Source organism: Papaver somniferum, chromosome 11 (genome assembly GCF_003573695.1).
Source record: "Papaver somniferum cultivar HN1 chromosome 11, ASM357369v1, whole genome shotgun sequence".
Taxonomy (NCBI): domain Eukaryota; kingdom Viridiplantae; phylum Streptophyta; class Magnoliopsida; order Ranunculales; family Papaveraceae; genus Papaver; species Papaver somniferum.
The window spans coordinates 19,304,730-19,376,818 of NC_039368.1; the positions used below are offsets into that span (position 1 = coordinate 19,304,730).

The following is a 72,089-nucleotide window of genomic DNA, read 5'->3' on the forward strand; positions in this document are numbered from 1 at the left end:
TGTCGTGGAAAAGATTCAAGGCAGTTGTAAGGAAACAGTTTTATCCGGTTGGCTACCTTGAGGAGATATGATTCAAGTGGTACAACTTGAAGCAGTCCTACAACCAAACCGTGCAAGAATATACTTCGGAATTTCAGAATCGAGCTATGGTTTTGGATTTGGTCTTAGGAGATTACGTTATCTATATGAAATCTATCTTCTGGTTCCACGAGTATATACGGAAGGTGTTGAAGATGTTTTCAGTTGATAATATTGCTGAGAAAGTATAAAAGCTAACTCATTGAAGGAAGGCTTAAGAAAACTGATTCAAAGGGAATTACTAAGGGAAAATCTGGAGGTACCACTGTGCAAGGAGGTGAGCAAAGAAGAAGGTAAGTCAAGTTACAAGTAAGGTTTGACTTGCACTCATTGCAAGATAACATGTCACATTATCGAAAAGTATTGGGTAAAAAACCCTCATATAAAGCCCAAAAGGTTGCAAAGGAAAGAAGCCAATAAGGCAGCGCACTAATCGCTCAAACTCCAAAAGAAGTCCACGGACTAACTCAACCCAATTCAAAGCTCTCTCTTATAACAGGGAAAAAAAATACCTTCAAAAGATGATCTTAGGGAGTGATTCTTCACAGTGAAGATGCAAGTCAAAACATCACTAGTTGATGTTGTTATTGACCCGGGAAGTCAGAAGAATTTACTTTCAAATTCTTTGGTGCAGAACTTAGGATTGAAGACTTTCAAACATCCAAAACCATACCCTTTAGGATGGCTTCAAAAAGAAGGGGTCTTACAAGTTATGCAGTAGTGCACGTTCAAATTTGCTCTAGATGAGTTATACATTGACGAAGTTACATACGACGTAGTTTCTTTGGATGTCTGTCAGGTAGTACTAGCTAGTCCTTACTTATGGGATAGAGATGCTCTACAAATCTGCACAAGAAGGAACATAAGTATACCTTTACCAAAGATGGGGAAAGTTTTGTGATTCGGGATATAGATTCTCCTCTTGAGGGAGCAAGCCTGATCGCAACCACTCAGGCTAAGCGGTTGGTGAATGCTAGCACAAAGTTCATTTTCCTTATGATCCGTTCTCTTGAGAAGAAGACGATTAGAGTTTTTTTAGCAGCCTTGACTGCACAACAAGAAGGCGGCCTAGAAAGGTTGAAGCTGAAATACAAGAATTTATTTTCTGATGTCACGTGGTTACCACCAAAGAGGAGTGTGGAGCATGAAATTATGTTGACCGCAGAGAGATCTATTCCCAATGTAGGTCTTTATCGCACGTCCGTAGAGGAATCTGAAGAGATCAAGAAACAAGTCCAGGAACTTCTATAATTAGGAACGATAGTTCCAAGTGCTTCACCTTATAGATCAGCGGTATTGTTGGTACCAAAGAAATATGGAGGCTAGCGTATGTGTATTAATTATAGAGCATTGATAAAGATCGCTATCAAGAGTCGCCTTCTACCTAGGATAGACGACATGATGGATCAGTTGGAAAAAGCTCGAGTCTTTACAAAGTTAGATTTCAAATCCTGATACCACCAAATGAGAGTCCGAGAAGATGATACATGGAAGACTGCTTTCAAAACCAAACAAGGCTTATTTGAATAGTTAGTTATGCCTTTTGGTTTGTGTAACGCTCCAGCAACGTTTATGCGTTTGATGAATGATTTGTTACGATCTTTTATAGAAGATTTTGTGATTGCTTAGTTGGATGATATCCTAATATACAGCGGAACTTGGGAAGAGCATCTTGTTCGCGTTGAGAAGGTGTTTAAAGTGTTACATAAAGGCCAGCTGAAGTTGAACGAAAAGAAGTGTGAGTTTGGAAATGAGGAGTGATCATTGTTGGTGGTGGGCAACGGAAGATTGATCTAAGGAAGGTTGATCCAAGGAGGAGTGATCACTAAGTAGCCTAGACCTAGTATTGTAACTGAAATCAGGAGTTTCTTAAGGGAATGCACATACTTGAGTAAGTTTATCCGACATTTTTCGACTATTGCAGGACCATTACATGGTTTGACGGGAGCTAAGGCAAAGTTTGAATTACAACAAACCCATGAAGACACTTTTCAGTTACTAAAAAGGAAGATTTCAGAAGCACAGGTGTTGGCATTGCCCAACTTACAGTGTACTTTTGAAGTTGAGACCAACGCTTCTAACTATGCAATGAGAGGAGTGCTTTTACAGGATGGTAAACCAGTGGAGTACTGAAAAAGCGGGGGTCTAACAACCACACCCAATATTTCGCTTAGCAATATGTATGGACAAACTCCAATATACTTTCTAGAGAATCAACTAGATAATCAGACTCAATCTAGATAAAAGTACATCAAAGAGTTTTATATCTCAATCTCTCGATTTGATCTATACTCAAGCGAATAGAAATCTGCGAGTCTTTAACAAAGAGAGATAACTTGGATGGTACCAAAGACCAATATCCAAGTGTCAATCAATTTAAATCAACAACCAAAGGTTGGATATTCTAATTGATTGATCCTAACGCACAACCTGTGATATTTCAATTATAAAGATAAACAATATAGCGGAAATAGAAATAACACAGACACCAGAATTTTTTTAGCGAGGAAACCGCAGATGGAGAAAAACCCCGGGACCTAGTCCAGATTGAACACACACTGTATTAAGCCGTTACAGATACTAGCCTACTCCAAACTAACTTTGGTCTGGACTGTAGTTGAACCCCGATCATTCTCACACTGATACAAGGTACAATTATGCTCTTACGTCTCTGATCCCAGCAGGATGCTACGCACTTGATTCCCTTAGCTGATCTCACCCACAACTAAGAGTTGCTACGACCCAAAGTCGAAGAATTTAATAAAAAAATCTGTATCACACAGAAAAGTCTACAGTAATAGATAAATCCGTCTCCCACGAATATACCTATGAGTTTTGTTCCGTCTTTTGATAAATCAAGGTGAACAAGAACCAATTGATAATCCAGACTTATATTCTCGAAGAACAACCTAGTATTATCAATCACCTCAAAATAGTCTTAATCGACGCTGCGAAAAAAGATATTGTGGAATCACAAACGATGAGACGAAGATGTTTGTGATTACTTTTTATCTTGCCTATCGGAGATAGAAATCTCAAGCCAATTATTACAATTGTACTCGTACGATAGAAATAGCAAGATCAGATCACACAACTACAAGAAAGTAGTATCGGTCTGGCTTCAAAATCCTAATGAAGTCTTTAAGTCGTTAACCTGGTTTAGAAGAAGAAACCAAAGGTTAAAGGAGAACCGACTCTAGCTTAGCACAACTAGTATCACACAGAATGTGTGGGAATTAGGTTTCCCAGTTGCTAGATTTCTCCCTTACATAGTCTTTCAAATCAGGGTTTGCAATCAATGTTAGCTTGGTAACAAAGCATTCAATATTCACCGTTAGATGAAAACCTGATTAGATTCAAGCTAATATTTATCAACCGTTAGATCTAAAACATAGCTTGTTATACACAAATGAAATGCACGTTTCTAGGCTTGTGTAACCGTACCCAAACTTGTACATTAGTTGTTTCAACAATAGTTAACCAAATAGTTAGGCATATGATCACTTTCATATCAACCATATTCTTCTTCACCATAACTAGTTCAAATAACTCAAATGAACTTGTTAGAGAGTTGTTCAATTGCAAGGATATCTTATGTACTACACAAGACACAATTGAAGCAAAAACGATGTGATTCACTTGAATCAGTTCATGAACTATATAGCCACGGTTTGCAATTGCATTCCTTAGTTAATATGAATAAGTTCACAAACATCGCTTTTAGATATAACCTACTCAAGTTCGCGGACTTAGCTCATGCACTACTCCGGTTCACTTGATCAACAAAGTTCGCAAACTTCGGTTCAAGGAATAATGATATATATATATATATATATATGTGTTTCCACAACAATGTTTATATCCTCCAATGGTTATATAATCTAAACTCTCATTTCAATCATTGAAACATTCTCAGAGGACGTTATATAGTTGTTATTCACAAACCAATTTTCGTCAGAGCAATTTTCAAAGTGATTGAAACATAACATGACTTTCATGACTAGGTAAAGATGAACTTGGCTAAAGCGAAAGCTTACCAACACATATTTCGAGAAATAGATAGGCGAGATAAACTCGGATCGAAATACCAAATGTGTATAATCTAAGTCTATATAGCAAAACGACTTTTGTCTCAAGATAGGAGATAAATAGACTTTTGAGTGATAGATAAGTTCAAGTCTCCACATATCTTTTAGTCGATGAAGATCCACCAGTTCCTTGAATAGTCCTTTGATAGGTGTCTAAAACACCTTGATTTTATATCTATTGTTTATGCTTTCCTTGCTATTTCTCTTGTAAAATACGTATCTTATGTTACTTTTGAGTATTTAGGTACTTTGGAGCAAAATAAGGAGAAGTCGTCCAGTTGGAGCGTAAAACGCAAAAAGCTCAATGCACATTCTAATGATGTTTGGAGCCAGATAAGTACGCAACAAAGGAGCTGAAGAATTAGTTGTCAGTTCCCCAGAACTGACAGTTGAGCAAGAAAGCGGATAGGCAATCAGTCGTCTGACAGGCCAAATGAAATCCGAACATCCCTTATCTATTTCACCAGGGTGGATGTATCAAAGTTTCTTCCTACATAACCTAGTTAGTAAGTTCGCGAATGATTCGCGAATCATTCGCGAATTTTTCCGTATCACGAATTTTACCGTCTTATTCGCGTACGTTTGCAACTCCGAACCCAAATCGCGTATTATGTGACATTCCCGGATTATTCGCGAATCGTTCACGAATTTTACGTATCCCGAATGATACGTCCGCTTACTTCGCCATATATTCTTTAGCTTTTACTTTTCAAAGACTCCAATTTTTGGGCTTTACTGCCTCCCGAGCATACACGACCAAATATTAGACGTGTTGTAATTTTTATGAAACAAAAACGACTGAAGAGATTTGAAGGTGAAGGTGAGAGAGATCTCAAACTCACTAACCAAGCATCTAAACCACCATACGACGTCCTCTTGGATAACTAATGTTGTATATATTATTAATATCATCATATTAAGTTTATTTTTTCTTTAAATAACTCACACATATGCATAAAAATTGGTCTATGACCTTATAAATACAAATTATTTGTTATATATAGATACCGAATTTTCAGAGTCGAACTCACATTTATAAATCAAATTATACACGTACGTATGCAGTTCCGAATTACTGACGAATCACGTCCCGTTGACCGAATTTTGGACCGAATCTGGATTTTACAAAACCATATAATACTCGTACCCGTTCCGTATGTTTGCCGAATCCCGAATTGCTAACTAGGCTACAGAAGCCCTAGAATTCAGAGAAGTGTTTATTTTCTCTTTTCATTATGTTACCTGAATTCGACAGAGAAAAGGGAGGCGATACTGGCTATTGTCCGAGAGTTTGAGATGCAGAAATCAGAGAATCGATGAAGAAACTGATGGGGGTTTTGAATCTGTTGCATTCAAGAACACGAGATGAAGAAATATTACAGCTGCTACTGTTGCTGTTGGTTAATGGAGTTAGGGTTCTGCTGAGTTTGAATTCTCAATCGAGAACTCAGTTGAAGAATTAATGAGTTAGAACGAATCAGGAGTGGGTTTAACTCAGATTTGAAGTTCCAGCAGAGTAAGAGAAGAATTGATGCTCGAAATAATCCATAGAGGAGATATGGAATTAGTTGAAGTTGTTGCTGTGATTTGAAGCGAGAAGATGAATCAAATGGTAAATTTTCCACAAATTGAAGTATGGGTTTGTTGAATGTGAAGATGGATTTGTGTTGATGCTGTTTCATGTGTAGAATAATGGGATTATGATGAATTTCTTGAGTCCAGTTGGCCTAGAAGACAGTGAGATGGGGTTTTTGAGTTTGTTATGAACAAGGAAGCTTAAGAGATCATTGAGCTGAGAAGATATGCAAGGAAGCTGAGCAAGGAATTGGAGGTTGCAGTTCTAATGGTTGTTGCTAAGATTGAGATATTGCAGGCATGTTGCAACGGCAAATGGCTAAGCTGCAGTTCGGGGAAGTGGTGATATGAAACAGGAACTGGTGATCAAGAAGCTGTTGGTTGAGTGCAGAATTCTTGCTACTGCAATGGGTTTAAGAGAAATTGGAGCAGCAGCTGAGGTTGGTAATAGTAGTTTGATTAAAGCTTGTACCGAGAAGGAGCTTCTGAACTGAGGGTTGTTACTGTGACTGAGATAGAATTGCTCTGTTGGTTGTTTCTGAAGGTGGGTTTGCTATGTTGGAATTTCCGTGAAAGTTGAGATTGCAGACAAGGGATGTTGTTATCGATTGAGCTAATGGGTCTGTGGGATTGGTGGTGGTCATGATGAAATTGCAAATTAGTTGTAGCTGGAGATGGATGTATCTACTGCAGGTGGTTTTGTTTCTTGAGCTGAAGGGTAGCAAGTGAAAGTGGAGATGTTTGTTGTGGCTGAGATTTGAACTGTAGAGTGCTGGAGCTGCAATGGGTGAGCTGTTAGCACAATGGCTAGGCAAGACAATGAAGCTGAATGTATGAGCAGTTGCAGGTGCATTGGTTGTGAAGAATTTAGCTGCTTGCAGCTGAGTTAAGTGATTGCAGGTGGCCTGACTGAGATGGAGATGCTGCAGTGAACAAGAAGTTGTAAATGGGTTGTGCCATGGCTTGAAATGGATGTAGTGAACAAATGGAATGGTTGCGGCAGTGTACTTGGTGTTGGCGAGCTGCAAAGTGAAATGCTTGTGGTGTTGCATGCCATATGTAGAGACAGTTGCTGCAACATGAATTGATGTGCTGTGGGGAAGTTTTGAAGTTGCAGAAACTGTGCGAAAACAGAGCACAAATGGCGAGATGATGGTACTAGCACGGGTTGCCGGATATTGGAACCGAGAATAGGGATTGTAAAGTTTCAGTGAATCATGAAGGGGGTATGAGTCGGATGTAAGGTTTGGCGGCCGGGTATATGAGTTTGGAGCTACGCTTTTGGGTATGTTTCGGCAAGAATGGGATTTGGTTTAGATGGTACTTATGCGAATGTATGAACTGTAGAGAAGTAGAGTTGAGTAGATGGAAGTATACACTTGCCTGGTGCCAGTTTCCAATGACTCAGGTGACTGGAGACATTGTCCGGCTACTGGATTCCGACAACAGTGACCGGATTCCGGTGATGACGTCAGCAAGCCGGTGACCACTTTTGACACGAATTTCCGGTTAAGTTATTTTCTATATGGGGGAGATAGCGGCGATTAGGGTTTGCTTTGATTATTTTTTATCTTGTTTACTTTAATATTATGTTGATGATGAACTCCGTTAATATGAGTAGCTAAATATAATTATTGGTTATGGGATAAAGTTGATTTCTTTAAACATGTTATTTGATTCTATGAATTAGTTTTGTCTCAGTTCTATCGTTTATGATTCATGGTTTTTATTATCATATGATTTGAATGCTAGTTTGGTTGAGTCCGAAATCAATCGGATTTGTTTTCATCTCTATAGCTATATTAGAGTTTTCAATACGTAAAAGTTGTTATCTCTGATTTCTAGTAGCATCTTGTGGTTATTACTTGTAGTGATACATCTTTTTAGTTGCATATGAATCATAACCTTTGTTAAAATGAATTAGTGCTTTTACACGTTTGTTTGCATTGATTAGTCTTATTTCATAGAACTTAGTGCACTTAGGGAGTTAAACTTAATTGTGCTTTTACACTTTAGGTTGCTTTCTAGGTACATTTCACAATAGCATCTTTTAATGTTGTTTGTGATAAAATCGGGGAATAAACGGGATATACTTGCGATCAAGATATCCTAGGACTTTTGATAATTGCGAGATTAAAATATCAATTCTAGTCATTGATGAAAATACATGTTTGTGAATGATACTATCCCATAACCAATATCCTCTCTCTATTGATTATTCCAATTATTTGCTTTGCTTTATTTTATTTTGTTACTTTGTTAAAACAACAAAAATCCCCCCTTGGTTACCTTAGAAACTGAAAATCACGTACTATATTTATATCTAGTTGAGTGAGAAAGTGAATTATTTTTGACGGGCTGATAAGCGATCATCCTTCGTCTTGTATGATGATTTCCATGGAGTTCTTGAGCTCAACTACACTTTCTATCCTAGTTCGAGACCTTAGCTATAGAAGACTAGAAATCAAGACTTATAGTTTTGATCACTAACATTGACAAACATGCTTGAGATAGCAACGCATGCGAGTTCGACCGAGCAATGCTCTAACAATCTCCCCCTTTGTCAATTTTAGTGACAAAACTATCAATACATATGGAATACAAAAAATATATAAATAAACTTTTGTAGCTCCTATTCCACATGCCTAATCTTCAACATTACTCGAAATCTTCGTCACTGCCAAGTACTCCAATGATCCCAAAGGTTGTAAGTTTAGCATCATCATTGTTGAAAATCCGTAGCAATAACAATGAGAAAATAAGAGTTCTCAATTATTGTTATACGTGTCATAGTATCATTACACAGCGTCAAAGTTCAATTGTATCACAACTTTAACAACAATACTATGGTGATATGTCACTCCCCCTTAGTCAATACTCCATCTTACATGGAAACCACTCCCCCTTACATAATGATCCGAAAACCATATGTATTTGTAGTGTGAACTACATATTAATTCTCCCCCTTTTTGTCAATAAAATTGGCAAAGGTACAAGAACGGGATCCTAATGAAATTTCCAAAAGAGACATTTCATGACCAAAAGAAAGCATATATCATCTTATTTAGATGTAATCATAAAGCCGAAGCTAAATGCATTCATCAAGGAGTCTATAAAGATACAAGATAACCCCTATAATATTCCACAGCCGCACTCTCCACAAAGATTTGGCAATTAAGCACAAGTTCAATTAAGAACTCTCCCCCATTTGATGTCATTCCCGAAAGAACAACAAGAGCGACCTTAATTTCAAAAAAAAAAAAAAAGGATTTCTTTGGACATAATAAATCACATACGAATATGAATTTGAATCCAAACATACTCAATTAGATTAATCACAAGAGAACCCATAATTAATCTAATCAGAAATATACAACCAAATTAACCACAAAAAGTGATGAATAATTGATCATGCTCGACATAAGAGAATCTATGGAGCAATAACTAAGCTAATCATAAGAAAATAATCAACTCAGTCAATAATGCTCAACATAAGAAAACTTACGGAGCCTCACAGTAATACATAAAATATGGATCAGGGAAGATCAATACTGCGGAATACAAAAGGATTTATTCTATTTTCCATCACTATTCGCACAATGACATACAATAGACATAATCCTTGTAAACAAAATATTTTAACCTATCTTCCATCAATAATTGACATAATAGGATTAACTTTTGTATTTGTCAAAAGTCTATTCATTCTTTTATCAATACATGAATATCGACTTATGAAAGACTTTACTTTTGACAAGGTATGGGACAATCATAGTTCACGGACGCAAACACACATATCCCATAACAAATTGCAATATATAAAACCATAAAGATTAATATTGTAAAAACAATCTCTGCCCTTTGAAGGTAGAATCAATCTTTTTCGCACGGATTTACACCAAGAGTGGTTACCAAATGCGTATAAAAAGATTTTCTTAACAAAGAAGAACATACAAAGTCATTAAAGACCTTGCAAGAATCCATAGTAATGCATACTACTGACTATTCTTGAACTTCCTTCTTTGTGATTCACCAACTCATTCTTGTAAAAACTACAAATGAGCGTATAAGAGAATTAATCCAAGAATCCAAGTGCCCAAGTCCAACAGAAGTAGAACAAATGCAACGAAACGGAGCAAATTACTCAAAAACAAGATACGGGATAAATACCAACCTCAACTCATTCAAATTTAAGATTTATCATCACCATTTTGAGGAGAATTCAAAGAGGAAGAGAATTAAAAAAGAATGAGGTCATTCTGAGCTCGGACGAAGAAGTTATGGCCAAAACAAATTTACCGAATATCGTCGTCAAGTATGCAAACGGATTTTCGTATCCTGGAGCGGTATGCAAATGGGTATGCGTACTTAAACCCCTGGATTTTGATTTTATATGATTTGGTGCATACCTGGTAAGTGTACATGTAGTCCAAACATCCCGAACTATTATTTCCAAACCTAAACATTTAAGAACCTTAAACACAGATCAAGTTAGATAGAAATGAAAGATAAGAAAGGTACGTGGATCATTATAAGTTCTCTAAGAAAATAAAAACACAAATATTTCTCAAGTTTATATACATACCTTTTTAGAAGAATCCAGTTTAATTCTACAGTCTTACCGAACATAATATGTGCGCCCCAATTTTCGTGCTCCCTTCACCGTATACATAGCAGGGTATTCCTTGGTGAGGATGCACTTTCAACACACTAAAGTTGTGTTGAGATGAAAAATATGTTGATCACCACAAGTGACTTTTGGATTATCATGAAAGAGATCGCTTTTAGAACCTTTCACATCCAAATCCATCTTTCCAAAGAACTCTTTATGTTCCAACATCATGGATACTGCCTTCTCCATAGTCATGGAATTTTCTGGGAGATCATTCTTTTTCACACTCAAAGCATCATTGAATTTCTTTGGAACCCACTTCTAAGTGTGTTTAGGAACAACCGGAACCTTCTTCCTGTTGTAATATTTTTCGTGCGGTAAATAAGAGTTCGATGCTCGGACTTGAAAGATTTAAAAATATATGTACAAAAATTGTCACGGGATCAAGAGACACTAGGACTCAGGATTCCACCATAATCATTCATATAATTAATATATTAATTTCCAAAACAATTATAGCTCACATAAAAATAGGGACTCTAATTCTTGCCAAGGTAGATTTTTAGAAGATTAACTGTAAATCGTAAGCATGGCATATCAAAAGTACTAAGACCAAGCATAAACCATCAAAAGAAATGACAATCAATTAAGAAAAATCATAAAACATTTAATAAAAACGCAAGAAGTCATAAAAGAATTAAATATAATTTTTATATGTGTAAAATATGGCTTCCTCCATCATCCCAGCATTGGGGTTTAGCTATTCATATCAATCACACACACAAAATATTAATTCAAAGTTCAAAGTGTGATTAAAAGAGTCAAAAGTTATAAAATAGTGGTTCTGAGACTCACAAAACACGTCCAAAAAAAAACGATAGAACAAAACTGCAGCAAAGGAGCGACACTTATCTTCTGTAGCTGGCACTGTTGAAGAACGACGCTTCAGAAGCGTCTGTTCTTCATCTTCTTCCTCCTCCTCGAGCAGCAGCAGAGAACTTTTCTTCTGCTCTTGTTCTTCGTCTCTCCCAGCCTCTGCTCCGATTCTCTCGACCCCAAACTCTTGATAACCCTTCCTAAGACTTTAAACAGCCTTTATATACACAATAAGTCGACTAAATCTTCCCCAATATTTTCGTTTATCTCCACATCAAGTTCCGTGTTTATTTCTCTGCCAAACTCTCTTACGCAATATTCAGCAGTACAAACCTTCCTAAAATCTCTCCAGTTGAGCGTATAGTAATTCCAGAGGATATATATTCCTTTTCCACGCGTAGAAGTCTTCCACAAATCTCTCAAAAATATTTGAACCCTAAACAGAGAGTTCGTGTCCTGTTGAACTTTGGTTGATTCTTCCGACTTGTCCAGCCCAATTGGCTGGGTCTAATCACTTGTAACAGGCCTGTTTAGTCTATTAGAGTCCATACCAGTCGAGTTTGGCGATTGAGTCTCTTTAGAAATCTTCCAACAATCGAATCCTAAAAACTGTTCGTGAAACATTTCTTTTCCCGCCAAAACGTCAATATTTGAATTTGAGAAGGATGCCCCCCTAACCAGTCCCGGTCTCCTTTTAGCAGATGCCTGGAAATGGGTCACCCCTTAGTAATTAGGTTACCCCTTATCCAATGTGAGAGTCTGTATAGTAGTTTTCTCCCACGAGCGCAAAAACCACTTTTTTAGCCAATTTCGCCGTAAAAGCTTATTTCTCCAAAAACACCTACAAATAAATAAAATAACCAAATAAGTATAGAATCGAGCACTAACACTATATACAATTGAGATATATTAGACACATAAATGCGTCTATCACTTCCCATTACTCTCTTCAAGATTTCTTGAAAGAGAATTGGATTGACTATTCTTTTGCAAGTTAGTCTTTCTCCAATTTGGAGCATCGGATCTTGTATTCGTCTTTACAAAGTTATCCTTTTGATAACCATTACGATTGTGAAAAGTATTCGTATGACGCTTATAGGAAAATCTAGGCTTATCACAGCACCGATTCCTTTGCCTAAAGGTTGGACAGTTACAACCTATAACGTTAAGGGGATTAGTCTTAACATATGATCTTGGTTTCACAACTTCTTGTGATGCCCAAACAAGAACATCATGAAGTTTCTCATTCCTTATACGGAAACGACATCTCCTTTCCAGGTGACCTTTATTTCCGCAATAGTGGCAAACATAAGGAATGTTCTTACCTCGATCCATGTGTGCTGACTTTGGAGGTTGATATACTTTGATCTTTTGAACCTTAACTGCCGGTAAAGGTATTTCCCTTTTGCCATCAGTGGAAACATTTTGTTGAGAAGGATCACTAGCCTTGAAAATTTTTACCTCTTTGCTAATACTTGGAGCATCTATTCCCTTAAAGCCAAATCCTCGTGTATCACGATGATTTTTACTTGCTCCTAGCATAGTGGTTAACTTGCTTGAACTAATATTGAACTTTTTCAAGTCATCTTCCAACATCTTGATTTTATCAAGAGCAGGAGCTAAATCAGCCTCAAGACGTTTTTCTCGAGCGAGAAAAGCGCTTTCTCTGTCATTAAAACTAACTTGTTGAGAGTTAATCTTTTGATAAAGATTATCACATTCAAGTGACTTAATATGTAGGTTTTCCTCAGAATCCTTGAGGATCGATTCGTTAGAACGATTCGAAACATAAACACCTGCGTAACATCTTATCAATTGCTTGTTTTTTCGACAGAGAGGAGTCAGAAGAGGTGTGACATGAAAATTCTTAATCTTCTTGTTTTGCAACGATTTCAAAACCTTAACATACTCTGAGACTTCCTCATCAACCTCTCTATCAATATCTGAATCACCTTCATCAGAAAGTTCATCCAACTGTTCTTATAGGAGTGTTTCCCAGTTTTGAACAGTTTTTACATTAAGAGAATGTTTAGCTATTGACATAGATGTGATAGTTCTCTCATGTGAATCCAAGCTTTGAAAAACATCTGGTAATTTCTGACCTGGTACGTTATTAGAGATAGACTCTCCCATAATCAGATCACTACAAACACAGACTTATGAGGTCTTTAATGTGTTTTCCTGCTCTGATACCAATTGAAAAAGCGGGGGTCTAACAACCACACCCAATATTTCTCTTAGCAATCTGTATGGAAAAACTCCAATATACTTTCGAGAAAATAAACTAGACAGTCAAACTCAATCTAGATAAAAGTACATCAAAGAGTTTTATATCTCAATATCTCGATTTGATCTATACTCAAGCAAATAGAAATCTGCGAGTTTTTAACAAAGAGAGATAACTTGGATGGTACCAAAGACCAATATCCAAGTGTCAATCAATTTAAATCAACAACCAAAGATTGGATATTCTAATTGATTGATCCTAACGCACAACCTGTGATATTTCAATTATAAAAATAAACAATATAATGCGGAAATAGAAATAACACAGACACCAGAATTTTGTTGACGAAGAAACCGCAAATGCAGAAAAACCCCGGGACCTAGTCCAGATTGAACACAGATTGTATTAACCCGCTAAAGACACTAGCCTACTCCAAACTAACTTCTGTATGGACTGTAGTTGAACCCCAATCAATCTCACACTGATCCAAGATACAGTTATGATCCTACGTCTCTGATCCCAGCAAGATGCTACACACTTGATTCCCTTAGATGATCTTACCCACAACTAAGAGTTGCTACGACCCAAAGTCGAAGACTTTAATAAAAAAATTTGTATCACACAGAAAAGTCTACAGTAATAGATAAATCCGTCTCCCATGAATATACCTACGAGTTTTGTTCCGTATTTTGATAAATCAAGGTGAACAAGAACCAATTGATAACCTGGACTTATATTCCCGAAGAACAACCTAGTATTATCAATCACCTCACAATAGTTTTAATCGACGCAACGAAAAAAGATATTATGGAATCACAAACGATGAGACGAAGATGTTTGTGATTACTTTTTATCTTGCCTATCGATGATAGAAATCTCAATCCAATTATTAAAATTGTACTCGTACGATAGAAACATCAAGATCAGATCACACAACTACAAGAAAGTAGTATCGGTCTGGCCTCACAATCCCAATGAAGTCTTTAAGTCCTTAACCTAGTTTAGAAGAAGAAACCAAAGGTTAAAGGAGAATCGACTCTATCTTAGCACAACTAGTATCACACAAAATGTGTAGGGATTAGGTTTCCCAGTTGCTAGAGTTCTCCCTTATATAGTCTTTCAAACCAGGGTTTGCAATCAATGTTAGCTTGGTAACAAAGAATTCAATATTCACCATTTGATGAAATTCTGGTTAGATTCAAGCTAATATTTATCAACCGTTAGATCGAAAACATATCTTGTTATACACAAATGAAATGCACGTTTCTAGGGTTGTGTAACCGTACCCAAACTTGTACATTATTTGGTTCAACAATAGTTAACCAAATGGTTAGCCATATGATCACTTTCATATCAACCATATTCTTCTTCACCATAACTAGTTCAAATGACTCAAATAAACTAGTTAGAGAGTTGTTCAATTGCAAGGAAATCTTACGTGTTACACACGACACAATTGAAGCAAAAATGATGTGATTCACTTGAATCGGTTCATGAACTATATATCCACGGTTTGCAATTGCGTTCCTTAGTTAATATGAATAAGTTCACAAACATCGCTTTTAGATATAACCTACTCAAGTTCTCGGACTGGGTTCGCGGACTTAAGTTCCTGGATGGAGTTTACAAACTCCAGCAAAAATTCTCGGCTGGGTTCACGGACTGAGTTCGCGGACTTAGCTCACGCACTACTCCAATTCGCTTGATCAACAAAGTTCGCAAACTTCGGTTCAAGGAATAAGGACTTATACATATATGTGTTTCCACAACAATGTTTATATCCTCCAGTGGTTATATAATCTAAACTCTAATTTCAATCATTGAAACATTCTCAGAGGATGTTATATAGTTGTTATTCACAAACCAATTTTCGTCAGAGCAATTTTCAAAGTGATTGAAACATAACATGACTTTCATCACTAGGTAAAGATGAACTTGGCTAAAGCGAAATCTTACCAACACATATTTCGAGAAATAGATAGGCGAGATAAACTCGGCTCGAAATTCCAAATGTGTATAATCTAAGTCTATATAACAAAACGACTTTTATCTCAAGATAGGAGATAAATAGACTTTTGAGTGATATATAAGTTTAAGTCTCCACATACCTTTTAGTCGATGAATATCCACCAGTTCCTTGAGTAGTCTTTCATCTTGTATAATGATTTCCATGGAGTTCTTGAGCTCAACTACACTTTCTATCCTAGTCCGAGACCTTAGCTATAGTAGACTAGAAATTAAGACTTATAGTTTTGGTCACTAACATTGACAAACATGCTTGAGATAGCAACGCTTGCAAGTTCGACCGAGCAATGCTCTAACCAGTACCATTTAGAATTATTCACATGTGCTATTAAGAACTATGCACCTTATGACAAAGAATTTTATGTTTTATATCAATGTATCAAGTATTGGCGAGTGTATTCCTTAGGTAAAAAGTAGTGGTACATTCAGATCACAAACCGCTGGAGTATCTACACGCACAGAAGAAACAACAACAAGGCCGACACATGAAGTGGATGTCTTACTTGATGACTTTCAACATTCTCATTAAGTACAAAAAAGGAGTATCAAATAAGTTGGAAGATATATTGTCTCGTCCACCAGTCCGAGCATTAATGGTGGCCATGAGAATTCAGCCGATTGTTCCTCAAGAGTATGAAGATTCATACGCATCTAGCAAAGATTTCTAGAAAGTGTTAGAATGTGTAAAGAGTGGTTTGAAAGGGCGAGTTTGAACTCCGGGATGGATTATTATACAAGGGTCAATTACTTTGCATTCCATAAGATGAAGATCGTTTACAATGTTTGAGATAAACATACACATCCCGAGTTGCTGGACACTTTGGGATGAATAAAACTCTTCTTAACCTTTGTCAGTCATTTGGCCAAATATACAAGATGATGTGGCTAAGTTGGTTAGAGGGTGTAAGTTGTGCAGCACATCTAAACCTTCCAAAAGGAAACATGGGTTATATCTACCATTACCAGTACCATCAAGGCCTTGGGAGAGTATTTTTATGGATTTTCTTGGAGGATTACCGAAGACCAAGTCTGTTTACGATTATTTGTTCGTTGTGGTCGACCATTCAACAAGATGATTGCATTAATTCCATGTACGTACCAAGATGGTAACGGGATCCGGTATAGCAAAGATTTTCTTTGGGCATGTGTGGAAGCATTTTGGTTGACCTACTTCGATTATTTCTGATAGGGATAGTCGATTCCTTAATCATTTTTGGGATTCTTTATGGAAGATAATGGACACTAGGTTGAAGAAGAGTACAACTTTTCATCGAAAAACATAGGGCAAACATAAGTGGTCACCAGGACTATGGTTCACATGTTAAAGGGATGTAATTCAAAGCATCCTAAAACTTGGGATGAGAGTTTACCATATCTACAGTTTGCTTTTAATAGAGCAGTTCGCAGTTCTTCGGGGAAATATCCTTTCAGGACGTGTTATGGTTACTTACCACCTAGCCCTTTTGGTATAGTATTTTCTAGTGACACCTCAATAGGGAGAAATGAAGGAAGTGATCGATAAAAGGCACATAAGTTCTTGGAAAGGATATCTCAGATTCATGCGACTGTTGAAGCACAATTAAGGAAGTCACAAGCCAAATACAAAGAAAAACATGACAAGCATCTTGTGCCTTGTAATTTCAATATCGATAATTTTGTATGGTTAAAATCATGTAAGGAATGACTGAAGGGGGGAAGGTAAGAAGTTGAATCCATCAAGATATGGACCGTTTTGTATTCCCGATCAGATTGGTGACAATGTCTTTCGCCTTATCTAGGAATATACTCGTTTATAAATTCCGAATACTTGAAGTTGTTTAAACCACCATTACTAGATAATGACGGTGACGACAACATGATCTTACCTCTATTATAAGACTTATGGTTTGATAGAGAGGAACCACTCAAGAAATAATGTTTATTGGAGCGAAGTATGACCAAAAGACGACAAGGATACAAAGAAGCTTTTATTATTAGATGTAAAGGTCCAGCAAGGCCAAGTGGTTTAACAAGGAAAAAGGGACTCTTGAGTTCCCTAACCTTCATTTTTAACTTTCACAGGAGTCCAAGTTCTTAAAAGGGAGACCCATGATACAGGTGTATCCCTACTCCTCTTAGGAACTTAGTAAACCTAAAGCTAAGTTGAGTGAAGAATCCTAAATTAGGGAGGAAACTTTATTTGCGCAGAATTCCTAGTTAGGAAGAGTTTTGTTTTAGGCAACACTCTTAGTTTAGGAAATAGATTCCTAATAGAAGACCTTGAGTACGATGAAAGTCTATAAATAAGGAGGTTATGTTGTTAACTAGGCACAGACCTAGAGAAAGCTTGTGGAAAAATACATGTGTTATTTTCAAAGGCAAGTTTTAGTAAATGTTTTAGGGTTAACTACTGTTTAGAGAGATTGTGAGCGTAGCAAAGAGAGAATTTGAAATCGTTTTCTTGTTCATAATCTAAAGAAGATATATTTCTTCGAATTACTACTTTGTGTTATGTTTTCTAAGTTTCTGTCTATTATTATTCTGAATTCGGCTTCTATAAAAATATTTACCAAGGTATAGAGATCATACGTATCAAGCTGGCATCACGGGCGAGGTTAGTTTCTAGGGTAAATCCCTGTGGTTTATGGTTTTCACTAGATCTCTCTACATAAAGCTTGGTGAGGTACTCGAGAATCTAGAAGACGTTAGGAGAAAAAGGGGATCAAGGATGACGAAGTTAGATGATGATCATAAGCAAAGCAAACCAACAACTATGGAAGAAAAGGTGGCTACGGTACAAACATACATGAAGTTGATTCAAACCACCCTTGAAGAATTGATTGAATGTATTCCTTATCATACACCCAAGCCGAAGATAAAGAAAAAGATTACACCTTCACCCGAAGCTTCGGAAGAAGAAGAAGATTATGAGAACGAAGAAAAAAAGAAAAGAGAGTTTCTTAAAATTCCTACATCAACTAAACTTCATGGTAAGAATCTGAAAATTGATTTTCGTGTTGATATTCCACTTTACGATGGGAGTGTCGATGTAGAAAAATTGGATGACTGAATTGAAAGTCTAGAGACGTATTTTCTTTCTTTGAAAATGGTTCAAAGGAAAAGATTTCTTTTGCGGCATTGAAGCTGCAAAAACATGCTTTAATCGGCTGGAAAGCTTATCAAAGACAAAATCTAGGTAAGGGAGTATTGTCGTGGAAAATATTCAAGGCAGTTGTAAGGAAACAGTTTTATCCAGTTGGCTACCTTGAGGAGATATGGTATAAGTGGTATAACCTGAAGCAGTCCTACAACCAAACTGTGCAAGAATATACTTCGGACTTTTAGAATCAAGCTATAGTTTTGGATTTGGACTTAGGAGATTATGTTATCTATATGAAATATATCTCCGGGTTCCATGAGTATATACGGAAGGAGTTGAAGATGTTTTCAGTTGATAATATTGCAGAAGAAAGTATAAAATCTAATGCCATTGCAGGCAGGCTTAAGAATACTGATTCAAAGGGAATTACTAAGGGAAAATCTGGAGGTACCACTATGAAAGGAGGTGATTCAAAGGGGATTTCTAAGTTTCTGTATATTGTTATTCTGAATTCGACCTCTATAATATAATAGTTACCAAGGTATAGTGATCATATGTATCAATAGCTTTCTCCTTTTCGAAGGAAACTGTTTTTTTTATAATTACGTAAATACCCATTAAGTTTTAAAGAAAAAAAATCATTTGTCTTCCATTTGAGATCAGAAATCTCTCTCTATATACTTGTAGATGGGGAAAAACGAGTCGCTGGTTTTTTTAGGGAAGTGAAGAGACGAGCATGTTGTCGAGACTCCTCAACCGAGCAAACTGCTTAACCACATACAGATGCACCGCAAAGGGAGTGCTTAGATTCGAGGGATCAATCTGTAGGACTCTGTCCTAAACCAAGTCAATGTCCGTTCCATGGTCAATTTGGTCGCAAAGAGGGAGATGGGTTGATCTGTAGGAGGGAAGCTGAGAATTGTGCAAGATCAAGGATTGTGGATGCGTTGAAGGTTTCTGCAATAATGGTGAACTGCTGAAGTTGAGTTCTGTGAATAATTTTTAATCGAGTTGTTGACGAATGGTGATTGATGATGTCTGTATTGTCCTCGATTTGGACTTATTTATATTGCAAGAATGATGAACACCCTGATCCCTGTAAGTGCGACGGTTTCTTGAGTGAAAGAGTGGGAAAGTGGGAGATCGTGGTGAAACCAGTTCCATGTCGTGTGGAGTCTTGGTTGATCACTCATCCACTACTTTGCTAACTCCATCAACCGTTGACACGAATTACTCACATTTCTCGTTGTGGATGAATCCACGTGTTGTAGGTCGTCAGACCAAAACCCTAATTGGTATCCCCCAATTTGATGTGATTGATGCCTCACGAATCGTGGGGTCTGCATGATCAGACGTGTATTTAATTAGTCACGTTGACTGATTTAGACAATGAGTCTAGGTTTTGTTGGATTGAGCATGAATGACGAATTGCTCAGTGGAACATTCGAGTAACTGAGCAAGTATTGCTCGACGAATTACTGGTATATTGATAGTTGGGCAATTGAGAAAGTATTGCTCAATTCGACGAATTACTGAATATTGATAGTTGGATCAATATTCGAGCAATTGAGAAAGTATTGCTCAATTCGACGGATTACTAGTAAATTACTGAATATTGATAGTTGGATCAATATTCGAGCAATTGATCAAGTATTGCTCAATTCGACGTATTACTGATAAATTACTGAATATTGATAGTTGGATAAATATTCGAGCAATTGAGCAAGTGTTGCTCGATTCGATAAATTATTTATTGGTGACGTGACCCAATTAAAATATTGGTAGATTACCAAATATTCTACAATTAATCTGCGTGTTGTTTGCTGGATCAACATAAATTTATTCGGTGTGTGAACATGCTCAAAATGATGATTTGTTGAGCGTTTGTTCAAAACCCTAGTTTTCAGTCGATTGTTCGTTAATTGGTGGATCGCTGAAAATAGGTCGAGTGAGAGAGGACCGACCACATGAAATTATGGACATCCATCCATGTGGTGCTCGAGCGCTTGAGTGAGCGTGCACCAGAGTTGGTGAAAGAATGATGATTAAATGCCGGTTTCATCATTTATTGAAATATTGCTGGGTTCAGCATTAGGTGATAAAACCTAAGTATGAAAGATGGGGACCGACCAAGAGAGCATGGGACCGGCTCTTGGTGGTCACGGGACCAGATGTTGGTCGTTTGAGCAACCCCAGGTTGGTTGGAGTGAATTTGGGCCCAATATGAGCAATTCAGCAAATTAGGTCAGAATTATGAAAACGCGTGGGACCGGATTTGTGTAAGCCCTAGAAATGACTCTGGTCGGTCAAGGAGGCATGCACGTGTTACTATGGTGTCCGTGTCTCCGTACTGAGAGTCTCGGTATTTTCTGATGTGCGTTCGAGCAACATTGTGAATTTTCAGAAGAGTTTCATCTTGACTGAAATTCTTGATTTTTTGTTGGAATGAGCATGTATGCTCAATTGATCAACATTTCGTAAATATTAAAATAAAAATATTTTAATATATTTTTGTGAGTAACCTAGTCGGTCATGTGACTATGTTGACTTTTGGTTTTTTCATGGTTTGAGCAATATTTGAGAAAATATGGAGAAACCATGATTTTTGCTGAAATAGGGAAGTTTCACAAGATGAGGGAAGTAATAGTTTATGAAAGATTAGGTATTGCAAGGTGTGGGACCGGACGCGGCTAGGGAATGGACGGCCGGCTAAGTTTCCCGGTCCCGTGACTCCTTTTCCTATTTTATATTATTATTTTTCATGAAACCACGAAAATATGGAGAAACCATGAGTTTTGCTCAAACAAGGAAAGTTGTTAGAATGGAGGAGTCTTCATGGGTTCATGAAAACAAAAAAAATAAGGAAAATAATGGAGGAAGCATGGGACCTACCACGGCTAAGGCATGGACGGTCGGTCTGGCCCGTGGGCGCTTCTCCATTATTTTAATGTTATTATTTTCTCTCTCCTGTTTTGTGCGGGATTCCTCATTTTTCCATCTTTTGGATGCTCGTTCACGCATTTGGGTGCTCGTTTGTGCATCATGGTTGAGTACACTTGCACCATCTTATGGGACTCACTCAGGAATAACTCAGATGCCCGATTGCTGAGTATTTATTACTAATTTATGAAATTCGGTGGAGAATGATTCATGAAATTGAGCAATAAAAGTGATTAGTTTATTATCATTAATTCATAGGATCTACCGTGGATTCGACCATGAATTCGGAATAATAATAAAATAGTTATTACCATTCCATGGGATCGTCGATTCGACCACAGAATCGAAGTAATAAGATAGGTGGTGATATTACCATTTCATGAGATCAGCGTGGATTCGACCATGAAATAAGAATAATATCTATTACCATTTCATGAGATCAAGCCGTGGATTCGATCATGAAATCGGAGCAATACATTTATCTATTACCATTCCATAGAACCAGTCGTGAGTTTGACCATGGAATAGGAGCAATAAGATAAGATATATTATTTTCTAGGAATCCAGTGGTGAATGTCACGGTAGAATTAATCTATTGCAGAAGGTATATTATCCAGTTAAAGCGTCATACCCATTCTGAGGTGCATAGTCAGGAAACAACGGATGTTTGCTGAAGTCCTAAAGACGTTATTGCTCTCAATCTTACGGAGAACCGCCCAGGTCTATACACGGTCTCTCTACATAGTCAGGGAACAGTGAGTGTCACCGATGTCCTGAAGGCGTTATTGCTCTCAATCTTACGGAGAACCGCCCAATCGTTCTTCTATGTAGATGGGGGTCTCTCTCATGTTGTCAGGGAACAATGAGTGTCACCGACGTCCTGAAGGCGTTATTGCTCTCAATCTTACGGAGAACCGCCCAATTATGTTATTCTACATAGAGGGCATGATGAAATGTCAGGGATCGAATCTCTCGTCTAGTGGGGCTTTTCGAAAACATATTCATCATGGCTTCGTAAAATATGAATCGTTGCATTCCTGAAAGCTGTGTCAAAAACATGCATCATGATTTTACGATTTTGACCTTTGTTGAAAATCCACCATCAACATTAAGTCCCCTGCTTAGTGAGGGACAGTCATGTTCCGCAATATGCATTAAATGGTAATTTTCAGTCGATGAGATCGGCGGTTGAACTCAGTCTACAAAGGTATTTTTTGAATCCTCGATTTGCTCCAATGGTGTCATGTACAAGGAAATGCTCAGGTAAGGACCCTGAATGATAGAGTGTCATCCCGGGAGATGAGGCATTACTGATTTGGACGATCATGTATCTTGTTTTGGTGGTTTAACGTTTGTAGGCCGATCCCAAAAAGGAAATCCTTGTGTTAGGAAAAAACGTTCGTTCGTTCGTTCGTTTAAGAAACAAACAAAATAGACCTGAGTCTAGTAATAAAAATTTTGTCTATGCGCTTTCATGATAGCCAAAATTTTATTTTTTAAATATGTGAGATTTCACAAAAGGGAATAAACTCTCGTTTCAAAGGTGGATGCTCGTACGAGAGAAAAGTTTTTTTTTTTGAATATACGTGCGTCTGTTAGCAATAATTTTTTTTGTCTATGAGCTTTCATGAAAAAATTTATTTTCGATATGTGAGCTTTCATAAATTTTTGAAAATACACTTCTCGTTTCAAAGACGGATGCTCGCGAGAGGGATCAAAAATATATACATATATTTTCAAAGTTACGTGGGTTTCACGTTAAAATATATATTTTGCAAAATAATGTTTTGATTTTGAACAATTGTCGAAAGTAGACAATTATTCACGGTGAAATAATGTCTGCATGTGAGTTTTCACAATTGTAGAATGGACGTTTGTCCAATTTTTGAAAAATCAGTGAATGTTCACACAGTAAAAATTTATGTGAAATTAAATTTTTCATTTTCCGCAATTGCTAGAAGTAAGCAATTTTCGATAAAATACTGTTTGTATGGATTTTGTGATCTGATAGTGTATGCACAAAACCAATGAGTGTTCACTCAGTGAGAGTCGGTCACATGGTGAAAATAATGTGAATTGTTCACATGATGGAAGTTTCGTGAATTGTTCACAGTTTTATGAAAATCACAATATGGTTTTGAATAACAAATTTTGTTCGTCTTTGCAGGTTTGAAGGAGCGAACGAATTCTCGAGATTGTAATCACTACAGCTAGTGAAATTGTAAATAGGTAAGAGTTGTATGGTTACCGTTGTTGTGAGCACCTTTATTCCATGATTCATTGTTTTGTCGAATCCTTCGCTTTGTATGAACGATGTGCTCTGAGTGGTGAGAGATCCTTCATACTGAGTTGTTCTCCTGGTTATTCCATTAGCTTTACCACAGGATGATCGTATAGTGAGATACCGAATCAATGTAGGCTCCAAGGAAATGGAAGAAATTCTACGGGGCGGAGAACCCAGAAGTAAGGACTACAGGATGTTAGCAAATGACGTGCAGTCCCCAGCCGTTTCTTTGGTGAGTTGTCAGTGCTCCTTGTGTCATGACTTTTCCTTGCCCGCGCAATTAGGATCACGATACCAAAGTTTTTTATTTCTTTTCAGACTTTTTCTCCATCGATTGACGGTCTTCAACTTGTTCCCGGGTAAACAATTCAGAAATCCAACACTGATGAAGAAGTCGATGTAAGTATCTCTTTCGTGCAGGTGATCGTGCATCTCCTTGAATGAAATAATAATAATTTTTGTTGATGAATCCAGGAAGAAATCATTGTAGATAAGCAGCATGTTGATGAAGCGTGCTCTTCTTTGGGACACGGTAATATGGAGGACTCCCGAAATCCTGAACTGAATGGACATAACGGAGTTTCCAATGGAGATTCCGGCGTTTCCGAGCCTTCAAATGATTTAGAGACTCCCCTAGTAAGTATATCTCCTGTAATTTCTTCATAGAAGTATGAAATTGCTGATTTGTGAATGAATGAATGAGAATCCATGCGAGTATACGAGTAATTTTGCTGAAATACGTCACCAGAAAATTTCAGACTTCAGACTTTTAGTAAAAACACCGTAGAATATTCGTTCAAAGTCGTATTTTCACGATATGCATATCTATCTTCAAGACCAGAAAATTTCCAAGCTTTAACACAAAAGATTTTTGAGTTTTGAGCCTGTTTAGGGCCTGAAAAAGTAAACTTACAAGAGACTTCCAGAAAATTTTCAGTTGGCATGTAGTCCAATGTTTTGGCCACATCTCTTTTCTCGTTTCTGCAATTGCTGTGAATTTTGGATATGTTGTAGAGGACATTCATACGAAGAGAATGGTATATGACCCATCCCTAGATTCTTCATCAATCGCTCCCAGCTCGTCGCTTTGTACAGGGAAGTGTAAAATTACTTCAGACGGATTTGTCGCAAAACACTCATGTTGTGTCTTTAGACCATTCGCTTGTGTCTTGAATGGTTGGTGAAGGATTTTAATGTCATTGGTTTATTTGAGATCAGGAACCCTTGATTGATACATGAGCATGGTGCTTGCAGTGCCATCTTGTTTCTGTTAGTCGCAGAAACATCACTTTTGAAACCCTGGTCACAGGACCATAACTGAGGTTGCTCTCGAGAGGGAGCGATGTAATGACCATGGTTTCATGTCTCGGTGGTAGCATTCCTTTTATGATGAATGATCAGCAGATGATAGTCTGGTGCCACGGGTCTTGGATTGTGAAACTAATCGCCATGATCAGTGGACCGTCAGTCCCCAGTATTTTGTCAAATCTCTCCTTTTCGTTTTCCTTTCTTCTGTCAAGACCTAGATAGAGGACCCAAGTAACTAATTTGATGTAAATACCTAGATGGTCAAAGTTGGAGATACCTTGATGAAGGACTTAGTGGGAACACGTGGTAGACACCGATCGACTGTGAAAGTTATGAATCCCGTCTAAGAATTGCTGCTTGCATGTTGTATGCTCTGGAAGCTGTAGGAACCTCATACGATGTCGGAATCCGATGCTTGACCCCAACTTTTGAATCTAAGAGACTGAGTTATCACATGAGAAAAGAATCACTCAATTTGGAGTTTCAGAGGTCAGCCAACGAAGCGTGCACATTTGTAATTTGTAATCCCGTATAAAATTTTCAGATCTCATAGACCTGACGGTAAAGACCATATCTTTCAGCTCGTATGTCCGATTGATGCGTCTTTTGATATGTTGTAGAAGAGACTTAGACAAATATCTTTTGTTGAGGAAGCATTGTCCCATTCCCCACCCATTGGTGCGTTTTTGTAAACCCATTTTCATTTGTAGAAGTGATGAAAACATCTTGTAGAAGACTTTGGTTTATGCCCGTCTGTCGTGTAAGCTTTGGGAAGACGTTCATGTTACCATGTTTTCAGGTATAAAAATATTGATATGAATCATTAGAGCTTGAAGAAGTACGATCCATTGAGCAACGCTTCAGAGAATGGATAGTTGATGAAGCCGAATGTTGCGTCAGAGGATGATGAGACCACAATTAAATTTTTCTCCAGAAATTCTTGTTGATGCTGAGAGCATGAATGGAGTTCCTCCACACGTCCTTTTTGATGTTGATACTATGGTTGGAGTTGCTCCAGAGACCGAAAATGATAGTCTTTGCTCTTCCATCCAGTGAGCCTTTACATGCACGAACCAATTGGTGAATTGAGCATTCCTTATATGAAGGTGTACTAGGATTTCAACCCAAATTCTCTTGAATATGACTTCACTGTGAAGTGGTTCGTCAGTGAATCAATGTTGTTGTGGCTGATAACAGCGGCAGTCTCCATTCTAGACGTGATTGGTGAAGGTAGGAAATTCCCCAGACGTGCAGGTGCTTGTGATGTAAAGAGGTTCTGTTTGATGACTGTGGAATCACATCGAGTTGCGATGACTTGTTATGTGGATATCATTTATTGAAATTTATTGAATTTAGATTTCCAATAAGATCAAGTCCCAGTGCATCCCTCATTCACTTAGCAGAGTTGAAGGAGTTTGTAGCATTCATTGATGAATGATGTTGCATCTGCTTCAGAAGTCTTATCATGGGATAATGAAGATTTATCTATTGTAATTCATATACACTTTGATCATGTCGGTGTTGAACCAGTGTGTCATCGTCGAGATGTTGTGCTGAAGATAGAGTCGTTATTATCGAAGGTGTACTCTTTGATTGGGAGTACAATTCGAAGGCTTCTTATGTGCTTGAGCGCTGAAGCGTCGAAGGTCTTATGCTTGATCGTTTCGGATCCGTGTATCTTCTGTTGGTTCAGCATTCTGCTGCAAGGGATTCAACAGTTGTGCAGACATCAGAGATTTCTGATTTCGTGGCACTCGTGGACATTCCTGCAAGTCTATGGAGAGATTCCTAAAGTGTTCTTTGTCATGCTTCCGTCATATCTCAGTGGTGAATGTCACGGTGAAATGCTCGATTCGAAGTGTTGTCAGGTTCAACCAGTTGGTAAAATATTGCTGGAGTGAGATTACCCACTCATAGCGTCTTGTAACAGCAGAGATGCTAGCTAACTGAGTCCTCATGCTAGAATAACATGTGAGGGAATGAAATACATAGACATGGAAGGAATGAGACTTGCCTGAATGCAAAACCTCTTGATGAATTTCTATGTATCTTTTGCAGGTTATGCTTCAACCTTTTCAGAGTTCGAATTTCCTCCAAGTGCTTTGATGATGGAACGTCTGCCAAATCTTCTGGATCAGAATTTTCTTTGTTGGAGAGATGTGTAACAAAAGACGCTTTGTTTGTAGTCATGTTTTCAGCATGGGTCCATGCTATCGCGTCATATCTTGGATTTTCCTGATTATGTGAAACTTGTTATATGTTCAGGTTGAAATTATTTTCACCTTGAGAGTGATGTAGACATAAGCATCTCTTAGCGTTCCTTCATGGTATTTGATTAAGATGGGTGCATGAGTAGCTTCTTGTCGATTGGTGTCTGTGACTCTGAAGGATTTTAGTGGAATGATGTTGATGGAGGTGTCAGCACCGATCAATATTCTTTCGAATTCATTTCCTCTTGTGGCAAGTAGTCCTCAGTCGTGCATCTCCTTGTCTGTGGATGAAGGTTCAAGGAGTATTTCCGAGATGAACGGACGTCTGACACAATGTAATTTGGTTCTTTGAACATGTCTTTCCCCTGGGATTATTCATTTCTTCTTCAGTTGGCTGTCTCCTGATGAATGTCAATTTGGTTGCACCATCTTGAATCCAGACTTCCAGTAACTCGATCACTTCTTCAATGAGAAGAGAGAAGTTTGAGTCTTTCTGATCATTTCCTCGTTTGTTGATGCATGGTTGAGGTTTGTGCATTTCAGGATTGGTTATCCTTTCTTTGCGCTTCCGAAGGATCCCGAGAGATTGGAAAAATATGCTTCTGCTGTGGTGCGTCGGTTCTCCTTTTGCTTCATTCAGCAACAACGTTCATGGAAGGTTGGTGGTTGTATTGTCTGTTGAAGAGACGTTGAGTATCACAAGGTTCTCAGTCTAGGTTTTTCTATTTCCAGTAAAGCATGTGCGGTAGTTACTGATCGCTTGGCTGCTTCATGAAGTTCTGAGAAAGTCTGGAATCGCAGATTCTCCAGCAAGGCTCTGTATATTGGGATCATTCCGTTGTGTTCATGATCTCCTAGTGCCTCAATGAACCGATAGACGTGTTCTCTAGCGTTCCATGTTCCGTTGTACAGTGTGGACGTTGGGGAAGTGTAGCTCTTCGGGAGAGGAATTATTTGAGTAGTAGCAGGATATAGAGGTTGATTACGGTGGAAATATGGTGTCTTGTATTTTCCTCGATCCTCCCTGAAGTGTTACAGGTCCTCGTGAGTGATGAAACCCGCAGGTTCCTTTGTTGTTGGGTTATCTGCAGCCTTGTAGACTTCATCATCGTCTACTACATGGATTGGAGTGGCTTCAGGATCAGCAATCGAAGATGTTTCTTTGGCCTTTCCTTTCTCTTGAATTTTCTATGAAATCTTGTCAGTGGGAGTCTTGAGAAAATTTTACAGCTCCTTCTGTGTTGCAGCCATGTCAGTCTGATTTTTGGCAAGGGTTTCTTGCACCTTCATGAGATCAGCTACGGTAGGCGGATTCTCCATGACTTCCTCGGGACGTTAGCCGAAGAGAGGATGATTTTCGTTGTTGGTGTGAGGAGGAGTAATATCACCACCATCATTTTTGGAAGCGGGAATGTTTTCCGGAATATCTTCATTGTTATCGTTGTTGCTAGTGCTAGCAGCATTTGCATTTGAAATTAACCCAGACCAAAGACCAGCTATTTTGCGAGAATGTGAGATTGCAACCGAGAGATTAATCTCTCACTGTGGTCGCCAATCTGTATATGGGGAAAAACGAGTTGCTGGTTTTTTTAGGGAAGTGAAGAGACGAGCATGTTGTCGAGACTCCTCAACCGAGCAAACTGCTTAACCTCATACAGATGCACCGCAAAGGGAGTGCTTAGATTCGAGGGATCAATCTGTAGGACTCCGTCCTAAACCAAGTCAATGGCCGTTCCATGGTCAATTCGGTCGCAAAGAGGGAGATGGGTTGATCTGTAGGAGGGAAGCTGAGAATTGTGCAAGATCAAGGATTGTGGATGCGTTGAAGGTTTCTGCAATAATGGTGAACTGCTGAAGTTGAGTTCTGTGAATAATTTTTAATCGAGTTGTTGACGAATGGTGATTGATGATGTCTGTGTTGTCCTCGATTTGGATTATTTATATTGCAAGAATGATGAACACCCTGATCCCTGTAAGTGCGACGGTTTCTTGAGTGAAAGAGTGGGAAAGTGGAAGATCGTGGTGAAACCAGTTGCAGGTCATGCGGAGTCTTGGTTGATCACTCACCCACTACTTTGCTAACTCCTTCAACCGTTGACACGACTTACTTACATTTCTCATTGTGGATGAATCCACGTGTTGTATGCCGCCAGACCAAAACCCTAATTGATATCCCCCAATTTGACGTGATTGATGGCTCACGAATCGTGGAGTCTACATGACAGACGTGTATTTAATTAGTTACGTTGACTAATTTAGATAATGAGTCTAGGTTTTGTTGAATTGATCATGAATGAAAAATTGCTCAGTGGAACATTCGAGTAATTGAGCAAGTATTGCTCGACGAATTACTGGTATATTGATAGTTGGGCAATTGAGAAAGTATTGCTCAATTCGACGAATTACCGAATATTGATAGTTGAATCAATATTCGAGCAATTGAGCAAGTATTGCTCAATTCGACGTATTACTGATAAATTACTGAATATTGATAGTTGGATCAATATTCGAGCAAGTGTTGCTCGATTCGACAAATTATTTATTGGTGATGTGACCCAATTAAAATATTGGTAGATTACCAAATATTATACAATTAATCCGCGTGTTGTTTGCTGGATCAACATAAATTTATTCGGTGTGTGAACATGCTCAGAATGATGATTTGTTGAGCGTTTGTTCAAAACCCTAGTATTCAATCGATTGTTCGTTAATTGGTGGATCGTTGAAAATAGGTTTAGTGAGAGAGGACCGACCACATGGAATTATGGACGTCCATCCATGTGGTGCTCGAGAGCTTGAGTGAGCGTGCACCAGAGTTGGTGAAAGAATGATGATTAAATGCCGGTTTCATCATTTATTGAAATATTGCTGGGTTCAGCATTAGGTGATAAAACCTAAGTATGAAAGATGGGGACCGACCAAGAGAGCATGGGACCGGCTCTTGGTGGTCACGGGATCAGCTGTTGGTCGTTTGAGCAATCCCCAGGTTGGTTGGAGAGAATTTGGGCCCAATATGAGCAATTGAGCAAATTAGGTCAGAATTATGAAAACGCGTGGGAACGGCTTTGTGTAAGCCCTAGGGATGACTCTGGTCGGTCAAGGAGGCATGCACGTGTTACCATGGTGTCCGTGTCTCCGTACTGAGAGTCTCAGTATTTTCTGATGTGCGTCCGAGCAACATTGTGAATTTTCAAAAGAGTTTCATCTTGACTGAAATTCTTGATTTTTTTTGTTGGAATGAGCATGTATGCTCAATTGATCAACATTTCGTAAATATTAAAATTGAAAGATTTTAATATATTTTCGTGAGTAACATAGTCGGTCATGCGACTATGTTGACTTTTGGTTTTTTCATGGTTTGGGAAATATTTGAGAAAATATGATTTTTGCTGAAACAGGGAAGTTTCACAAGATGAGGGAAGTAATAGTTTATGAAAGATTAGGGATTGCAAGGTGTGGGACCGGCTGCGGCTAGGGCATGGCCGGCCGGCTAAGTTTCCCGGTCTCGTGACTCCTTTCCCTATTTTATATTATTATTTTTCATGAAACCACGTAAATATGGAGAAACCATGAAAATATGGAGAAACCATGAAAATATAGAGAAACCATGAGTTTTGCTCAAACAAGGAAAGTTGTTAGGATGGAGGAGTCTTCATGGGTTCATGAAAACAACAAAAATTAGGAAAATAATGGAGGAAGCATGGGACCGGCCACGGCTAAGGCATGGCTGGCCGGTGGGCTCGTCCCATGGGCGCTTCTCCATTATTTTAATGTTATTATTTTCTCTCTCCAGTTTTGTGCGGGCCTCATTTGTCCATATTGTGGGTGCTCGTTCGCGCATTTGGGTGCTCGTTCGTGCATCATGGTTGAGTACACTTGCACCATTTTATGGGACTCACTCAGGAATAGCCCAGATGCCCGATTGCTGAGTATTTATTACTAATTTATGAAATTCGGTGGAGAATGATTCATGGAATTGAGCAATAAAAGTGAGTAGTTTATTATTATCAATTCATAGGATCATCCGTGGATTCGACCATGAATTCGTAATAATAATAAAATAGGTATTACCATTCCATGGAATCGTGGATTCGACCACAGAATCGGAGTAATAAGATAGGTGGTGATATTACCATTTCATGAGATTAGCGTGGATTCGACCATGAAATAGGAGTAATATATATTACCATTTCATGAGATCAAGCCGTGGATTCGATCATGAAATCGGAGCAATACATTTATCTATTACCATTCCATAGAACCAGTCGTGAGTTTGACCATGGAATAAAGCAATAAGATAAGATAGATTATTTTCTAGGAATCAGTGGTGAATGTCACGGTAGAATTAATCTATTGCAGAAGGGATATTAGCCAGTTAAAGCGTCATACTCATTCTGAGGTGCATAGTCAGGAAACAATGGATGTTTGCTGAAGTCCTGAAGACGTTATTGCTCTCAATTTTACGGAGAACCGCCTGGGTCTATACATGGTCTCTCTAAATAGTCAGGGAACAGTGAGTGTCACCGACGTCCTGAAGGCGTTATTGCTCTGAATCTTACGGAGAACCTCCCAATCGTTCTTCTATGTAGAGGGGGGTCTCTCTCATGTAGCCAGGGAACAGTGAGTGTCACCGACGTCCTAAAGGCGTTATTTCTCTCAATCTTACGGAGAATGATGCGTGTCGTAACCACAACAAATAATTTTTCCACCTAATTAACAAGTAATATAGTGTAGTCAAGTTCGTTCCCACGAGGAGCAAGAGGTTTTAGTTGTTTAGTTGTCACAAAAAGGGGGGGATTGGTTTTAGATTTTAAAAACAAAAGAAAGTAAATAAAGCAATTAAAAGTTTAAGTTGAAATCAATAAGAGAAATTAGATCAAGGAATCCTTCTTCGTTGCAAAATAATGATTCGAGTTATGTTCTTTTCCACTTTTTATTAGTCACATATTATCACCATCCATAGGTAAAGCAGCTAGCTCAGTGTTAAACCCCTAAATCCCTAGTATCACCGGATACGGAAGTTCTCGACTACCGGATTCTATTCACCAAACCACCTAATAGTACCTCACTCAAGATGTAATTTAGTTAAACGCATTAAGATTTATGAATTTATTAGGTTGATATTAGTAGTTAGACTCTTAGCTCAAGGTCTACTTGCTAACGTTGTTTTCACTCACAATTGTTCCACGGAATCCCTCCGCAAGGTCTCGTGTTTTCCACTTGTGTAAAGAGTCAAGAAACGATTACTTATCCCCTAACTTTCACTAGCTTTAGATCAATTAACAAATCAATTTAGTATGCATCCTAAACGACCTATCAATCAACCATGAATGTATAAACATTCCTATTAGTAAAAACAAACGATAATCATGTGAAAAACTTCAAAGTAGATTTAAAAACAAAACTCAAAACATGTTAAGAACTAGGAATTCATCCTCAATCAATAAAATTAGCTACTCATGCTAAGGAGTTCACACAAAGAATAAAGAAAAGAGAAGTGTTGTGTTGTGTGTGTAAAAGTGTATAAAGAACTTCTCTATTTATAGGCTTCAATTTGCTTCAACTCTTCTTAGGAATAGAATCCCTTTCCCTTTGTAGCTCAACTTCCAAATCCAAATCTTTCTCAAATCTTCCATCTTCTTTTTCCATATCCAAGCCCAATTCTTCAAACCCATAGATGAGTCTAGAAAATTCTTCACAAATTGGGTCGCCGGAAATTTACTGGTTCCTCCGGAATACGGCACCGGAAAGCTCCCTGTCGGTCACTGGATATACTTTTCCGTCGATGGAATATTTCGTCACGGTGCCGTTTAAGTTAACAGTCAAACTGACGGTCATCGTCAGTCAATCAGGTCAAAGGAAGGGATGTCAGCCGAGTCAGTTATCGAGTCACCTTCTAACTGGTCTGAGACAAGTGAGCTGGATCGGTCACTGAGTTGACTCATCAGAGGGAAGATTTAGACAGAGTTTCCTCTGTTTCAGGTGTATTCCCAGGCCAAGTTTGGGCCATTCTTTCAGCTCCATACCTGCGACATTCCTAGTATACATCTAACAATTATAGTCTTCATTCCTGCAGCAGAGCTTCACTCATCAGCTCAACACCAATCTCAGTAAATCAAACCCATTTTCTTCTTAGCAGCAACAACTCAATTTCTCGCTGTTCTTGACAGAAGCAACAAATCCCATCTTAGAAATTCTCGGATTTACTCAACAGATCAAACCTATCTTCTATCAGCCCCTGAATTCTCAACTCAGCCGCAACATCAGTTCCAGCTTTGTTCGATTTCTTAATGGTTCAAAACTGACAGCAACATCAACTTCAGCCAACCCTTGAGCGTCACCAACAGCATCGGCATCTCTCAAATTCAGTTCCACCATAAACCCCATTGCAGCAAGAACCCATTTTCATTCTTCTCAACAATTGTAGCTGCAATTCCACGGCATATACCCATGAAAATCCTTGTTATTCTGTCAAATCCATCTCTTATCATCACCAGCTTCGAATCTTAGTTCAAGGAACCCTAATTTCATAAATCTCTTCCTCAATGGCAGCTCCATCTTCACATAATTCTTCGACCAACAGAGCCCATACTTTATAATGAACCCAGGATCAGCAGCATCTTCAATTCTTGCAGATCGAACCCATTTTCAATTTCATCTCAGATTCAACCTCAATCAATTCTAATCCTTATACATAACCACAAACCCATTTCACTAACAGCATCACGTTCATCTTCCATGATTCAATTTCAGTTGCAGACCATCATCAATCTTCAATGTCAGCAACCACAATTTCTTGATTTCATTCTCAGTTAAAAACCCTTAAATCTCCTTCTTGTCATCTCAATTCAGCAGAACTCGTCAATCTCTTCTCACATTAACAACATCTCTGTCGATCTCATTAATTCAACAACAAATCCCCTTTTTCGATCAATCGGATATACAGCGGCTGCTTTTCTCTCGTCTCTGTTTCAGGAGTAAATAATTGAAGAAGAAGATACTTCTCGATTCTAGGGTTGTGTGGTTTGGGTTGGATGGTTACACCCCAGGGATAAGGACCACCCCACTCATTAGATAAGGGCCATCCTGATTGGAAACCCCTTAAAATAACAGCTGGCCTGTTTTTAATATTCCTCCACATAGAGTTGCCCCTAAACCTTGGCTCGGCTCCCAATATTGTTTGCTTGGTGAAATGACAATTTTGCTCTTCTTATGCAATTTTGGATGATTTCTTATTCTTTTCTTATGCATGACTCCAGAGTACCTAATAACTCAAAAACACACGTAAAATACATAATTTACAAGAAAAATAACAAAGAAAGCATAACCAATAGATAATAATTAACGGTGTATTCTACACCTATCAGAGAACCGCCCAATTATGTTATTCTACATAGAGGGCATGATGAAATGCCAGGGATCGAATCGCTCAGCTAGTGGGGCTTTTCAAAAACATATTCATCATGGCTTCGTAAAATATGAACCGTTGCATGCCTGAAAGCCGTGTCAAAAACATGCATCATGATTTTACGGTTTTGACCTTTGTTGAAAATCCACCATCAACAATACTTTTCTATCCTCCACTTTGACCTATCACCACCACCACCATCAGCACCGTTTCTATGCCGCCGTAACCAGTACCAACCTTCAGATTCAAATACCAAGTTTGATAATCATCATCAACAATTCAACATCATCATCATCATCTTCTTCTCGGTTTGTCGCTGATTTTCAACATCAGATTCAGTTTCAGGAGATCGAGATACCTCATTTTAGGTTTTATTTTCTGGTAGTTTCGAACTAAAGACTTGACACTTTAAGTTATTAAAGTTTAAAAATTACTTTATTTGAAATGTTTCGATATGTTATCTTCCGATGATTCTTATTAATCTGAGTTAGAGATTACGAAAAAAATTCAAAAACTTTCTGTTAGAGCATTGCTCGGTCGAACTCGCATGCATTGCTATCTCAAGCATGTTTCTCAATGTTAGTGATCAAAACTATAAGTCTTGATTTCTAGCCTATTTATAGATGTCTCGGACTAGGACATAGATTGTGTAGTTGAACTTAGACTTCACGGCGTTCATCATTTGAAGACGAACAACTACTAAGGGGAGCCTGTGGAACTTCATGGACAAAAGATATGTGGAGACTGAAAACTCATCTATCACTTGGAAAGTCTATTTCTACTCTATCTCCTATATTGAGACATATGTTGTATTACAATATAGTTTTCTATATACACATTTGAGATTTCGAACTGAGTATATCTCGCTTACATATTTATCGAAATATGTGTTGGCAAGCTTTCGTTTCGACCAAGTTCATCTTATATCATGTGAAAATTTTCGAGTAACATCTTACATGGTTTGTGTGATACAATCATTTGGTGTAGACTTGGAATGTTACGATAATGATTATTTCAATATCTTGAAAATTGCTTTGATGCTAATAGTGTGTGTAAATGGCTATTGTCATCCTCTAAGAATGTTTCAATGATTGAAATAAAGAGCTTAGAATCATGTAACCATCTTTGGATATAAGCATATAGTATGTTCGCACATTAGTGTATAAGTACAAAACCAGGAACCAAATGTATGCATACTTGTGTGTGTACAAAATGGTTGATGGAGACTGGGTAAGTATGCGTACCCGTACGCATACTGGCGGGAGTTCACGTCCGTGAATTTCTGCTGAGTTTGAAAACCAAACAAACTCAAATCCGGTTACTTATTTACGCATACCCGTACGCATACTTAAGTGGTTACTTTCTAAAATCGGTTGTGTACATGAACTTAAACATTTACAAAATGAGGAATGCAATATTTGCAAACCGTGGATATAATGTTCATGTACTGATTCGAGTGAATCAAATCGATTTTGTTTCAATTGTGTTCTTGTATACTTGTATGAGAATATAGCAATTGAACGGCTCATTAACTAGTTTCATTTGAGTCATTTGAACTAGTTATGGTTAAGATGAATAAGGTTGATATGAGAGTAATCATACGGCTAACTTCGGTTAACTATTGGTGAGTCAACATGGTTTACACGTTATGGTACGGTTACATAAACCTAAATGAGGGTACATTTCATTTGTGTGTAAAAAGCTAAGTTCGATCTAACGGTTGAAAGATATTAGATTGGTTGAATCGGGTTTTTCATCTAACGGTGAATATTGAATGATTTGTTACCAAGGTAACTTGGATTGCAAACCCTGATTTGAAAACTATATAAGGGATAACTCTAAGAACTGGGAAACCTAATCCCTACACCTCTTGTGTGTTACTAGTTGCATAAATAGAGTCGATTCTATTTTAAGCTTAGGTTTCTTATCGAGACCCTGTAGGTAACAACTTCAAAGCCTTCATTGGGATTGTGAATCCAGACCCAACTATTCTCTTGTAGTTGCGTGTTCTGATCTTTCCCGATTCTATCGTATTGAGTACAATTGAAATAATTGACTCGAGATTAATATCTCCAATAGGCAAGATAAAAGTAATCACAAACATCTTCGTCTCATCGTTTATGATTCCACAATATCTTGTTTCGCTAGTCTATTAAGATTATTGTGAGGTGATTGATAATACTAGGCTGTTCTTCGGGAATATAAGTCCGGATTATCAATTGGTTCCTGTTCACCTTGATTTATCGAAAGACGGAACAAAACTCGTAGGTATATTCGTGCGATACGGATTATCTATTACTGTTGACTTTTCTGTGTGATACAGATTTGTTTATTAAAGTCTTCGAGTTTGGGTCGTAGCAACTCTTAGTTGCGGGTGAGATAAGCTAAGGGAATCAAGTGCGTAGTATCCTGCTAGGATCAGAGACGTAAGGAACGCAACTGTACCTTGAATCAGTGTGAGATTGATCAGGGTTCAACTACAATCCAGTCCGAAGTTAATTGGTAGTAGGCTAGAGTCTGTAGCGGCTTAATACAGTGTGGTGTTCAAACTGGACTAGGTTCCGTGGTTTTTCTGCATTTGCGGTTTCCTCGTTAATAAAATTCTGGTGTCTGTGTTATTTCTTTTCCGCATTATATTTTGTTATATAATTGAAATATCACAGGTTGTGCGTTAAGATCAATCAATTAGAATATTCAACCTTTGGTTGTTGATTTAAATTGATTGACACTTGAACATTGGTCTTTGGTACCGTTCAAGTTATTTCACATAATAAACAGGCCCACGGATGTCTATCTGTTTGATTTGGTGATTACATTGTGAAACAGAGATATTAAACTCTTTGATGTACTTTACTCTAGATTGAGTCTGACTATTTAGTTGATTCTCTAGAAAGTGTATTGGAGTAAGTCCTCTCAGATTGCCAAACGAATTGTTGGATGTGGTTGGTAGGCCCCCGCATTTTCACTTTCATCAAAGAATATGGGCTTCGTTAGGATGTTTCCATTTCCGAATGTAGGTTCTCCTCCTCAATTTCAGGTTTTCGAAGTTAACTACAGTATGATACTATACTTTTTAGAGTTTGGAGATTAATGGAATTCATGGTGTTTTTTTTTTGTATGTAGCCCAACTTCTGAAGATTTAATTCCAATTCGTTTGGGTATGGAGATCAATGGTGTTAGAGCGTTGCTTGGTCGAACCCGCATGCGTTGCTATCACAAGCATGTTTGTCAATGTTAGTGATCAAAACTATATGTCTTGATTTATAGTTTACTTATGACTAAGTCTCGGTCTAGGATAGTTACGAATAGTTGAGCTCTAGACTCCATGGCGATTATCTTACAAAGACGAAGAACTACTCAAGGAACCCGTGGAACTTCATCCGACTAAAAGGTATGTGGAGACTTGAACTCATCTGTACTCAAAAGTCTATCTACTCTATCTCCTACTCTTGAGACAAAAGTCGGTATAAGTATGATAGTTTTCATATATACACATTTGTTATTTCGAGCCGAGTTTACTTCCCTAATTTTTCTCTCGAAATATGTGTTGGTAAGCTTTTGCTTTAACCATTTTCAACTCCTGATTTTGCTTCGACTAAAAAGTGGGTAAAGCAAAATATAAACAAATCATGAATGAAAATTATCATAATTATATTTTACATAATCCTATCATAAGGGACCACTTTTTATGGGTAAGTTTGCTTTGAGTTTTTCATTGTGACTTAAAATACAATTGTTTAATCATGCATTTGGATTATGTAATTCTGAATATAAATTTTGCTTATATGTTCGGCATCCGTTGATTCTTACATCCCAGGACTTGAAAAACTTTGAGAGAGAGTGATCCAGAAGAATTTACAAGAACCTTCTGCAAAGACTAGCTTGGATATTAAAGACCCTGAAGTTGGGGTAGGCATTATTGGTTAAGTACTTGTTAGTGACTGATAACTTCATACTAGTAGTTGTAATTAATTCGTAAGAGTTGTATTTTACAGCCAGCAGTTGCAGTTGCAATCCGTGAACAACTTTATGAGGTGAGGATTTTCCCAAATCCCGTTTTCTTTCTTATGTTGGATATAACTGCAAGAAATTTTTTTCTAGCTTTCTGTGTAGAAATTTTGTTTTTCGTTGTTGTTTGGCACTGACTATATTATGTTATGTAGATTGCAACCCAAAGTGTAACTTCTTTTAGGGAAACTAGGGTAAGCAAGAAAGGTCGTCGAGGTGAATATGTATCTGCCAGGTATGTTATTGTTGCCTTTGGATTTCCTAGTTGGTATGCCTGCGTACCATTGGGTTTATGTTTTTATTTAAAAAGGGTTTGAAGGCTAAAAACTCTTCTTTAACTCTTTTGATCTATCCTGCAGCAAAGTTAGTGGAGCTGTGGTAGACTTGATGAAATTATTTGGTGGAAAATCTGGTGTTTTTAGGTAAGATTGTCGAGAAAGGTAACATAATGAGATGTTAATATATCGTCATTAGGGTGTATCAAAGTAACTGTTCATTCATTGAATACTTTCAGATATTCACAGAAGATAATATGTGCAACTTTTTCAGGCGGCAAAACCTTTTAAACCCAAAAATTAAGAAAAATGCTTGGACTGTGGATGATGAGCTTGCACTCATGAATACCCGCTGTGTATTTCGAAATAAATGGGCAGAAATAACAAAGTTTTTTACCTGGAAGGTACCACTTTAGAACTGTCTGCACAAAATTACTTAACTCAACAATATCCAACTCTCCCTCTCCCTCCATCTTTATGTATACGTCTTAGAGCAGTGGCAACGAATCTATGGATTTGGATTAGAAACAGTTTAACTTTATCCAGTTTTCTCCATTGCATTCTTGGACTGATTTTGGAGGCAATTTGAGAAAGTTGCTTTCATTTTTGGAGGGAACTTGAGAAAGTTATGGAGGCAACTTGAGAAAGTTGCGTTCACTTTTGGAGGTAACTTGAGCCAGTTGATTCCAGATTTGGAGGCAACTTTGAGATAGTTGATTCCAGGATCCGAGGTAACTTTAGCTAGTTGGCCCATTTTTTTGAGAAGCATGTGAAATTATCTTTATACATATATCTTATAATAGTTGCGACGAATATGTGGTGCAATGGTAGCACGACTGACATGGTGTCAGAAGATGTATGTTCGAATCACGCTAGGTTCACTCACTTGTATATGTTTTTATTATTTTTGGAGACAAATTTGGATGGTTGCTTTGATTATACTTCTCACGACAGGGTGTAGCCTCCGAGTGAATTGTGTCACTGCCAATGTTTAACTAGAGTCAAGTTGATTAATAGTGTTTTCGATTCATATTCATTCTATTTACGATCTCGAGTTATGTGGCTGACTAGCTGCCTCAAGTTTTGTAACTTTTATTTTGCTTACTTATTTCGTTGATCGTGAGTTTTTGTTTTCGTTTGTGATTTTTGAGTTTTTTGTCATGTAAATATGGTTGTTGCAGAGATTACTATTAATACAAACACCTTTGAAGAATGATCGGAAACGCTATGTTGTTGAGTGTTTTTTCAAAGAAAAACGATTTTCTTTTGAATCAACTTATGCTGGTTTATCCCAAATTTGGAGACAACTCGTAAAAGTTGCTTATGAAATGAGATATTACAGGTTCCCGATTTCTGAATTTGGGAACAACTTCTGCTAGTTGCTTCGTGAATGAGATATCAAGTTGTTGTGTTCCAGATTTTTGGAACAACTTCACTAAGTTTCTTCCAATACTGGAGAAAACTTATTCTAGTTGCTTACATATCTGGAGACATTTTGAATCAAGTTACCTCTAGAAAAAATTCGCAAGGGGTCTGTTTATATTTTTATACATCTCCTTTTATCTATTAATACCTGCAATCATATATACAACAATATTGACTATATCTGTAGTCATATTTCAACAATATTAAATATAAATAAACCATTCACTCTTTCATGTTAACAATTAAAGTCTACATCCTAATATTCATTCAACAATAATATAACTAATACTAATAAGAGTGTTGCCTTTTAAATAGATTTTTTCCACAGATTTACATCAGTTTTTACATTGTCACTAGTATTAGAATCTAGCTTTCACCCAATCATATTCACATCTGTTTCTTTCTGAATCTTTTCGCATCCATCATTGGCATCAAGAGATGACTTTTTTCTTAATGTGGAGTAGATTATCCAGTCCATAATACGCCGGTTCACCGCATTTTTCAACAACTTACTGATGGAAAAAATTCATTAAAAACTTAGCAAAAAAATTTCAAGCAAGTAATGGAAACAACTTATGCTAGTTGATTCTAGATTTGGAGTCAACTTGTACAAGTTTCTTCCAAAATGAGAATATCACCTTTTCTGGAGTTCTAGATCTGGGAACAACTTGTCCAAGTTGCTTCCGCGACTAGAGACAACTTATGCCAGTTGCAACTGTACCTGGATCCAACTTGAACAATTTTCTTCCATAAATACAAATGGGAGCTAACTAGCTCTAGTTGTCTCCATGTATTGGAGCAACTAGCTAAAGTTATATCCATATATGGGAGCTAATTTGGATCACAAGGGTGACAAGACTTTCTGTAGCCGGTCTTATCTTTTTCAATGGTCGCGTTGGTTATATTTCTAGCTAATATATATGTCTGTGTATAAAGACAACTTATTTAACAGTGTTGTTCAAAACATGGTTATAATCATGCTATGAAGAGTTATAAGAGGATCAATAAAAAGAAGAAAAAATAATTACCACTTCATCGCAAGATTGATTTTTTCTAAAACAAAGGCATGTTCTAATACTCAACACACATCAACATACTCAGTAATAAACAAGTCGAATACCAATCTAGAGAATGTTGCGATAAACATAATTCAGGAACCAAAGCATTTCGTGGAATCTTTAATGAACGAAACAAAGATTGCACGTAGTGTAAGCATCAGAACATGAACCAATTGTATTTTACAAATAAAGGCACCAAGTTTCATGTAGAAAGATCCAGTTTGTGTCTGCCATATCGACAATCAACTAACACAGGGTAAAATGTAATATGTTGAGTTTTTAAACAAAACAATACGATAGTAATTAAATTTCGTATATCAAAGTTTTCAGTTTGTGCCAACAACATCGACAATCAACCAACAGATATTCGAATGCAATCTGTCAAATTTTAAACCTCATAATGTAATAGTAATAAAAAATTTATTCTAAATTTACTTTAGTTAGATAATAATATAGTGTATCAAAATCCAACAAACAAAATTGGAATACTAGATATAATCTTTATCACATACCTGTACCAAATCAATACGAATTCTTATTCAAATCAGATCTTATTATTTTTGAAACAAAATCTTGACTCTAGTTTCCTCTTCAATTTCATATTCAATCATCCCCTACCTACACCAACAAAACTGAAACATGCAACACCATTGTTAGAGCATAGCTCGGTTGAACCCACCAAGCGTTGGTATGTCAAGTTTGGTTGTCATATTTTAGTGAATCAAAACTCATGTAAGAATCGTTTGATTATGTAACTAGAGACAACTTCGAATAGGTTAGACTAGAAAGTCTAGGATTATGAGACATACAAGTATTACTCGAAGATCTGAAGAATGTGAAGAAGTAACAAGCTACAACGACGACACCATCCTTCCTTTTGAGGTTAGTAATATTGACTTGAACTTCATTCTTAACATATCTTTCAAGTCGTGATATATTGAAAACATAATTGCGAAGCTGTGAATGATTATACTCTAGTAGTGAGACATGATTAGGGCTGCACATGGGACGGTACATTCCGGGTTTCTTATGAACCCGGTACATGTATCTGGAGTTGACCGGGTCTTCATATTGAGGACCGGTACCTGTACATGTACCTGGACCTGTACTTGTACCGGTTATACAGGTCCGGTTCTAGCCGGTACCGGGTTTTTACCCATACTTCAATTGAACAAAATATCAACCCACAAATTAACCTCAATTTCAATCTATCAAACATTCAAACTCAGTAGAATCCACAAAATTCAAACATTTTCAGGAAACCCAAACATCAGAACCCATGTTACAAAATCAATTAATGGTTCCTAAGAAACTGAGCAGAGACACAATGGAATGATTATTTGCATAGAGACATAAACATAATTAAACATTAATTGAATAGAGACATAAACAGAATTAAACCCAAAATCCAGCAATCATCTTCAAGAATTCCATCTGCATCTTCAGATCGAAACCCAAATTCATTCTTCATCAGATCTAACGTATCTCTCAGCAGCACCATTATATATTCCCCATCTTCTGTAACAAATTAATTTGATGAATAAATTAATCTGCATCTAAACCCAAATCCATCTCAAATAAAACCCTAGCTCAGATTCAATCACGCAATTAAAAAAATTAAACTAAACATTCAATTAATTATGAAGAATCCATAGTTCATCAAACAAATTACCAAAAATCAGATGAGTGATTTACTGATTTACCTTGATTGAGTCATACCTATATCATTACTTTCATAACCATCTTGATGGAGCTTCAATTGAAAAAGTACTAGCAGAAGTAGAAGACGAAGAAGATGATGAATTAATGTCCGCTAATGGGTTTCTGGGATTGGGTTTCTTATTCTTCTTTGACGAAGATAGAGATTCAATCTTCATGGGTTGATTTTATCTCCTCTCTGAAAGTAGACTTCAATTGAGAAAAGAAGAAAAAGAGGCAGCAAAGGAAGAACGAGTGAATTGAAGAGTGATGTTCGATAGAGAAGATGATCTAAATACCTAGCATCGATGGATATAAATCACTTATATGGATGGTTATTATACACCGGGTTTCTGGGTCCGGTACTGCTGGGAATAGGGTTAGAACCGGTACATGTACTCGTACCCAACCGGTTCTGAAACCCATTCCTGGTCCCTGTACCGGCTACACCGGTTCCAGTACGGTTCCGGGGTTTTTTTCGGTACAAGTCCAGTACTCCGGGTACACCGGGTTCTTTGTGCACCCTTACACATGATCATATGATCACAGTGTTAAGGAATTAGAATACGAAGTGTAACACTTATCTTTTGAACTTCGTGTATATGACATCGACATAATCGTATGAGTGCTATTGTAATTATGTGTACGAGTAAAGGTGAAGATTTTATCCTAGGAAACTATGTTTACATTTGTTTAAAGGAAGTATATTCATGAATTTTTTTAATGAATCGAAGGGGAAATCGCTAGGCTTATTGCTATTGTTATTCATTGCATATCTTTGGATTACCAATATGTGTGAGTTAGTGAAAGCGATCATAACTTGTTATGTATCTTGGTATAACTAATCACAGTTCCTGACTTATGATTTGGTATGACTTTATTAGTGTAACCGATCCTAAGTAATCACATGAGATGGTATGATAGATATTTTTAATTGGTGTGACCGATCCTAGTAATTGGTGTGACCGATGACAAAAGAGTTGTGTAATCGATCCTTGTAATTGGTGTAACTGATCCTGGTAATTGGTTTAACCGATCCTAGTGACTTGTTTAACCGATCACTAGTAATACTATGAGTATATGGTAACCGGTCTTGGTAATTGACGTAACCGATCCTAGTAACTGACATAACCGGTCCTGGTAACTTGGGTGTTAGATCACAAGCAAACCATATTGAGGTAGAACCGATCCTTGTTTTTGGTATAACCGTGAACCCATGATAGTGATTTGATATTTTATCAATCACATAGTTTTCTTGGAATACAGATGAACCAATTCTAAACTTGTTTGGAAGTGTGGTATAATCGATTCCAAGATTGTAAATATGAAAGAGGATTTACAAAGAAAAAGATGTCAATATACTTTGAACATGAACAGTAACTCTTATCTTTTATTGTTCAAAGATATTCCTTAATTACTCAAGGATATTCCAGTCCGAAATAAATTAAGAATCTTTTAATTAAGGTTGTTAGTTTTGTATGTTTTAATTAGCAGCAATTAAATGCATATCTCTATAAAATAAAAATTGGTAATGTGCATTTACTAATTGGAGATTTTCTATTGTGAGATTTTGGAAAATATTGGGCAAAGCATTTCTAGGAATTATGAAAACCGATTTGGGCGTTTATTACATATCTGGAGAATATTCCGTTTTGGAAATTCCTTGGTGTCCTAACATCCTTGGTCTATAAATATCCAAGTTTATATTTCTATCAAACTATCCTAAGAGCCAGGAAAACTTCATCTTTTTGTTGTTTCTGGTGGAGCCGTCTATCCGGAGAGTAAAGTATTCTAATTAGGAGAAATCTCTTACAACCGCTTGTTTAAAGACTTTTGTGGGATCAAGAAGCTCTAGGAGTACCATTGGTGGGAAATTAATTAATTGCAGTTTATTTTAGTTTTTGATTGATTTGATTGACTAACGGTTGTTGAACTTTTATTGCACCTAGTTTGTTTATTCTTGAGAATCTTCTATTCTGATATAAGATTCACTCAAACTAGATCAAAGTGTCGAAGAGATCTTTAGAACTGTTTGTAGATCTACAGACATCTTGTGATAGTCCATTGTTAACAGACTTCGTTCTGTGTGTGATTGATCACAAGAGATTCAAGTGGTGTTGTGCAGGATTTTATTGAATATTAAAGAAGATTTGAAGACAAAGAAGATTTCTTATTTGGTTTATATATCTTTGAGTGTGCACAAACCTTGATCGGTTGGGATCCAACTAGAATCAGATTTATTCGATTGATTAGTTTCGTAAGATCAGCATCACCTTATAGTTTCTTATTGGAATATGTATTGATTAATTGCAAATATAAACTCTGCTACTTCGGTAGTTGTTGGATAGATTGATCTAACCAGGAATAGGAGTTTATTAGTTTAAACCGTAGAGCCTTTGCATATGACTTGAGATATCTTCATCTGAAAGAATCAAGAGATTTGTTACCAAACAGATTTGTTGTTCCTTTACAGTTTGGAATAAGATCCAAAGGAATTGTCCCAGTACGTGCATTTATTGAATGTCGGAAGCGTATGGACACTGAAGAAACTAAGTGAACTAGGTTAGTTTCTTTGTCTCAACTATACGAAGTTTTGGTTTAGATTTTGTATAGCGGCTTAATTCTGAGAGTATTCAATTCTGGACTAGGTCCCGTGGTTTTTCTGCATTTGCAGTTTCCTGTTAACAAAATTTTGTTGTGTCATTTACTTTTCCTTTCCGCGATTATAATTGTAGTTATTATAATTTAAAGTAAATTACACAAACGTTAACTCCGTATTACTTGATACTGATCCTATAGAGTTTGGTTATGTCTGAACCTATTATTAAGTAATCACACTTTGATTGTTGTATTGTCTCGATCTCGTATCCATAGACGATCACACAAAGTATGATTACCGATTTGTAGTATTCTCTCGACTTTGTCCATATATAATCCCTTTCGGTAAGAGGACTTATAGGTGGATATTTTAAAGATTGTGGTGTATTTGGGTACCCTCGTCTTTTCAATTGGTATCAGAGCAGAGAAACACGAAAAGATCGAACAACTTGTGTTTGGTGCGATCCAACCTATAAGACTGGAATCTAAAAATGGTTTTTATAGAACCTGATAATGATTCAATTAATGTAAAGCAAGGTATCAAGAGTTTTGAATTAACACTTGATGATGGCATCTACGAATCAATATCTGAAGATATTCATGAAATCATCCAGAGAGAATCTACTATACAAGTTAATCTTGTTAATGATGTAGAATCTGATGACAACTGGAAAGTTTGTTTACAAAAGGGGTTGGATGAAATTTCCGACGATGATGACTCAAATTTTGAACGAGGTGTTGAAGAGGATATCTCAGAATACTCTAAACTACTGGATCCTTTGAAAGTAAAAATTGAGAACTTCGGATTTTCTTGGTGTTATGACTCCTCTTTGTCATGTGAAAAAGAAAGTGAAGAGGGTTTTTCAAGGATATTATAGAAGTTACCGCACCAATGATTATCTTCTTAAAGATCGTACAAACAAGCAAAATTCTAAGAAATTAGAATGTGACAATTTTCGAAGAGATATATTTTTGTCGGAAAAGAAACTTGTTGGATCTGAATCAAGGGTTAATTCTTAACATTAGAGTTTCGAATATAAAGAAGGTATATATCTCTCACGAGAAAAACACCTTGAGGCTGATCTAGCTGGTGCTCTTAATAAAATCAAGACGTTGCAAGAAGAAAATTTGTACTTGAAAAAGTCCAATGATAGCACAAACAATTTATCCTCATTGTTAAAAGCAGGAAGATATCATGGTGATATACGAGGATTAGGATATAAGGAATCAAGTGCTTCCAATTATAACAATGAGATAAATTTGTTAAAGCTACAAATTCTTCTCAACCATAGGCTTCCAATGATGTCAAAGATGCTCATATTTCTTGTAAAGAAGAAAAGCCTGTCAAACCTAAGAATTATGTTCAACCAGCAGCAATCAAAGAGAGCGCTTCTGCTAATGTCAAGAAACCAACAATTTTGAAGAAGAATAAGAAAAAGAAGAAAACTCGTCGAGCTCCAATGCAAGCGGATCCACAAAAAGGTAACATTAAAACTCAGACTTCGTATGTTACTAAGCATTGTTATTATTATGGTAATAAGGGACACTTGCAATGAGGATGCAAAGTTCTTAAGATGCAAGATGCACTTTCTTTTGTATCAAACGAATTGGCTAAATTTGCTCCTCGAAAGAACTCAGATCATTATTGTCCTAAGTTTAGGAAAAATAATTATTATAATGATAGTTCAAATTTTACCTATCGCTCGACAAGGTCATCTCATAAAAGAACCAATTATAAAAGGAGAGATGACTTTGTAAATACTAAGACAAGATCTGATGTTCCAAATTGGAGAAAAGTTGTTTCGCAAAGTATACAAAAAGGACAATCGTCCTAATGGTATGAAGGAGAAAGTTGCTCCTGCGAAACGAACTCTAAATGGGTCCTGAAGTCCTCCATAACCAAGAAGCGACCAAAAGTTAGCCACAAGAATGACTTTCAGCTGTTAAATATTGATATCAATGTTTACAAGAGTCTTTTTGAAAGACTAAGAAAGACTTCATGTTGTTTAAAGTCTCTTGTATTATTGAACGTTGTGATAATGACACTCTTCATCACAAGTCAAAGAAGAAAAACAAGATATGGAACAAGAGAAAACAAACCAAGCAAGAGGTCAAGAATTATGATTCTGTCTTAGTCCCTAGTGACAAAGATGACAAGGCTCAAATAAACACAACCTACTTGTGTTGGAATGTGCATGCTCACCTTTGTGTTCAATCTTATAAGGGTGATGAAGCACATGAAATTGGGAACATGACCTCTCGGTTGTTATATGACTAAATCTTTAGGGAGATTTATTTTCTTCTATGCTCATACCTTCTCTATCAATACTTGATCTTTTGATAGAAACGGTAATTTTGAGTTTACAATGTTGATATCTACTGATCATATATGTGTATCTCTTGTTTTTACGGTTAAAACTATACAAAAATTACTAAATTTGGACATTGTATGCAAAAGTTATGTCTAAAACAGTTTAGTGTTGTGATCCATCACAAGCAACCACCGTAACTGGTCCTGGTGATTGGTGTGATTGGTCTATACGGAGGAGTGTAAAACTTTTTTTCCCATAACTTCTTCATCCGAAATCGAAATGACCTCATTCTTTTTCGGTTGTTTTTTTGATTCAGTTTCCTACAAGATTGAGGTAATTTCAATACTTGATTCTTTGTTGAATATTTATGGGGTATTGCATTTGAGTTTATGGGATGTCTGATTTCGATTTTCATAACCTTAATATTCGATCTCATATGATGTGAACCCTTATGGTTTGTGTGGCTTTTTGATTTAGCGGAATTAAGTTCTATCCCATGTTGGTAGGCTGTATCAAAGGATCATAAGTTGTTCTGATTGAAATTCATATGTAAAAAGTCACAATGTGTTGAATCAGTTTGTGTTTAGATGAGTTGTGTTTAGCATAAACATATGTGTTTCGGGTTTTCAACTTTTCCTATTGGCACGCATTAGTTATAACCGATTCAACCTTTCTTCTGTAAAGGTTGATTTTGTTGTTGTTCTTTTGTTCTTGCGAGAGAATGACAACATAATAGAGGAGAGTTATAAACTGAACTTGCGCTTAATGATATATCTTTCTAGGGATAAGAGGATGCGGAAGCTGAGGTAACGAATTTGTTAGTTAATCGTTTTCCTGTTTAAGAAAAGCCTGATTTTATTGAATTTTGGTACAATTGATATTTATTCAATTATGTGCGTATGGATGTGTGTGTGTGTGTGTGATTCAATTGTTTCCCGTTCAGAAAAACTGTGTCAATTTATTTGGCCTATTGTTTGGTATCTTCTTTATTGTTTGATATCAAGTGTTTTTGCTTAACGAAATTTCGGTGCAATTGCGGTGCTATAATGTCTATGTTTGTTTCAATTGCTTCCGGTTAAGAGAAGTAATCGTGCAAGTCAATTTATTTGGTTTGTATGTATTGTTTATGGATTAACAAAATACGGGATCATTTGTTTAGTCCAATTCGATTCCGGATAAGAGAAACTAAGTTAACTCTGATCTTAGTTAGACTTATCAAATTGAAGGATTCGGTTATTCAAGTCTAATCGAATGCCTTGACAAGAAATACTAGTTAACTAACCTAGTACTTGTCTTGTCTAAAGTGAAAGGTATAAGTTATTGTCTGAATAATTAGAACATGATGAGAAAAATAAAGTTTCTGATCTTTATTTTAGTCTTATCCAAATAAGCGATTGCGGAATCGGTTTAGCAAGGGAGCTAAGTTTCTTAGTCAATTTGTTAAACTATTAGGGAAAATTGCTTCGGGCAATTGTTTCCTTGATAACATATTAAAACCAAATTACTTGTAGTTTCGGTTTTGATATTGGTTATCTAAAATGGTATGTGAAACCTTCGTGCTTAAGTCTTATAGGTTGTACAAGTCTTTAATTTAGATTTGTAAGATCCTTTCGGTTTGACCTTTATTTGCTCGAACCTTTGTCATTTTTTGATAAAAAAGGGGAGAAATATATGGAGTAAACAAGTAATTTGTAATCACTAAGAAAATGACAATTGTGCTTAAATGTTATATTTAACGAAAGAGTAAAGCATTGACTAAGGGGGAGCAACATATCATATTGAAAATGTAGTTACCTTGACTACAAAAATGGAATAACAAATATGTTCGGATTGAAAATCTACCTATCTTGCCTTTAAGGGGAGTATTATCTTTGTTATTCAAATGTCAACAACAACATTTATGGATTGAATTTATGCAGGTTATTGTAATGTTGAAACTTGGAATCAAGCGTATGTGTAATGAATTCTTGAAATTTGTTTATCCAAATGTATTAATATTTTTGTCACTAAAATTGACAAAGGGGGAGATTGTTAGAGCATAGCTAGGTTGAACCCACCAAGCGTTGGTATGTCAAGATTGGTTGTCATATTTTAGTAAATCAAAACTCATCTAAGATTCACTTTATTATGTAACTAGAGACAACTTCGTATATGTTAGACTATAAAGTCTAGGATTATGAGACATACAAGTATTACTCGAATATCTGAAGAATGTGAAGAAGTAACAAGCTACATTGACGACATCATCCTTCCTCTTGAGGTTAGTAATATTGACTTGAACTGTTTCATTCCTAACGTATCTTTCAAGTCGTGCTATATTGAAAACATAACTGCGAATATGTGAATGATTATACTCTAGTAGTGAGACATGATCATATGATCATAGTGTTAAGGAATTAGAATACGAAGTATAACGCTTATCTTTTGAACTTCGTATATATAACATCGACATAATCGTATGAATGCTATTGTGATTATGTGTATGGGTAAAGGTGAAGATTTCATCCTAGTGAATAATGTTTACATTTGTTTAAAGGAAGTACATTCATGAACTTGTTTTATGAATCGAAAGGGAAATCGTTAGGGTTATTGGTATTGTTATTCATTACATATCTTTGGATTACCAATATGTGTGAGTTATTAGAACCGATCATAAAGTGTGAATACCGATTTGTAGTATTGTCTCGACTTTGTCCATAGACAATCACTTTCGGTAAAAGGACTTACAAGTGGATATTTTAAAGATTGTGGTGTATTTGGGTACCCTCGTCTTTTCAATCATTAGTTTCACGCATAAAATTATCGAATTCATAACACTCAACATTATCTATTAAATTGAACAAATCAAAAAATATTTGAAAGTTCCAGTATCAACGAATCATCCAGAAGTTAAAAAACATTTGTAGAAAAAAAACAAGATCGGTGAATAAATCGGTAGCAGTTGAAGAAGATTTGGAACAAAAATAAAAAACAAACAAATTTTAGCAAAATCTAGCACCAAACCCTAACAAAATCAAAATGAATTGAAATATGAACTAACTGAAACAAGTTAATCGATGTTTACCTGTTAAATACGAAGATTACGGTTAAACATCAAACTGGATTTCGATCACAAACCCTAATTTTTGGCTTTCTTTTGACAGATTTTCATCTTCTGATGAGTAAAAAGAAGTTACAAGTAGAGAATAAATTGGATTAAGGTTTGATTTATTAAAGATTTTGATATGTTTCTTCAGTTTGTGATGATCTAGTTTTAGTTTTCGGCAGTTCGCATAGAGAGAGGGGGAGTGATGGTTTGGTAACGATTACCTCTATTTAACTAAGGATATTTTGGTAAACTACTAATCCGGGGTTGGGCTTCTGAAATCCTGGGGTTATATATTAAGTTGGAAAAGGTATTTTTCAAGAGGTAGAGTCCTAGGGGTATATAGATAATGTTACCTTTAAGTTTTCCTTGCCTTGGCTAAATGATAGCACTTGTTCTGATCAAATTGCTCATGCTTGGGATACTAGTATTGTTGGTTCACCTGCTTTTCGGTTTACTCGGCAAAAAAATCAAGAATTCTCTTATGAAAACCACTCTGAAATGGTTTGCTTAAATTCTGAGCTTGGCAGATGGCACAAAATAAAGAGCGATTTTTATCAACAAAAGTTAAAAGATAACTTCCTCAAGGATATGGGCTGCAAAAACAAATATTTCCATACCAAAACTAACAGGTAAAGCGTTAGGAATAATATTTATTCAGTCCAAAATGCTAATGGTCTTTGATTACACTTAAGATAAATGTTTCTCAATATCTGACAAGCCATTTCAAATCTATAATCACAACTTCTAATCCTAACCTGGATGAAGCTCTTTTTAATGTCATTCCAAGTGTCATCACTGTTGAAGAAAATATGAATCTTATTAGAATTCCGTGTAATGAAGAAAGGAAGACTGCAAGGTCTTCACTTACAGAGTAGAATCTCGCTAGTGTTCAAAATTGTGCGTGCACCGGCTTAGAAAAAGGTCAGTCTCCAAGGGAGGCGCAACATTATGTATAATGTTATCAACGATATTAGCGTTATCAACACTATGAAATGTCCGACTTTTGTTTTACATTATGTACTATGGTGAATCCTTAAATGGTTTATCAGCTTTGGATAATGGCGTGGGATGTTAGTATGAATGTTCCGGATTATTTTTTGGGGCATCAAGGTAAGCATGCTCAGGTGAATAACAATGGTATGATCATGATGGTTGTATGGTATTGTGTTTCTTAAAGTTTTAAATTCATTGTTCTGCATGAATGGGTTGGATGAATACATGGAAGATCTGTATATTTTTTTTGAGGGTTTTATGGGCTTCTAAGGGTATAAGGATGAGGGTAGCATTAATTACTTAGTAGGGATAGAACCTCTTGAGCCATTCAACTTCTTAGACGCAGATCCTTCTTCGTCTGCTCTCCTAAGCCTTTTAAAAATATAAAATATATGTGATTCATGTGATATTTTTTCATTTCAAAATTTAAAATACTCTATATATCGTGTAATGGTATTTGAATAATCTTTGGTTTTTCTAGGTTTTCGTCCATTGAGTTTTTTACTTGCAATCACAATTTAGTTTTTCTTATTATAAATACATTGGAAGTTATGAAGTTTCTTATGAGTTGTTAGTTTTTAATTCTTGTCTGATTTATATGCGTATTGTTAGAGCATTGCGCGGTCGAACTCGCATGCGTTGCTATCTCAAGCATGTGTGTCAATGATAGTGATCAAAACTATAAGTCTTAATTTCTAGTCTACTATAGCTAAGGTCTCGGACTAGGATAGAAAGTGTAGTTGAGCTCAAGAACTCCATGGAAATCATCATACAAGACGAAGGACTACTCAAGGAACTGGTGGATCTTCATCAACTAAAAGGTATGTGGAGACTTGAACTTATCTATCACTCAAAAGTCTATTTATCTCCTATCTTGAGACAAAAGTCGTTTTGCTATATAGACTTAGATTATACACATCTGATATTTCGAGCCGAGTTTATCTCGCCTATCTATTTCTCAAACTATGTGTTGCTAAGCTTTCTCTTTAGCCAAGTTCATCTTTACCTAGTGAAGAAAGTCATGTTATGTTTCGATCACTTTGAAAATTGCTATAAAGAAAAATGGTTTGTGAATAACAACTATATAACGTCCTCTGAGAATGTTTCAATGATTGAAATGAGAGTTTAGATTATATAACCATTGGAGGATTTGAGCATTGTTGTGGAAACACATATATGTATAAGTCCTTATTCCTTGAACCGAAGTTTATGAACTTTGTTGATCAAGTGAACCGGAGTAGTGTTTGAGCTAAGTCCGCCAACTCATTCCGCGAACTGGCAAAGTTTTCAAACCCGAGAATTTCTGCTGGAGTTTGTAAGATCCATCCGGGAACTTAAGTCCGGGAACTTGAGTAGGTTATATCTAAAAGCGATGTTTGTGAACTTATTCATCTTAACTATGGAATGCAATTGAAAACCGTGGCTATATAGTTCATGAACCGATTCAAGTGAATCACATCGTTTTTGCTTCAATTGTGTCCTGTGTAGTACATAAAATTTCCTTGCAATTGAACAACTCTCTAACTAGTTCATTTGAATCATTTGAACTAGTAATTGGTGAAGAAGAATATGGTTGATATGAAAGTGATCATATGGCTAACCATTTGGTTAACTATTGTTGAACCAATTAATGTACAAGTTTGGGTACGGTTACACAAGCCTAGAAACATGCATTTCATTTGTGTATAACAAGATATGTTTTCGATCTAACGGTTGATAAATATTAGCTTGAATCTAATAAGGTTTTCATCTAATGCTGAATATTGGATGCTTTGTTACCAAGCTAACATTGATTGCAAACCCTGATTTGAAAGACTATATAAGGGAGGACTCTAGCAACTGGGAAAACTAATCCCCACACATTCTGTGTGATACTAGTTGTGCTAAGCTAGAGTCGATTCTCTTTTAACCTTTGGTTTCTTCTTCTAAACCAGGTTAACGACTTAAAGACTTCATTGGGATTGTGAAGCCATACCAATACTACTTTCTTGTAGTTGTGTGATCTGATCTTGCTTTTTTTATCGTACGAGTACAATTGTAATAATTGGCTTGAGATTTCTATCTCCGATAGGCAAGATAAAAAGTAATCACAAACATTTTCATCACATCGTTTGTCATTCCACAATATCTTTTTTAGCTGCGTCGATTAAGACTATTGTGAGGTGATTGATAATACTAGGCTGTTCTTCAGGAATATAAGTACGGATTATCAATTGGTTCATGTTCACCTTGATTCATCAAAAGACGGAACAAAACTCGTAGGTATATTCATGGGAGACGGATTTATCTATTACTGTAGACTTTTCTGTGTGATACATATTTTTTTATTAAAGTCTTCGACTTTGGGTCGTAGCAACTCTTGGTTGTGGGTGAGATCAGCTAAGGGAATCAAGTACGTAGTATCCTGCTGGGATCATAGACGCAAGATCATAACTGTAGCTTGGATCAGTGTGAGATTGGTTGGGGTTCAACTAAAGTCCATACCGAAGTCACCTTGGAGTCGGCTAGTGTCTGTAGCGGCTTAATACAGTGTGTGTTCAATCTGGACTAGGTCCCGGGGTTTTTCTGCATTTGCGGTTTCCTCTTTAACAAAATTCGGGTGTCTGTGTTATTTCTTTTCCGCATTATATTTGGTTATATAATTGAAATATCACAGGTTGTGCGTTGTTCAATCAATTAGAATATCCGACCTTTTGGTTGTTGATTTAAATTGATTGACACTTGGATATTGGTCTTTGGTACCATCCAAGTTATCTATCTTTGATAAAGACTCGCAGATTTCTATTTGCTTGAGTATAGATCAAATCGAGAGATTGAGATATAAAACTCTTTGATGTAATTTTATCTAGATTGAGTCTGACTGTCTAGTTGATTCTCTAGAAAGTATATTGGAGTATGTCCATACAGATTGCTAAGTGAAAGATTGGGTGTGGTTTTTATACCCCCGCTTTTTCAATTGGTATCAAAGCAGGCAAACAAGTTTAAGACCTTACAAGTTTGTGTTTGTAGCGATCTGACTCTATGGCAGAGGTGCTATCTCAATAAACGTACCACCAGTCTTTGATGGATCTAATTACTTATGGTTGAAAATTTCTATGCGAGCTTTTCTTCAAGCACGTGATTTTCAATCATGGGTATATGTAGTTAATGGTTATAATGCTCCCGTTGTGGCAGTTGGAGATGCAAACGTTCCCAAGAACATTGGTGATTACACCCCTGCCGAGATAAATGCTGCAAAGAAAATTTCCGACGGTTTGAATGCCATTAACCCAAATCTTCAGCACCATGTGTCTAATTGCACAAAGTCTAAAGAAGCTTGGGATATCTTAGAAACCATTTTCGAAGGAAATTCCAGTGAAAAGGAAGCTAGGCTTCAAAACCTTAATTCCGATTGGGAAAACCTTCGTATGGAAGATGAAGAAACATTTGATGAGTTTAATCACAAAGTGTCTGAAATTGTTAATGCATCTTTTGCATTGGGTAAGACTATTCCTGAAAAGGACATTGTGATGAAAATTCTCAGATCGCTGCCATCAAGATACGATTCTAAGAATCATGCCATCGTTGAGGTAAATAACCTTGATAATCTCTCCAGAAATACGCTGGTTGGGAAGCTTAAGATCTTTGATCACGAACATTCATCCAAATCTAAGGATGTTGCGTTCAAAGCACTAAAGGACATTAAATTACTTGATAAAAGTAAAAAAGTGTATATCTCTGAAGATGATCACTCTGAGACAGATTCATCAGATGAATATCTTGAAAAATCAGTCTCGATGATCACAAGACAGTTTAGGGATCTTCTGCTGAAGAGAAGTAAAAGCCAGAGATAAGCCTAAGGCATCAGTCAAACCTCATAATCGTGTTCCTCCTAAAAATAGGGATACTGATGAAACTGATGACAAGGATATGCCTCAGTGCTTTAAGTGTAAAGGATTTGGTCATTTTGCAAACGAGTGTCCAAATCGTAGAAAATACACCGGGAACAAAGGTCTTGCTGCAACTCTTGATGAAATGTCTGACAACTATGAGTCTAATGAAGACGAAAAATCAAGTGTTGCACTTCTTGGTAAAAATATTGATTTTGATATTTGTAGCAATACATACATCAATCTTGATATTCTTTGAGAAGATAATCCAACTAATCTGGAAGATAAAGTTGACCCTTTCTTTGGAAACTATGTTTGTAATGTTTCAGGTTCCACTATGTGCCTAGCTGCATGCACATCTCAAAATCCTGACTTTTATCCTAGCTTGACGCGTTCTTATTGTTCTCCAAAGGGTCATGAACTTTCAAGGTGTTACAAATACAAACACCAAACAAGGCACGTCAATAAACTTCAACAAAGAGAAAATCATTTAGAAAGGAAGCTTAAAACTTTCTCAGAATACCGTTGAGGTATGTAGGATTTTATATTCGTCTAAGAAGTTAGTTTCCAAGGATAAACCAAGACCATTAGAGAACAAAGTATGGTCAAGTCTTTTTTATAGATAGAGGTCTGTGGATTCCTCTCAAGAGAGAAATTGTGGACAAATTGTTGTTCACCACAATGCAAATTGATTGTGTTGTCTTTGAAATCTTGTCTCATGTGCCTGATCAAAAGAGACAACGATTTTGTACCTCTCAGGATTTAGGAAAAGTTTTTTTTATTCTTTTCTTTGTCCTTTAGGATTTCCCGTCTATCAATAAAGGAGGGTTATTATCGACAATTCTACTCTCCATAGGGTTGTGAGTTTGTCGTGTACGAACCTGTTTAAAGGTTTCGAAACCCTACATTCCTTTTTCCTTCTCTGTAACCTCTTTTTATCTCAAGACTACTTGTTGAGAAAATTGTGATTTCCTCTCACAAACCCATACGTTTATGGATAACTCCAGGCATGATATCTTCTGATGGAAAAATGTTTATATGATTGTAAATCCATCAATCATGAAGGAAAAAGAAAAATCTTCATTATCTCCAACATTGAAAAGGAAAAGAAGGAATGTGAGGAAGCCAAGAGCCGTTCCTTCAAATTCTCAGAAGTTTTCTGATGTTCTTGAAGTGTTGAAGGAGATGCGAAAGGAGATTCAACAAATAAAGGCTTTTGTGTATAAGACTCATGAGATTCAAAAGGCCCTGGTTCGACAACATCAGCCAAGAAGGTTTATCGATATAAACTTCTACCTTAATGAACCTTATGTTCCAATGGCTGTTGACGACAAGGAGTTCGGGGAAGATAAAGAATTCTTCAAAGGTCTTATTGCCTAGTAAATCTTCTATTTTTCTTGTTTTGTTTAGAAGAATAACTAGAGTTTGGAATAGCCATTATTGTGATTACACATAGCTATGTCCAACGTTTTCATCTTCATGTTTTTAGGTTTATTTGTTTAAATTCTAAAATCGTTTGGAAGATGAATTTTTGCAGTATTAATCTTTATGGTTTTATATATTGCAATATTTTTATGGGATATGTATGTTTGCGTCCGTGAACTTGATTGTCCCATACCTTGTCAAAAGTAAAGTCTTTCATGAATTGGTATGCATGTATTGATAAAAGAATGAATGGACTTTTGACAAATGCAAAAGTTAAGCCTATCATATCAATTTTTGATGGAAGATAGGTTAAAATCTTTTGTGTTCAAGGATTATGTCTATTGAATGTCATTGTGCAAATGGTGATGGAAAATAGAATGAGTCCTTGCTTATTCCACGGTATAAGGTCAATCTCCGATCCACAATTTTTGTGTACATACTGTGTTGTTCCATAAGGTGTCTTATGTTGAGCTCTATCGACTGAGTCATTGTCTTGGCATAGTTGTTGTTCCATGAGATACTTTGTGTCGAGCATGACCAATTAAAATGATTATTTTTGTGATTAGTTTAGTTGTGTATTTCGATTAGATTAATTATGGGATTTATTGTGATTAATCTAATTGAGTGTTTTTAAGTCTCCATAAGTTTACTTATGTTGAGCATGTTTGATTAAATTAATCATGGGTTCTCTTATGGTTAATTTAATTGAATATATTGGATTCAAATTCATACTTGTATGTGATTTGTTATGTCCAAAGAAATCTTTCTTTTGTTTTTTGAAATTAAGGTCGCTCTTGTTGTTCTTTCGGGAATGACATTTTATGGGGGAGAGTTCTTAATTGAACTTGTGCTTAATTTCCAAATCCTTGTGGGGAGTGCGGCTATGAAATATTATAGGGGTTATCTTGTATCTTTATAGACTCCTTGATGAATGCATTTAGCTTCGGCTTTATGATTGCATCTAAATAAGATGATATATACTTTCTTTTGGTCATGAAATGTCTCTTTGGGAAATTTCATTAGGATCCCGTTCTTGTACCTTTGCCAATTTTATTGACAAAAAGGGGGAGAATTAATATGTAGTTCACACTACAAATACATGTGGTTTTCGGATCATTATGTAAGGGGGAGTGGTTTCCATGTGAGATGGAGTATTGACTAAGAGGGGGGTGACATATCACCATAGTATTGATGTTAAAGTTGTGAACAATTGAACTTTGATGATGTGTAATGATACTATGACACTGTATAACAATGATCGAGAACTCTTGTTTTCTCGTTGTTATAGCTACGGATTTTCAACAAAGATGATGCTAAACTTACAACCTTTGGGATCATTTGAGTACTTGGAAGTGACGATGATTTCGAGTAATGTTTAAGATTAGGCATGTGGAATAGGAGCTACAAAAGTTTATTTATATATTTTTTGTATTCCATATGTATTGATAGTTTTTTCATTAAAATTGACAAAGGGGGAGATTGTTAGAGCATTGCTCGGTCGAAATCGCATGTGTTTCTATCTCAAGCATGTTTGTCAATTTTAGTGATCAAAACTTTAAGTCTTGATTTCTAGTCTATTATAGATAAGGTCTCGGACTAGGATAGAAAGTGTAGTTGAGCTCAAGAACTCCATGGAAATCATCATACAAGACGAAGGACTACTCAAAGAACTGGTGGATCTTCAACAACTAAAAGGTATGTGGAGACTTGAACTTATCTATCACTCAAAAGTCTATTTATCTCCTATCTTGAGACAAGAGTCGTTTTTCTATATAGACTTAGATTATACACCTTTGGTATTTCGAGCCGAATTTATCTCGCCTATCTATTTCTCGAAATATGTGTTGGTAAGCTTTCTCTTTAGCCAAGTTCATATTTACCTAGTGACGAAAGTCATGTTATGTTTCAATCACTTTGAAAATTGCGCTGACGAAAAATGGTTTGTGAATAACAACTATATAACGTCCTCTGAGAATGTTTCAATGATTGAAGTGAGAGTTTAGATTATATAACCATTGGAGGATATAAGTATTATTGTATAAACACATATATGTATAAGTCCTTATTCCTTGAACCGAAGTTTGCGAACTTTGTTGATCAAGTGAACCTGAGTAGTGCGTGAGCTAAGTCCGCGAACTCAGTACGCGAACCCAGTCCGCGAACCCAGTACGCGAATTGGCGAAGTTCACAAACCCGAGAATTTCTACTGGAGTTTGTAAACTCCATCCGGGAACTTAAGTCCACGAACCCAGTCCGCGAACTTGAGTAGGATATATCTAAAAGCGATGTTTGTGAACTTATTCATATTAACTATGGAATACAATTTCAAACCGTGGATATATAGTTCATGAACCGATTCAAGTGAATCACATAGTTTTTGCTTCAATTGTGTCTTGTGTAGTACATAAGATTTCCTTGCAATTGAACAACTCTCTAACTAGTTCATTTGAGCCATTTGAACTAGTTATGGTGAAGAAGAATATGGTTGATATGAAAGTGATCATATGGCTAACCATTTGGTTAACTATTGTTGAACCAACTAATGTACAAGTTTGGGTACGGTTACACAAGCCTGGAAACGTGCATTTCATTTGTGTGTAACAAGGTATGTTTTCGATCTAACGGTTGATAAATTTTAGCTTGAATCTAATAAGGTTTTCATCTAATGTTGAATATTGGATGCTTTGTTACCAAGCTAACATTGATTGCAAACCATGATTTGAAAGATTATATAAGGTGGGACTCTAGCAACTGGGAAAACCAATCCCCACACATTCTGTGTGATACTAGTTGTGCTAAGCTAGAGTCGATTCTCCTTTAACCTTTGGTTTCTTCTTCTAAACCAGGTTAACGACTTAAAGACTGCATTGGGATTATGAAGTCAGACCGATACTACTTTCTTGTAGTTGTGTGATCTGATCTTGATGTTTCTATCGTACGAGTACAATTGTAATAATTGGCTTGACATTTCTATCTCCGATAGGCAAGATAAAAAGTAATCACAAACATCTTCGTCTCATCGTTTGTGATTCCACAATATCTTTCTTCGCTGCGTCGATTAAGACTATTGTGAAGTGATTGATAATACTAGGTTGTTCTTCGGGAATATAAGTCCGGATTATCAATTGGTTCCTGTTCACCTTGATTTATCAAAAGAATGAACAAAACTCGTAGGTATATTCGTGGAAGACGGATTTATCTATTACTGTAGACTTTTATGTGTGATACAAATTTGTTTATTAAAGTCTTCGACTTTGGGTCGTAGCAACTCTTGGTTGTGGGTGAGATCAGCTAAGAGAATCAAGTACATAGTATCATGCTGGGATCAGAGATGTAGGAGCATAACTGTACCTTGGATCAGTGTGAGATTGGTTGGGGTTCAACTACAGTCCAGACCGAAGTTAGTTTGGAGTAGGCTAGTGTCTGTAGAGGCTTAATACAGTGTGTGTTCAATCTGGACTAGGTCTCAGGGTTTTTCTGCATTTGCAGTTTCGTCGTTAACAAAATTCTGGTGTTTGTGTTCTTTCTTTTCCGCATTATATTTGGTTATATAATTGAAATATCACAGGTTGTGCGTTGTTCAATCAATTAGAATATCCGACCTTTTGGTTGTTGATTTAGATTGATTGACACTTGGATATTGGTCTCTGGTACCATCCAAGTTATCTCTCTTTGATAAAGACTCGCAGATTTCTATTTGCTTGAGTATAGATTAAATCGAGAGATTGAGATATAAAACTCTTTGATGTACTTTTATATAGATTGAGTCTGACTGTCTAGTTGATTCTCTAGAAAGTATATTGGAGTTTGTCCATACAGATTGCTAAGCGAAAGATTGGGTGTAGTTGTTAGACCCCCGCTTTTTCACGTATTGATAAAAAAAAAGTATGAAAACAAATACGCTCTAATTTTTGTTCACCTAGGTCTCGTACATGTTAAGGATGACTCTGAAGAGAAGAGTAGATGATGGAGGGAAATAATAAACTACGATCATCCGCAAAAACTCAGAAACAAAGGCTAAGGGAAATATACCTAGGTACGATCATCTGTTTTAGCTAACTACCTTTTCAATGAATTGTGTTTATAGATCTACTAATTGAAAAATACCCAATATATATAGCCACTTGTCAGCACACTTGAGATACATGGCTAATAAACAGTGGTTGATATTTATGAATTCTCACTGAACATTGCTGAGAATGACTAGTGTTATAATTATCTTAAAGTTGGGGTTAAAACTGTTGAGTTATTATATATTGGTTGCATATTTTTGCAACCAATAAATACATGTTGAATTTATGTGTTATCTTTTTTTCTATATTTTTAAGGCTCAAGATAGATAACAATGTTATAACTCAAAATAATACTGTCAAAAAAATTTCCTCAAAAGGATAATCAAAACGGCTTATCTATTAGAGGATGATTGGTATCAAAAGGCTTCAATTAGGTTGAAACATCTCTTACGCTGTAAAGGACGTCATCTAAGGAAATCAATTTCCTAAAACATCGCGAGGTTCAACAGATATAAGGAGCATAACTGCAGCTGAATTTTTTGGAGGGTTAATTCGGTCCCAACTATGTTTCCATTCCGAAGTCTGATAGTGGGCTAGTGTTTGTAGTGGCTTAACACAGTTTATGTTCCAAGATAGACGAGGTTCGAGATTTTTCTGCAGGTGCAGTGTTCCTTGTTAACAAAACTTCTGGTGTCTTGTGCTTTTCCTTTTCTGCATGATATTGTTTTATCTTTATAACTAGGTTATGACCCGTGCCGTAACAGCACGGGTTTAGTTTGTTCTCGATTTTTCCAAATGTTTATATCATTATTGCATAATTTTACACTACACGTCACTAGTGTATGTACTATGATATGTATTAAGGGTATTGTGCAAGTCGTTACATTGCAATTATTATGAAGTTGTGTCATTTAATTCGCGTTTTGTTATAAACTTTTTATTTTACGCTCTGATGGATTATTATGATTCGCCAGCCATATGCGATGGCTTTTTCAATGACTAACGCTAATCTATATGGATGCCATTACATCCTATCTTACTTGATTTTTTTTTTGTTTTGAGTTGAGATAATTGAGTCGGGCACGCTGATCTTGTTGATGTACTAAACTTATGTCTCATTAAACTGTCAGTTTCTGTGATACTATATTTGCAAGAAACCACTTTTGCACCCGACTATTAAGAATGGCGAGCGCTATTTAAGCAATTTCCTTGCCTACTTTGCTAATAAAGTGAAGTGCGAATTGACCAAAATTTATCTACTGGGTCGACAATAGCAACCCGTGTCGTAATGAACTGTTGTTCATTACGGCACGAGTCATTGTTACCAACCATTTTTTTTCGAGTCAAAAAGAATTGTTGTATCCAACTCGGTAAGTTCTGTCTCGCTTGCGTGTAAACCAGAAAACACTAGAGTTAATGGATCATGTTTCTGTTTTGGATCCTTAAATTTTAACTCAGATGAGACAATCCCAAATTCAGATGGAAGTCACTCACTTGAGATTACTCAAGTGAACAATACGGTTCATCATAGTTCCGTACATAATTTGAGTCCAACTGATAAGTTTCAAGAAATTAAAATCCAAAAAATGGTGGATTTTCATATTCTCTTCAGCATGCAATTGGGTATCAATTGTGATAACCCATATGCAAGGGTTGTTTACAAAAATCTTCTTCTAAAACTGAAGAAGTCGGAAGAAAATAATATGAATCAGATTTTTATGGAAGATTTGGATGGACTAGGAGATTTTGATTCAAATGATGATGAAGAATGTGTTAATGTTTCAACATTTTCTGACGGGGCTATGACAATCATCAATGGATCTTAGTATTCTTTCATGGAACATTAGAGGGCTAAAAGATGATCTGAAAATTCAAGCAGTAAAAAATGTTGTTAGAAGAAATAGAGTTTCTATATGCATTATCCAAGAAACAAAGATGGAAACTGTTGATGATGCGTTGATAAGATCATTGTGGGGCAAAAACAATTGTGAATATATTTATTTACCTTTAGAAGGAAGATCTTGGTGTAATATCACTATGTGGAAGGGTGGAGATTTAATCATGGAAGAATACCTTTCGGGGGGTTTTTCTTTAACAATTCGTTTCAGAAATATAAAGGATGGATTTATCTGGTTATTCACTTCTGTATATGGAGCTTCAGACAAATATGATTATGTACAGTTTTGGCAGGAACTGGAAGACATACGCACAATCTTGCATGAGCCTTGGGTTCTAGGTGGAGACTGGAATGCTATCTTGTGACATACAGGGAGAAATCGATCTTGAGGTTACAAAATAAATAGAAAAAACTTCAGAAAGTTCTTAAATTCTCAAAATCTTCTTTGTATTCTTATGGCAGGTGGTAGATTTACTTGGACCAACTCTCAGAATCCTCCTCTACTTCAGAGATTATATAGATTTGTGTTTACAATGGATTGGGAAGATAAATGTCCAGCTATCACTTAAACAAGACTCAAAAGACCAAATTTTGATCATGCTCCAATCTTATTGAGATGCAATGGTGGTAACTCTTTTAAAGATCCTTTTAGATTCTAAAATTACTTCTTAACTCATCCAGATTTCTTGAGTAACATGAAAATTTGGTGGAGTAATTTGGTTTTCTCTGGAAAACCAAGTTACATTCTTGCAAAAACGCTTCAAGGACTCAAATTTTTTATAAAAAAATGGGGTCGAGAAACTTTTGGTTCTTTGCAAGCTGAAGTGGACAGGTTGGATAATTTGATTAAAGTAATGGACAGTTTAGAGGAAATAAATCCTTTATCTCAAGATGATTATGCTGAAAGAGAGGATTTTAGAATTCAACATAAGACTTCTTCTTTAAACCTAGCAAGAAAGTGGCATGCTAGATCCAAGGGTCGGTGGCTCATGGATGGAGAAAGAAATTCTAGATTCTTTCATAAAAATGCTTCATACAAATACAAAGTTAATGGTATTAGTTCTCTTCTGATCAATGAAATTTTGTGTCATGATAAGGATGTTATAAATACAGAAGCTAAAACGTATTATTCTGATCTATTAATTGAAGATTTTGTTCTGAGGCCTTCTTTTGATGATCTTGAACTTCCTTATTTAAGTGTACAACATGGTATCATGCTTGAAAAACCATTTGAAGAAGAAGAAGTAAGAAAGGTGATTAACCATTTTGGTTTAAACAAATCACCTGGTCCAGATGGGTATACAATGGAATTCTTTAAAGCTACTTGGGATATTATCAAACCTGAGTTAATGAATTTTTTCAATGAGTTTCATTCCACTGGTAATCTTTATTGGAGGCTAAATTGTACAAACATTATTCTTCTGCCAAAGTGTGAAGGATCTTCTTCTATGAATAATTATAGGCCCATTAATCTCATAGGAGGCATTTACAAAGTTATATATAAATGTCTTGCTGACGGGATAAAAATTGTAATGCCTTCTATTATCTCAAAATTCCAAGGTGCATTTGTTGATGAAAGGCATATTACATATGGCATCCTCATTGCTTCTGAATTGACAGATGCAAGAGAAAGACCGAATATACCTGGATTGATTCTAATGGTGGATCTTTAGAAGCGCTTTTGACAACATCAACTGGAGTTGTTTAGACTATACAATGCAAAGACTTGATTTTAGAATTTTCTGGAGAAAGCAGGTACATTGGTGTATATATAATGTAAGATTCTCAATAGCTTTGATTGGCTCTTGTTCTGAACTGTTTAGAAGTAGCAAAGGGGTGAAACAAGGTGATCCTCTATCACATTTTTTATTCGTTATGGTGGTTGAGGTACTTTCTCTTATGCTACAAAGGGCTTCTGGTCTGAATTTAATCAATGGTTTCAAACCTTCTGCAATTGGAGATACAATCACTCCCCTGCAATTTGTTGATGACTTGATTGTCTTCATGGATGCTAGTGTAGAACAATTCAAAAACCTTAAAAACATTCTCATATCCTTTGAAATGATTTCAGGATTGAAAGTGAATTTTAATAAAAGTTTAGTGGTGGTTCTGGGGGATTCTGAGCATGTAGATGCTTGTGCTTTGATTTTTTGGTTGTCCAAGAGTTCAATTTCCTCTTAATTACCTTGGTATTCCTTTAGGAAGTAAATCCAAATCTACTGAAGTTTGGGAAGTAATACTTCAAAGATTTCAAAAGAGGCTGAGCACTTAGCAGAGGAGATATATAACTAAAGGAGGTAGACTAATGCTTATTAAACATGTGTTGTGTAGTCTACCAATTTACTATCTATCTCTCTTTCAGATTCCAACTTCAGTTGAGAAACAAATGGATAAAATTATGAGGTGTTTTCTTTGGGGAAAGAATAAAGGCTGGGTCAAATGGGGCAAAGTTAATCTATCTAAAGAAAGAGGTGATGTTGGGATTAAGAAGATAAGAATCACTAACATAGCTTTACATGCTAAATGGATTTGGAGAAATGGGAATGAAAAGAAAGAGTTGCACACTTTCGAAAATATCTCTCTCAACATGCTTTTGTTCAACTGGGAAGGAATAATAGGGATATCTTAGTTTGAAATTAGAGTTTTTCTTTTTTTTCCTTGTAAGCTTTACTTTTGTTCTGATTCTTTTTAGCTATTTTGTAGCTTCAGAACTATTTTTTGTACCTCATGTGCAAGAAAACCACATCTAGTGGTATTCTTGCCTTTTTTTTCCATAATAATATTGCCCTTTTGCGTTATTTTTTTTTCCTTAATAATATTGCCCTTTTGCGTTAAAAAAAAAGGATAAAATTAAGTAGGTAAATCTACAATAGGTCGGGATTGGGTACAAAGATGGGACGGGTAATTTACATGGTTTTGAGTATTGATAACACAGATGTCTACCAAAGCAGTAGGGGTGATTTTTGGAGGGATAGAGGTGTGAATTCTTTGGGATGGTATAGAAGGAGGTGGTAGCAAACAAAGAATAGGGAAAAGATGAGGTTTACAAAATTGAGGCCAGGTTGGCTATATTTTATACCAAGAAATTTCAGGAAAATTAAAATCGTACGGAGAACTCGTAGGTCGAAGCCTGTGATGTTTCCTGTGATTTTTAGTATACTACTTTTGAAGGTAATGTTATACCTTGAGCTGATGATTTCAAGAGAATTTGGGCCTTTTGTGATGAGCTTGTTATTCATTTGAGATTGTTTTTTCTTCAATTGGGGTTAATTTTGAAACTTGTTTTGAGACATACTCAATTTTTTCGAGGCATATTCATTCATTATACCGTTTAGGGTGGGTTTATAAGGGGTGTCTAAAGGTAGTGCAATTACCTATATATCCTTAAACAATTTAAATTACTAGAGTGTCCCTATCTTCAAAAACCTAAAATCAAAAATCAGAATAAATTTTAAACTTAAACATCTTGGACTCCAATTCAATCAAGAAATTGATTAAGCAAAGCAAACACGAACAAAGTGAGCGATGTTGGAGGGCGAAATTCAAATCTCAATTGCTCTTAAATGTATTTTAGAATGTATGTGTAACAAACCCATCTTGTTTTTGATTGATTTTATTTTGTTTGATCGATAGAATATGATTTCAAAGATGAAATTAGGGTTTTCAGAAGATCAGTTCGGCTGATCTTGGAGTATCAATTTTGAGCCGAACCTAATGTATGATTTAGAGAAACACTATGTTCGGCTAATGCGACTTTGCTAGATTTTGTTCGAATTAGCCGAACCTAAATTCGTCAGTTACAGAGTGAAGTTCGGCTGAAAAGTTATCAGCCGAACTGTTCTTCTGGTCAGTAGATCTGGGTTTTAAAAATTCAATTTTTTGACAGATTCAACTTATAAAAAGAAATTAAACCTCGTATAGAAGTCTACCTCTGATTTGAATCACACATTTTGGTCACTTCTAATCACTAAAATCTCAAAATTCAAAATCCAAGTTTTTTTTTTCACTTCTTCTTCCTCTCAAAAACCCCAACTCTCACATAAATTTGATTTTCTACTAATTCACCACTAATAATTTAATTTTTAATCAATCCTTAAAATTCCTATCTAATCAAATCTAATCATAATCATTAATACTAATTATATAAGGGTAGTGATGCTATTATCAAAAAGGATGGATAAGGGGTGATGTTCAGTATGCCTCAAAATAGGTTTCTTAATTTTCATGAAACCATGGAGCCGTAAAATAACCGTTAGGAGGAAACAAAAGGCTATAATTCAGGCATGAAACCAAGAAGAGCGACAAAAACAACACAGTATTAATGTTTCCAATAGGAAATTTGTTCGTGTTTTTTTTCTTGGGCAAGAGATTTGAAATTTCACTGCTGAATCCAAGCACAAAGCGTATACAGTTATTTTGTCAGAGCATATACGTATATTTTGCGTTAGTTATCTAAACCTGTTCAAGCCTTATACATAACCAGCTACACCGCCTGGACCGATAGCACCATAAAACTGTGAAAACTCTATACATGCAACCTGATCTGCCTTTGTAATGACAGAAAGAACCAAACTCCTTAAAATACAACTAGCTCTCTGTAACTTTTTTATCCTTCAATTGGCAATTTTCACCACAAATGGCAAGCTACTTGTTCCTCCAACTCTCACTTGATCACTTTTATCTGATATAGGAACAAAAAAAAGTGAGTCAATAAAATGCAATATAACCTCGAAGAAATACAAAATATCCTTGCTTTTCTGGGATAATTACATAAAACAAAATTAATGCTTGCATTGATAAAGCCAAAAAATAAAACTATTTCCTTAATAATGAAAATACACAGTGATATTTTCCAAAAAATAAAACAAAATTAATGCTTGCATTGATAAAGCCAACTACTTTACAAACAGCCAATGTTGAAACAAGGAGTAAAATCCGAGAAGGAACAACAATCCACAAAGAAAAGTGACTTACCATGAGACTTTTTAGCGATGAACTCCACAAGGAGGGCCATATGATGGATACTTTAAAGACAAACCGTTAAAAAATGAGGTATGACCGCAAGCAATGTACATGTCAACTTGAACTTTGATCTGGTTTTGGCTGCAGAATGTGACGTCGTTTCCTCAATATTTCTGCTTCTCTTGCTATCTGAATATCAGAAGGCCAAACTCTCTGACGCAGAACCTTGAAAAGGAAACGAGGGAGCAATGCTAAAACGGTGATAAGTAAAATGGTGACCCAATAGGTAGCCGAGGTTGCCAGATGATAAATTGTCCTGTCAAACATCCAGACATCATTAAACCATTGACATACAAGTTTGTAGAAAAACTAAATAAATACATGAAATGACTAGAGACCCACCAGTAATTCGGAAATATCGGGATGGAATCCAATACCACCATACATGCATATGTGATGACTATAGATCCCCATGTGGCAAGATGAGTAAGTAATAGCCAACGCTGAATGTCCATAGCCAAGTGGATATTCACAAGTACAACAACAGCAATTGTCCATAGACTGCCCATACTCCAAATATCTATGGAACTTCCTTGGAAGGTGAATACAGGAACGTAGAAGAGAACAAGACTTTGCCACAGAGTATCAATCATTGTGAGCCAGAAAAGTGGCATATTGTAACTCTCATGCCTATGTCCAGATGCATAAAGCTTTGGGTACTCGAGCAGTGTCTTATGGCTCAAGTCCTTATCCAAAATACCTACAACTATCGTAGGGACAGAAGTATAAATAATGGAATAGAGCATACTGCTCCAGTCTGTTATTGCAGATGTCGTAGAATAACCCGTGTACAAGATATACCTGCAGATAAAAAGACACTATTAAGCAAAAACAAGGATGAGGGTGATGTAATTCTACCATCAAGTGTCGTTCAATCTAAAAGTCCACAACTAGATGTGCATTTGTTTATCACTTCTTGTATTCTTTTCATTCTCTTTATAACCACAAATATGCAGATAAACTGAAAAATACGCCCTCCGTTTTAGGAAAAGTGATACTTTCCCTTTTTCCATTTGGCCTACTTTTAGGCAAAAATGAAAAAGTGCATTTCCTAAAACGGAGGTAGTAATTTGTTTCGGGAAAAAAAAAAGGAGAGAGACTTCATTTAAAGCCATGAAGGAACTAAACGTACCAGAACAGCATCAGTACAAATACTGCGTTACGGTAGAAGTTGTACAACACCAAATATCCAACACGCTGATAATTCCAATGACCATGTACAAGGAGCAATCTTTTCAGAAACCTGAACTGCCCCATGGCAAAGTCAGATGCCATAACTGCTTGACGTCCTTCTTGACCACATAATCCGACGCCAACATCCGCCATTTGGATCATTGAAACATCATTAGCCCCTGTTAAAAAAATCAGATAGAGAATATTAAAAAGAGCTGCACTTGATAAAACTACAGAATAAAACCATGACTAAGTAACCTCAGCAGGATAAAATCCCCAAAACACACAATACATACTAAAAGTGATTAGTACACCAACTCAGCAGATGCCGCCCCACGTTCGAAAGAATCACATGCAAATGTACTTGAAAACAAGTTCGTGGAAACTAGAGCTGAACAACTCACCCCTCATATTCTAACTTTTCCCTGAGTAGACTATATGAACGACGAGATTGTAAGAAAATAACATAAGCAGCTTACCGTCTCCAATAGCCAGTGTCATGTCATCTGTTCTGCTTTTAATTAGATCCACAATCCCGGCTTTCTGCAAAGGAGCGACACGGCAACAGAGCACAACTTTACAAGAAGTTGCTAGATCGAAAAGCTGCAGCAAAAGAAATGCTAATATGAGGATAGAGACACATCAAACTTATACAGCCACAGCAAATACCTAAACGTAAACAAATTTGAAAAACTCCTGGAGTGAATGCCAGTAATGGACAAAATGAAGCAATCCTAAATCTTTTTCGGTACACTGATATAATACAATCCTTATCATTACATACAAATAAGTCATACTACAAGGTATAGAGGAAAGAATCATACATCTGACTCCAGATCTTTTTCTAATATGTACACGAGACTGTTCCCATCGATTATGAGAGCCGTGTTGGTCATATCAGGTACAGTTTCCACAGGCCATTGTCCCGCATTGGAAATCCGTGTTTCAACAGGAATTTGAAGGTAGTCATTCTCAACAATCTTTTTCTGCCTCAAATGCTTACTCATACTACACATTGATGATTTCACACCATACTTGACCTTTGCATCAGCCAAAAGGTTTCTGCATTCCTCCTCAGTAGTACCATTTATAATAATCTGCTGCATATCTGGGGTCAGGAGTTTGCATGAGAGGCCGATTGAAATTGCAGTCTCTTGCTTATCCCCAGTAAGAACCCAAACTTTAATACCTGCTTGCCGAAGGGACTCAATGGCTTCTGGAACACCTTCTTGTAGCTTATCCTCAATTGCAGTAGCCCCAAGAAGATTAAGATTACACTCTATGAGAGATGCTGTCTGGCGTAACTTGGCGGATCTGTCAATCAACGAAGTGCTCGCCTCTTCATAACAGCACTGCCACTCTTCGAGTTCTTCATCTGTAAGATCCCTTGAAGCAAGGACAAGCGTGCGCAAACCTTCTCGAGAATACTCTGTCAAATGATTCTGAGTTGCATGATTTATATCTCTTGACAAAAGATCTTTGCGGTTGTCCTTATTATTCTCTTTACCCAAAATGTTGAGCATTGAGCTATCAGCTCCCTTCACCAACACTTTTACGGCATTGTTAGGAAATCTAATAACAACTGACATTCTCTTGCGCACACTATCAAACTCATGCAGGCCCAATACATCCAACCTGAATTGGACAAAATGCCAACAAAGATACTGGTGAAAAAAATTTCAACAGTGAGACAAGATAAATACAAAGCTTAAGTGTTGGTTCTGTAGCCTGTACTATACCAATATATGTGGAACCATCCATCAGCTCCAAATTTTGGACATCAAGAAAATCATACTTAATATGTAGTAAACTAGGTCAAGTATATTCAATGGGGTGGAGAACTGTACCTTAATTTCTCACCATTGACATCAACCACGATGTGCCCAGATGTACGCTCAGTAAGAGTGTATCCATAGGCAGAAGCAGCAGAAACTAAGGCTTGCTCATCAGGAGATTCACCCTGATACTCAATAGCTCCTACATCTTCATGTATTTCAGTCAACATCCCACTAACAGAAGAAGGTCGATTAACCATTGGGATAACAGTATTACAAGCCGCCAATGTAAGGAAAAACTCATGTGCCACTGTCCTTTCATCTCCATCCAAGTTCTTATGCAACAACTCAACAAGCTCACTATCAATGGCTATTTCAGATTTGGGCTTTGCCACTTCTGCAACAGAATATAACAAATAATGATTCAGAAGGTAAAGCTATATGGCATCTGCAAAGCATGATTTATACATATGCTTTATTTCTCTTCTTTAAACACAACATACTGGAAACACTTTATGCAAGCGCAAGAATGCAGTGTCAACTAAGGATGCATCAAATTAGGCTACCACATATCTAACAATGGTAAAATCACATTTATCTAATGTTCTTACAGTTTATAATGTTTTCTTTACCTGCAGTTGACTACAGATTTAAAGTAATTTTTCCACAATAAGGCAGTTAATAGGTGATCGATAATACTATCCAACAGCAACTACAAAATGAATTAATAAACATGACACCCCATATGTA

The 72,089-nt window shown here is 36.5% G+C and overlaps 1 protein-coding gene and 1 pseudogene across 2 annotated transcripts in view; one reads left to right on the forward strand and one right to left on the reverse strand.

Moving 5' to 3' along the window:
* Positions 1-6,544: 6,544 nt before the first annotated feature.
* Positions 6,545-39,706, forward strand: LOC113324199 (annotated as a pseudogene).
* Positions 39,707-67,666: 27,960 nt separating this feature from the next.
* The window catches only part of LOC113322258 (phospholipid-transporting ATPase 1-like), a 7,341-nt gene continuing 2,918 nt past the window's right edge, over positions 67,667-72,089 (reverse strand). For both annotated transcript variants that reach the window (XM_026570316.1, XM_026570315.1), the window contains exons 3-9: positions 71,412-71,736; positions 70,389-71,199; positions 70,044-70,167; positions 69,524-69,743; positions 68,734-69,192; positions 68,344-68,647; positions 67,667-68,050 (exon numbers count right to left, since the gene is read on the reverse strand). In XM_026570316.1, coding sequence (XP_026426101.1) covers positions 68,446-68,647; positions 68,734-69,192; positions 69,524-69,743; positions 70,044-70,167; positions 70,389-71,199; positions 71,412-71,736 — 2,141 coding nt within the window. In that variant the 3' untranslated portion in view covers positions 67,667-68,050; positions 68,344-68,445. The remainder of the gene's footprint in view (positions 68,051-68,343; positions 68,648-68,733; positions 69,193-69,523; positions 69,744-70,043; positions 70,168-70,388; positions 71,200-71,411; positions 71,737-72,089) is intronic.